This window comes from Phyllostomus hastatus, unplaced genomic scaffold, assembly GCF_019186645.2.
Source record: "Phyllostomus hastatus isolate PE091 unplaced genomic scaffold, TTU_PhHast_1.1 phas_contig_137, whole genome shotgun sequence".
NCBI lineage: Eukaryota > Metazoa > Chordata > Mammalia > Chiroptera > Phyllostomidae > Phyllostomus > Phyllostomus hastatus.
In genome coordinates, this window is record NW_025333583.1 from 1 (window position 1) to 72,089 (window position 72,089).

The 72,089-nt window shown below is 40.9% G+C and overlaps 1 protein-coding gene across 2 annotated transcripts; it reads right to left on the reverse strand.

Moving 5' to 3' along the window:
- Positions 1-4,782: 4,782 nt before the first annotated feature.
- LOC123828805 (nuclear autoantigen Sp-100-like) lies at positions 4,783-37,475 on the reverse strand. 2 transcript variants are annotated; one of them, XM_045854161.1, is made up of 12 exons: positions 37,348-37,475; positions 27,694-27,844; positions 26,438-26,606; positions 24,664-24,747; positions 23,913-23,975; positions 19,466-19,549; positions 16,927-16,980; positions 16,224-16,316; positions 14,088-14,141; positions 8,187-8,292; positions 5,991-6,133; positions 4,783-4,832 (listed from the first exon to the last, which is right to left on the reverse strand). In XM_045854161.1, the coding sequence occupies exons 1-10, from the start codon at positions 37,377-37,379 to the stop codon at positions 8,204-8,206; spliced, it is 873 nt and encodes a 290-aa protein (XP_045710117.1). In that variant the 5' UTR covers positions 37,380-37,475; the 3' UTR covers positions 4,783-4,832; positions 5,991-6,133; positions 8,187-8,203. The 2 variants fall into 2 exon arrangements, with proteins under 2 accessions (XP_045710117.1, XP_045710126.1); XM_045854170.1 differs by lacking the exons at positions 4,783-4,832; positions 16,224-16,316.
- Positions 37,476-72,089: the final 34,614 nt, after the last annotated feature.

The following is a 72,089-nucleotide window of genomic DNA, read 5'->3' on the forward strand; positions in this document are numbered from 1 at the left end:
AGAGTGGGGAGCTCTCTCCCAACCCATGCACAATCAACTGAACCTGGATTTCTTACCAGTCTCAATACGTGTCTTTTGACCAGATTCAATTTCACTTGGAGAAGATAAAATTTGATAATATTTTCATCCAAAATTTGACCGTTATTCATTAAAACCTAATAAATTTGCACAGCAGATATGAAGATACACTGTGTTCTATCCAAGCGTGTGTACCTGTGAGAATGAACTGGCCTGTGACTGAGCTTTTTGTTAATGAAGAAAATAGTGTGAGAAATAATATTAAAGCTCAAAGTCAGGTGCTGCTGTGATATCTGGTAAGACTGAGATGGCCTCAGATAGCCTATCTGCACATTCCTCTCCCCACTCTATTTCCCTGGATAAGGTCCTACAGCTAAATAATTTAGCTGTGCATTATTATTAATAAATAATTCCCTTGTCAAGGGATCAGCACTGATCCTGCCCATCCTGGAATATCAGGTTTCAGTTCCCTGTGAGCCAGGGAATCTTTGACACAAGCCAGCCACAACCTCCCGTGGAAACCAGGGGGCCACCCCACACTCTGCAGCCCCTCATTGTCCACTTGGTTCCTGGGGGTGATCTCAGTAAGGCCTGCATGTATGGCATTGACCTCCTTTTACAGTTTGGGAGTAGGTGTGACTAATAACACCTGTCCATCCAACTGTGCTGTGACAGATGTTATTACTTGCCATCCCCCCGAAAGAAGGGTGAAGAAGGGGGTGATTAAAGCAAAACCCACTTAAAAAACTGAAAACCAGCATTTATAGATGAAGATGAACTTTTAGGAACTGTATAAGCTCGTGGTTGCTTTCCTGGTTCTGCCTTCTGAGAGAATCAAGAAGTTTGAGAATTGCTTGAAGGTTCTTTTCTCCCAGGTAGAAATACCCTGTATATCCCATTGTTTGTTGAAGAAATTCTTCCCCTCCTGTGACCATCTGAGGTGACACAAATGAGGTTGGCTTGGGGACTGGCCCTCCCATTGATGAGTGCTGGGTGGAGGGAAGTGGGCTGTTGAAGAGCAGGAGGCAGGAATGATAGCATCCACCTTTCTCTATTGAGACCCTTCTGCTTTCTCCAAACACATATGGTCTGTGCTGTCTTTCTTCTGGGGTTACTACCTTGACTAACTGATGCATGATGTTACCTTCAGTCTTTCTCATCCAACATTTAGAAAGGATACTCCAGGTTACCATTTTTGGCCATTTGGTTGGTCCCAGATGGTTAAATCACTCTCAAATCCGCAGTTACATCACTATGTCCCTAGTGCCCCTATGTCCACCCTGCCTCCTGCCTTTGTGTACATCCCTGTGCTCACCAGCATCTCCTCCTGGGCCCTAAATCACACCCCAAACTTATCCAGTCAAAACACAATGTATTCTCTTTCCCCAACCCACTACATGCTCTTTCCTGGTGCTTCCATCTCATAAAACATGCACCTTCAACCACAAACCTGAGAATCCATTCTGAGTCCCTATTCTTGCTTGTGTCCCAAATCCAATCTATCCCCATTTCTTCTCACAGTAAAATATAAACTTTTGTTGTTGTTGTTGTTGTTGTTAAATCCATTGTCCCTGTAGGGTCCACTGCAAACAGGGACGCTGAGACCCTAAACAATGGTTCAAGCTTAACACATAAAAGAGGGGTCTGTTTCTCAAATCTGTATTATATCTCTAATAACAACACACAGAGATCACAAATGTCCTTAAATAATTAGGCAGAGTAATTTGGAGCATAACTATGTTATTTTTCTGAATGTACAAAATAATAAAGGATGAAAAGTCACTAAGAATTATTTTGAATCTTGTTCTGGGATTTTGGGTGAAATGTTTTCCCAGAATCAAGAGTCTGGTCATTTGTTTTATATCCGTATAGGACAAAGTGCAAGTGCCAAATGACATCTTGCCAAGAGCTGCCATTCAGTGTTCTGGGAGAATCCTGAATCACATGCACAGTGGGGGCTGAGACTGCTCCACCATGGGAGCCCTGGGACAGTTTCCTTCTCCTCACTGCAGGGACTCTCACCTTACCATCACCCTCTCCAGAAAGTGGCGACCCTCTTCTCAGAAGAACAAGGAAATAATAAATGTAAAAATTGCCTAAAAATCTTGCACTCATACATTTTAATCAAGAGCAGCTCTTATTTCTTTGGCTTGCTCTTTGTTAGCCCAGCTATACATTTGAACTGTCTGAGGAGAGTATATGAAATAATAATTTCCTGGTCCCAGTGGCAGATATTCTGATCAATTGATTTGGTAGAGTTTAGGCACTGGCATTCTCCTTAAATTGTAGAATGAGTAACTTGTGTATGAAAATCATTTGAAGATTGTTTAACAATTCTAATGTCCAAGTGATAATGTAGAACGGTGAAATCAAACTTTTGTGTAGAGTGGGATTAAAGCAATGTTATTTTCCAAAGGTCCTCAGGTGATTCCAGTACAGCCTAAATTGAGCTTTAGCCTGAGACAGTGTGGTTATTAATGCATGGGAATCTTATAAGGCATTGTTGAATTGGCCTGTAATATCTATCCTGGGAAACTTTGTTATTAACAGGAGTGAGAGTGCTCTTCCTGGAACAGTTGCCTTCTCCTCCTGACAGACTCTTGGTTAGTGGCAGTATGACAGGACCCTCTGGATCGCCATCTCTTTTTGAGGGTCCTGAGAACCATGCACATGTCCCAGAGAAGTCCAGCAGCTCCTACAATTCTTCTAGGACACCAGCCTAATGATAAAATGAATCCTAGGTCCTCTGTACTCCAATTCTTCTTCCAGAAGGTCACACCCCTCTCCCTTCATCCAAATCCCCCAGATGGCACCTGACTGGCCTTTCACAGGAAACTGAGCTCTGCACACGACACTTGCAGTGCTTCTGTACCTTCAGTAGAATGACTTGGCCTCCTTCCCTTCAGGCAGCCTCAGCTTTTATCCCCACCCAGGGCAGAGAGGTCACAGACTAGTGTGGTCCTCTGATAAGTGACCTGAGAAATAGTCAACTCACAGCCTGTCTCTTGAGTACTCTAGTGTCCCTGATCCCCAATAGTTATTGTCACATGGTGGATAATTGAATTTGAAACAATCCTTGAGCTCAGGGATATGATTTCAATATTATTTATGGGACATTGGGCATTTCTATGCACTCAGTAGCTGTATGTTGAATGAGTAAATAAATGAGTATGGTTTCACTTAGGAAAAGAGAACATTTGTTATCTTTTTAGCAAATGTTAGTATATAATAAGTGGTTCTTCTGGCTGATTATTTCAGATTACTTGACAACACTCAGGAGCTGTCACCAGAAAGTATGAGTGGACCTCATCTGATGACAGGAAGCTGTTGTGTGGTGCCAAAATTCACACTGAAGTTTTCAGGAACCAGGGGCTCCATCAACAAGAGAAGTTGTGGGAGATACAGACGATCCACCAAGGTAGTAATGCATCCTGAGATCTGCCAATCTGCATCATTTTGGTTTTTGATGAAAAGACACAAAATATACGGAAAATTGAACCTGGTTGGTACAAAGTGTTGCACCCACATATAATGATAGAACCTGTGGGTAGGAAGTTGCTAGCTCCTTCAGGTAATCCAGATAAAGTAACTCTAGGCACATGGAGAATGATGGAAACTTTACAGTAGTTCACTGACTAGGTCCACAGTAATTTCTCTTTACTAAACCCAGTGGGTGAAATGTCCCAATGTCTGAGTGTTTAAAAGACGCAGAACATCAGGTAGTGTAAAGGCCTGGGTCTCACATTCCCAGTGCTAGATGAAGTCCCAGTGGCCAGCTCTGTGTAAACTAATGCAGAATTCTGTGAATGTCCTGGGGGGCCATTTCTACCTGTAGTGTGTGAGAATGGCACCTCGCACCTTCCCCTGCTTCTCAAGTTCTCATTCATACCCACTGTTGTAAAAACTACCACTTTGTCCTGGATCTGCATTCATATTACATATGTGTTTGTTGCCTCCATAGCCTTCATCCACAGAAGGAGAAATCAGTTTTCATAGACCCTGAGGTGTAGCCAAAGGAGGGCATGAAAGTAAACAATTTTCCAGGTCTGTCTCTCACTTAAGCTACATCTATCCCCCAAGGGTCCCTCCCCAACAGCACCATCCTCATGAAAAATGTGACAATATTTTCTGCTTCAGAAGGAATTTTGTTTGTCTGTATGTATGTTTTATTGAAGGATGAAAGAGTATACAAGCAATCAGAGAAGAAATATGCTCTTAGCTTCCTATCTCATGAAGTAGTACACGGTTTCATATGTGTCCCAAGATAGATGATCCACCAGACAGGTTCAACTGGATGATGGGGAGCAAACTTCTTCTTCATTAAATTTCATTAAAGTTAGAAAATAGTAACCTTTATCAGAAAAATCTGGGATTGACTTGAAGATAACCCTATGACCTTATTAAGGAAGGTTTTCATGTATTCCAGAATCATGTTTGCTTTTACAACTGTAACAACTTTACAGCAGCTGCCTCTATAGGTAACACTCAGCTATTAGATCTGGTTTTATGGCTCCTTATCATCCCCATCTGAAATGGTTTACAATTCAGGATAACCTTGGATACCACCTAATGTTCAATGGAGCAACTCTGAAGGCATGCAAAATATATACATACATACATTATATACATACATGCACAGGTACATAAATAAAGGTACAGGAGAGGAGAAAAAGAAACAAAATTATTATACAACTGAGAAACCATAGAAATGATGCAGTACATATAAAATCAGTTATGAATAAGAACTATATAAAGTAATAATCACCATTTTTTTTGCTTTCACGTGTAATGGGAGGTGGACGGATATGTTTATCCTGAAAGAAAAAAAAGACCCAAGTTGATGCTTAGCCTGTGTTTAAGTTTTGTGAATCTGGCATTCCAACCTCCTTATGAATATTTCTACACAAATGTCCAACTGTCATCTCAAAGCCCAGGTGTCTAACTGAGGAACCATCTCCCTCCCCCCACCTGTTCTAGATTCATCCACAGAACCCAGAAATACATCTTTAGAAATTCTTCTTTTTTCTTTTGTGCATTTTAAAATAACTTTTCAGAGGTTTTCCTTCACAATCTCTTAGGCAACTCTCACTCCCTCTCCATTCCCACCAGTGCCACTCAGACCTGCCTGCTCACACCAGGGCTATTTAACTGAATGCACGTGTCCCACAGCTACAGGGTGTCACACCCTCTGGACAATGATGGGCACATAAAGGACAAACCCTACTAGGGTTCTAGAGAAACAAAGGGAATGGGTGGAAGGATAAGAATAAGACAGTATGAGAAGGGCCTCACTTGAGAGTTCAGGGGACCCAGGGAAGGGGTGACCAGGGCAGGTCAGTCAGGGAACATTCAGACAGGAGTGACATGGGAGCTGAGCCTTGAAGGTTGACTATATGTTTCTTGGGCTGAAAGATAGTGAATTCAGTTCAAGTTCCTGCATTGTCTGAAATACTGTTTTAAATATGTCATTTCATAGCTCAGGAGACTCTGTGGTTCTGCACTGTCCATGTTACCAGTTTGAACTCTTTAACCTGACATTAAATCCCTCTGCAAACAACCCCAATTGATGGATTATGCTGTGTCACACACAATCCATCTACCTCAGCTCATGGAGTCGTGGTAACTGTGGTTCTGGTTTTATACCACTCTTTCTAGGGAGTGTGTTCTGCCCAGTTGTGTGACTCTACACAGTCTTCTTTCTTTTAGTGCTGAAAGTTGTTTGTAAGCACCTGGGTCCGAAATGACCTTTCCCTCTCCCAAGCCCCTGCAGTCACCCTGACAGAGCGCCTTTGACAAATGGATGGGTTCCCTTGTACTGAGGTGTGAGTGTGGGGCACCTCTTCCTGTGAAAAGGATAAAGTCTTGGCTTCAAGGCTCCAGCCACAACTTAGCACATACTGGGTATTGAATACTGACCTCATCTTTGATGACAGCAAAGGAAGTCATACCTTCTGCCCCTGTTACTGAAATACCTTTATCAGCTTTTTTAGGGATTTTCCACCGCAGGTGAGGCTGGTCTTCCAGTTACTTGCTTTTTCCAAGCCTCCTCTGACTTCAAATTCCCTGGGGGTGAACCAGTTTCCATCTTCAGTTCTTATGCACTTCCTTGTGGCTCCTGTAAGACCAGGGTACATTGATGCTGACCCCTCTTTGTCCTCAGTGCTCAGAGGTTGGCCTCCCACCTCTTTGGATCTGATGTCACCCATCTGGGTTCAAGATCAATAGCAGGAGCATCTGGCCTCCCCTTCCATACTTCAGAACCTAGAATCCTAGCTTATAAGTTCCCTCCAAGGAGATTTGCTGCTTTGAATTAAAATTTCAAGTGGAGGCCCTGCAGCTCACAATGGCACTAAGGCAACATCCACGTCCTGTGTTACAACAATTTTCTCTGAGTTTACTGTCATTGTTGAGCAGATATTTTTCCATCCTTGAAATCATGGGTAGCTGATACTAAAATAATTGTGAGATATTAATCAGTAGAAAATTTAACTTATATGTAAAAGATTGTCATATACTTAATGCCATTATCATTAGATAAAAGGAAATTAAACCACAATCAAATTCTAGAGTCTAAGCACTAGGGTGGCCACTACGAAAAAAGACAGACAATAACAAGTGTTGGTGAGAATACATAGAGATTGAAACCCTCAGATTTTGCTGATGAGAATTAAAATGGTGCAATACTTTGAAACATAGTTTGTCTTTTTCTCAATAAGAAAAACACAGAATTACCAGGTAATCCTGCAATTCCACTGCAGGGTATATACTAAAAAGTATCTTAAAAATATACTCACAAAATAACTTTACATAAAAGGGTTATTATTGTTCATGATAGCCAAAGAATGAGAAAACCCTAACTGAAGACTAAATGCAATATTTCAAATCCATATGATGGCTCACATAGGACAATAAAAAGAATGACTTATAAGACATGGCACTGTATGTGTGAACCTTGAAAACTTCATGCTAAGTGAAGGAACCAGTGACAGAAAGGCAGATGTTATGTGAGTCAATTGAGATAAAATGCTTACATAGGCCAATTTATAGGTCAGAACATAGATTAATCAGTGCTTAGGGTGGGCGATGGGCTGGGTGGGAATGGGCCCTGACAGCTGAGAGGCATCGGGTTTCCTTTGGTGGGGACAAAATGTTCTAAAATTAGATTGTGATGATGGTTTTATAATCTTGTGAATGAACAAAATAAAAAAAATCAGTGAAATCTACACTGTAAATGGTGAATTATACATATGTGAGTTATATCTCTGGGAGGTTGTTTAAAATTAATTATGATAAAGCATTTACTCATATTAGTGTTCTCATAGCCATATTAAAAATAATCTGAGCCCTGGTTGGTGTAGCTCAGTGGTTTGAGCACGGGCCTGTGAACCAAAGGGTTGTTGGTTCTATTCCCAGTCAGGGCACATGCCTGGGTTCCAGGCCAGGTTCCCAGTAGGGGACACATGAGAGGCAACCACACATTGATGTTTCTCTCTCTCTCTTTCTCCTTCCCTTCCCTTCTCTGTAAAAATAAATAGATAAAATCTTAGTAATCTGATATGAAGTTCATCATATAGACAAAAAGCTTTAAGCTTTATAATATTAAAATCACAAAATACTTTATATTCATATATAAAAGAACTCTCAAAGTCAGAGTAGGAGGCATGTTTGTAATTATTATTCATTTCTTAGATGGGAAGTTTCAGGCTCAGGAAGGTCCCAGTCTTCACACTGTCACTCTCAGCAGGGCTGAGGCTGGGATCAGGTTTCCTGACTCTAAACTCTGTGATCTCCTCACTACATCCAATACCCTGTCCTGGTGGTGATTACCCAGATGGGATACAGAATGTGAACGTGGAGGCTGAGGGCCTCTTCCCTGTTACATCTGATTCAAAGTAGAAAATGCAGTATTTTGAACCCTGAGACAGACATTCCTGTACTTCTCTTTGTTTCTTTGGGCATCCTCATGGGCACTTGCACATGGGGGAGTGAGCACTTGATATGCAGCACTGCTTACAGTGTAAAAAATATCATCTTAGGGATCCTTTTTTTTCTTTTCAAGCCACAGTGGGGACTCAATTCTTGAATGACAGAATTCACGTGGGTCATTCCATTATTTCATGTGATTCCTTCACAGAGGGGTTGCAAATTAAAGTAACCTGGAAACCTACCTCGTTCCAATTTTCTCTTAATTAACAGCCCCCTCATCACCCCCACAGGCCACACGAAGTATTTCAGCACGAAAATTCACAGGCGCATCTGGCTGCTGTCTTGACCCTGAAAGAGAAGATTTTTATTCTGTCTCATTTCATAATTGCACAGAGAGAACTTCCTACCATGTAGTTATTGTTTCTACAAAGTCATAGGGGTACTAAGCAAACTGTATTCCACACATCTTCAGAGTTTCCAAGCCTTTCTTTCAGTGGCATTTTTTTCATACATACCCACACAACCTTTGCCTTGATTTCACCTCTCACACCCCCCACACTAAGAACACTTTAGCAGAGACACCAGGCATCAGGACACCTGTCTCAGCTCCCCATGCAGTCAGCCCCCTGATTCTTATGTGACAGTGACACTGCTGTTCTGGTAGAAGGGAGCTCTGTGACTGTGCTGTTTCCCTGTAGTTAGGTCATTGGAGGCAAAGTCCCAGACTGTACCTGCACCTTCCTGTGTGAAAGGGGAAGTCAGGAATCTCTAGGCAATCTATAAATTGCATGGGTGGTTAGACTAGTTGTAGTCTGTGAATGGTGTGTCGTTTATCAAAAGCTACAACCAATGCTCTGATCATCTAAGTCCATAGACTTAGATGACCTTGTCTTCCCTTGTCCACACACTTCTCTGTGAAGGCTCCTTGGTCCCTGAAGGCAGCTGTCCCCAAAGAAGGCAGAAAGGGATCAGCTTCTTCTTGCATTGTGATCAGGACAAAAGTGAATGTGGGGATTAATGGTGTTACAGGGACCAACTGTGGAAAGTCCAGATTCTGCTCTGACCCTTGCTGGCATTGATGCCTCATACTTTCCCCAACCAGCCTGGAAGGTGGACTCCTTGGAGTGCCCAGATGATTCAGGTTTAATTTCTTTCATGTTTTTTTTTTTTGAAATGCCTTTTCCATTTTATGTGTGACCCTTCTAGATGAAAAATCTGAGTGACAGCAGGAGATTATGGAAAGAACAATAAAGCTGGATCCAGTGGAATAGTACACACAGGTTTCATAACAGTGAAGGAAGAGCAAAGATCCAGGCCCCTGAGGAAGAAACATCTAGGAAGGTAGGGGAGGTAGGGAGACCTTAATGATATCTGTCATTCCGAGCTCCCTGAGTCCTCCTTAGAGAATGAAACCACCTGGTCCAGGTCTTTCACCACAGGGATGCTGAGTCTGCCACTCAGCATCTGATCCAAGGAAACAGGGGCTGGTGCCAGCATCTGAAATCCCATGCAGAATGTCTCTGGGCAATGTGCCCCACATAGATTCTTAGTCATTTGGTGGAGGGTTGTGAAAAGAACAAATGTGACCTGCCTGGTGTCATGGACATAAGAGGCAGATTGGAGAGATGGTTCTTAGGTAGTAACCTTGCCCCCTCCTGCCCCATTAAAAACTAGAAACAGTGAACAGAAGCAACAACATAAGACCTATAGCTGGCCAGTGGCCCAGACTAGAGGACATGCCTGTCCCCCCACCTCCTAGCTGATGTATATACACATCCTCACAGACCTCGACAGTGGTGAATACTTCCCTTTGAGGGCACTGTGTTCACTTGTCTCTGTCATGCAAACATGGTGACTTGCACCATAGGAGTGATCACAGGATCCTAAAGCACTTGCAGTAGAAGAAACTTGGTAAATGCTGCAGGAAACAAATGAATGGATTGGGGCTCAGCCCCCCTTGGTGGTGATATTAATCAGAGTGGCTGGTGGAGTGGTGACCTCCTGGGGACACTGCCAGACTCTGCTATGTGGGGGTGAGCTTATTGGGAGGCAATTTTCTGTGGCATTTCCAGTTTCCTCAGGGTATCTTTTCAAGGAATTTTGATTAAGAAACTGTGTTGCAAGCTAATGTTAATGTTGTTACCTGATCAATATAAAATAGAGATCACCTCACCCCTGAGATATTTTAGGATAGTCCATTGTCCCTCCTCTCCCCAGGGGAGAGCTCCTTATGTTCCAGGGTGATGGTCATGTTCTGTATCTTCATAAAGATTGGACTTTACCAGAGAATACTTTAATCATAGCTCTTAGTATTTGTGCATCTTATTATAAATGATAAACTTTATGTCCAGAGACAAAGAAAAGCACTGCAAACAAATATTGCAGTCTAGTTAATACTCTGCATGCTGAAGGGATTGGAGAGAAATGTACTGATTGAAATGTTTCAAACCTGAGGGTGGTTAGTGGATGGATAGGGACATGGATAGATGGACAGAAATGTGATAAAGCCAGAATAGTGAATGTTAATTTTGCATTGATGGGACAGTATTTTGATGTTTATGGTACAATATTTCAAGTTTTTAGTGGTCCTAAAATTTTCACAACTTGATAGTTGGAAAATAAGATTTTGGCAAAAAAAGAAGCTATTAAGCAAAAAATGACAGTTAAACTACAAAAAAGAAATCATCACCCATGCAATAGATCCTGAAAGACAACCAGTAGCCATATTGGCATACTGAAGACATCTTTCTATTTAAAATTTTTCAAATCAAAGGCAACTTTCCATGTACAACACTGGCAGGTTTGCCACATAGACAGCCTACTACAATAAGTAGGTATTAATTCCACTAGACACAAAGTAAAGCCAAAGGAAAGAAACAATGATAAGTGTATAAAATGATGAATTATTTTGCAGAAATGTGGAGATCATGGAGATTAAAGGTTCAGTTTGAGAATATTCATGCTGAGATCCTTGACATCTTTTGAGATTAGGGCATAGTTGGAGAGATGGGAGAAATTTTATCTCCAATTTCCAAACCAGAAGAGACAAATGGTGGAATATGGAATTCTATCTCAATCAATCAGGATGAGGAAAAAAAAACATAAAAACACCCAACAGAAATGGTTAACAAGAATATAGAATACATAAGTCCACATATATCAGGAATCTAATAATAATAAAATCATATTAAAAGACCAGATTTATCAGAGAAGTTTGCAAGAGGCAGAGTGTCATTATGAGGCATAACATAAACTGCATAGTGGGACTTAATGAAAAAGGCAGTAAAAAAACATAAAACATAAAAGTTAATGTGACAATATTAGCACCCTGTGTAAAGATTTGAAAGTAAAAAGCATTTAGTACGATATACAGGAACACTCTGTAATTATAAAAGAAGAAATCCACCTAAGTAATAACAGTCATGAATAGCCTCAAAGTATTTCTAGTACAAAAACAGAACAAGGAGGAATTGTCAAATACACAGTCAAGTCAGGGCATGTAATACATCCCTATATGACAGGATGGAATGCGTACAACCCCCATCCCCAATTTCCTGTGCATCCAGGGGATTTAAACAACCAAGTTGTGCTTCAGGAAGAGAATGTATATGGGGAGGAGCCAGATCACCAAAATAGTTCCAATGTGCATACTTTGAAAGAGACAGAAAACATTTATAAATATGGATCACACAATTAGATTCCAAAGGAACTTTCAACAGATTTTTAAGAGCTGAAAGAGTCAATTCTTCATATTGTATTCCAGCTGTCATTTTTAATTCCTAATTTACTAAGAGGACATGTGTCTTCTTGGAGATGTCATAGTCCAGACAAAATACCGTAGTCCATAACTTCACTAATAGCTGGCAGGACCACCTGTTTCAGATTTGATGAGTGAGATGTGGGAGGTGGGGAAGTCTAGGAAAGCTTCTCACAAAAGGGGCAGATCTCTGAAGGAAAGTATATTTTGCTCTTCCCCATTTCTCCTTTGGATGGCCTAGAGCATGTCTAGGTGGCTGCATTCAGCAGGCACCTTGGGCAATGATGTGATCTTCAAAGTGGCTAAACTAAAGGAAAAAGAAGAAGCTTCCAAATACACAGGGCCTAATATAGCTAAAACCATTTTGAAAAAGAGAAACAAAATTATAGGTCTTAGTATATAATTTTAGGACTTATCATAAAGCTGTAGTAATCCAGAAAATAGAATATTGACCTAAAGATAGACACATTGGAAAATAGAACAGAAAAAGAAGTAGAGAAATACATCCTACTTGGATGGGCAAATGACTTTTGGCCATAAGCCAAAATGTCAAAGCAATTGATTCAATGTAAAAGGATAATCTTCAGTAAATGGTACAGGGACAATGGAATATCTATATGCCATCCCCCCAAAGACCTTACTTAATGTCATGTGCAAAAATTAAAGAGCTTGAACTGGATATCAGATACCAATCTGATGGCTGTCAGAGGGGAGGGAGGGTAGGGGACTGGGTGAAAGAAGGGGAAGGGATTACCTAAGGAACACATATGCATAACACATAGACACACACAACAGTGTGGTGAAGGCCAGAGGGAGGGAGGATGGGCGCTGGGTGGCAGTGGCTAAGGGCAGGAAATGGGGACATCTGTAATAGTGTCAACAATAAAAATAAAGTAAAAAAAGAGAACCAGATTGCAGATTCTGGGGATTGCACATGGACAGCTCTGTTTCTGTTGGTATAAAATTCTCAAGAACTGAATAGGTCAGCCATATATGTCATGAGGATTTGCTCCATTAACAAAGGCTCCTGCACGGATCCTCCCTACATAATCACATACCAATTTTTGGCTTCTGCTGAGATGGCTGAGAGGATCTGTAAATCACACACACAGTCTCATCACAGAATTTTTCTGTGACTGAATACTCTGACTTTTCCTTACTTCTGAGGTTCCACCAAATAGTCATTAAGTCACATTCTTGGTCGTTCTGCAGAGCACACTTACCTGACAGTGAATTTCAGCTTTGGCATCTTTTGCAACCTGAGTAAGCTAAGAAGAACCCAAGTCATCAAGTCCTGATTCCTTTGTTTTTTTAAAAAACAGTTCTCCCCTTAGTTTATCTCTTTCCTCTCACATTTTATTGTAAGCAGCAAAAAGAAAACTGCTGCATCCTTATCACCTAGAAATCTCTACAAAGTTCTGCTTTCCACATATCTGCAGAACAGGGTTTCCCTATGCTTTCAGTCATTTTATAATAAGGATCTTCTTCCAGTTCCCAAACACATGTTTTTTACTTCCTTCTGACCCTCACCAGTCACACCAATAACCTCCCTATTTGTGCTGTTCAGGGATGATTTACAATTTCTCTGAGACAGCACAGGTTTTCTTTCCCACATTTTTCTCTCCTTCTGAGTCCTCTCCAGGTCCTCAGCAACCACATTTCTAAGAACAAATTCCTCAAGGCCATCTAGGCTTTTAAAAATCTTTTTACTTAAATTCTTCTAGGCACTGCTCACTGCACAGACACGGACAGACTTTTAGGATTGTTTTATAGCCATAAAGGCACTTACAAGAGCCAAAGTCTGTATTATTTCTATATTTTCTGTCATAACAATTTACTACAAATAATGGATTAAAACAACACAAACTTATCATCTTCCAATTAATGTCAATAAGAAATTCTGGCAATGACTCACTGGGATAAAATCCAGTTTTTAGCAGACCTTCATTGCTTTCTGGAGGGTGTAGGGTGTAATCTGCTTCCTTGATTTTTCCTGCTTCTTAAGGTCCCCCACATTCCCTAGTCCCTCCTCCGTCTGCAGAGCCAGAGGTATTGCAGCACTCTGACTGTTCCCCCATAGTCACTTCTTCCTCTCTCCACAGCCAAGAAAGGCTCTCCATTTTTTAAGGGCTATTGAGTATATTGGCATCACCCAGGTAATCCAGGCAAATCTGCCCCATTTCAAGGTCCCTATTTTAATCACATCTGTCAAGTCTACTTGCCATGTGAGATAACAGATTACAGGTTCCAGGGATTAGGGCATAGACATCTTTGAGGAGACATCATTCCGCCTAATACAATATTGCAAATAATAACAATGATGAAACTCTGGTGTTTAAAGTGAATTTCTCACATTAAAAGTAAGGAAAGTTTTATTCACTCTTACTTCTTTTTTTCTTGGGTGTTTGTGCAGCAGAGTTGTTTCCAAGATCCATGAAACCTAGAAAATAACAGATGGTGGTGAGAAAACAAACATGAAAAAATAAAAGTTCCAGGTCTTAGGATGGTTCATGCTGCAGAAGACCTGAGTATACGAGTATAAAGTTGTCTGATTTCTTGAGAAATAAGTGTCTGGAATGGGCCCTGGGTCTTGTTTAATTTCTCAACATGACTTGGAAATATACCTTAAATGCTTCTGTACTTCAGCTTATGCAGAGATTGCAACAGGTATTCCATCCTGTCCTGGTCTTAATGTTTTTACGAGGTGTCGGTGCCCCCTCAGCCAGGTCCCCAAAGAGCAGGCCTATGCAGTATATTGGTGTCGCCCAGGTATGCTTTTATTGCAGACAAATGCACTTGTGCCGCACTTGTGCCATTGACCTTTTATACCAGTCAGCAGTGCTCCAAACACATAATATTTATTGTGTGTCATCTAAAATCCCAACAAATTACTATTTTTTATTTAAAGGGAAAAAAACAGGAATACTTGAACAGAGCTTTTGTAACAAAGAAAGCTACTAGTTATCTTTGCTCTTAGGTTTCTTCCCAATGCCTATTGCTTAAATGGAATGCTTTTCAATGTCCACAGCATTTGGAAGCAAAGGAAAACACAGCCAATATTCTATAACTGAAGGAGTGGTAAATCTTATGACTCTTCACATTGTTGAAGGATTTGGAACTTAAAGATGTGGTGATGATCATTTCTGTCTCTTCTCATCTAAAGCAATGAGATTGCTATAAAATGAAGCAAAGTCTCACAATGCTTTATCCCATATGCAGAATCAAAGAAGTCTTGAAAACCATCAGTTTTTCCCAGGTTTTCAGCTAAGTCACTTGGCAGGGAAGCTGACCTTAGCTGCCATGAGTCCATGTAGCATCTCTAACTTATCACACTTGGTGTGACTTCACACAAGTTATTGAAGAAATATTAATATATTTGAGAATAAGATTTTGCCCCTGGCACTGTTGAGGTCTTTTGACACATAAAGGATATAAATCACAGTGCATTTCTAAAATAGTAAAACATTATTATTTTACTTGTGGCTTCAGAGGTTTTGAATAAAGGTAACTCTCCCTGTGATTCTGTAAAGAGTCTGAGAACATCATAGATACAGAGAGGAAACTGATGGCTCCCCAACAGTGAAATGGGGGAGCAACTGTTATCTGGCCAAACTTTGAGGTTGTTGTAAACATAAATAGATGTCCTTTTAGGCAAAGCCATGTTCAAACATCACTAGATAGGCCAATGTCATGTTGGGGGTCATCTGTCAAAAGCTATAAAGGGAACTTAATAGTCATAACCAAAAACTTTTCCTTGTGTCCATAACTAAACAAAATAACTAAGAGTCTGTTGACTCTTGAACAGGCTTGTGACAAAATTGAGCAATACCTGACTGTCCAGCTGTCCCTGTCCTGGACAGATCAGGTGCTGAGTGCGTGAACATCTCTATGTGGTCCAGAACTTGGGGGATGATGTCTCTGAGCATGTAGTCAGTAAGGAGGCACTGCTGTCCTGCCAGAGCCATCTTGTTAAGCCTGAACTTAAGTGATTTCTTTCTTTGCAGTTTTATTTACTTTCATTTGTTATTGAATTGGTTGGGGTGACATTGGTTAATGAAATTATGTAAGTTTCAGGTGCATGATGCTATAATACATCACGTGTACATCGTGTTGTGCATTCACCAGCCCCAAGCCATGTGTCCTCCCATCCCCATTCATCCTCCTTTATTCTCTTCTACATGTCCCCACCCTACTTCCATCTGGTAATCGCCATACTGTTTTATTTGTCTGTGTATGAGTTTTTTCTTTTCTTTTCTTTTCTTTCTTTTTTTTTTTTTCTGCTTAAACCCTTCTTTCACCCAGCCCCTTTACCCCCTCCCATCTGACACCTGTCATTTTTCCCTCTGTATCTATGAGTCTGAGACTATTTTGTTTGCTAGTTAATTGTGTCCTTTGCAGTCTTCACAGTGGCCACATGAGAACAAGGCAGGACTGGGCTCCCGCATGTGAGGTGTGCTCAGAGGAACAGGAGCCCTGACCTCAGGCTCCTGCTGTCCTGGAGCCCAGCCATGGTGACCCTTACCCTGCTGGTCAGCACCACTTCTCACTGCAGAGCTCCCGGCTTCTGGGCGCTTCTCCTGTGCACTGAACCCCGAAGACCCTCCAGGACTTCTCACTGCAGAAGGAGCAAATGTTCCTTGCAGGTCTCAGTGTGTGACAAGGAACTCAGGAAAAAGTTGGGAAGCTCTGAAAACCCAGGGCTAGCTTGTCCCTCCCTCAGTCCCCCCCATGATGTGTCTTTTTGTATTCACGTGACCTGTAGGTCAGAACTTTATCATCCCTGTCCCCTGGGCCTGGGGTGGAGATATTTCTCTCTCACTGGACTCCTCTGCATTCTCTTGGCCCTCTGCATTCTGCACTGCACTCTCTTTCTTCCTTTCCATGTAGCTTCATGGATTTGTGTTTATGCCTATAATTGTGTTCATCATTAGCTGTGCTTCTCTCCCAAGGTGGTCTTACAAATTTGGCATTGAAGGAGGCAGACCTGTCACTTGACTTCTCCCTAGAATGACTTTCTGAAATAGAGCCCCACCCCTCCCCTTAAATTCTACTTTGTTCAGGACATTGATATCTTTCTAGTTTAAATAACATAAAAGTTAAAATGAACTATCTTAAATTAAAACAAATTTGTACTTTACTATAAAAGATATAGCAAAGAATTAGAAGGAATTTTTGCAGAAAACACTGTTTATTTACAACCATGAAAAGCTGTTATTTGCTCTTACCTCTTTTGGTAGGTTTGTTTCCAGATGTAGATGGCTTTCTCAAGTTCAAAGACCCTATAAAGTAAGAGGAAGAAAACAGTTATTTCTTAGCAACAGTCTTACATAATGTGTGATAACTCACACAGCAGATAGGGTTTGTGGTAATCTCAATTTTGAAATTAGCATTTTCCTCTTTCCTTGAGCTGAACCCAGTTCTGGTGCCCACAGTCCTAATACTGGGTCCTGCCAGGCTCTCCCCTTTACTTCTATATGTGAATTTGTAAATGACCTTGAAACATTACCTCCAGTTTCCTCATCTCCAGTTTCCTCATCTGTAATACTGAAATAACCTAGTTACCCTATCTCCCTGTTAAGGTATTTGTGAAAACAAAGTGAATCTATATTCAGAATAGCACTGTGAAAAATCAAAATGTAAGCCAATAGTTTAAGTATCATTTGGGCTTGAGAGGTAGTTGGTCTGAGCCACTTTTTCCATCAGTACCTAAATAGCAGCACCAATGATTCTATGAAGACTTTCCAAGTTTTGCACTAATGAGAATATTGCTAAGAAATTATGAAATACTATGCTCACTACTCTCTGTAGAATATAAAACATGTTGGTAGAGATGAAGTATATTTTTCAACTATTTAGCAATAATTAATATGACAGTATGTAGTCAGTGTGTAGTATAAAAGACTGCCATTTGCCAGTGGAGTATGTTATTGCTATGTTGTTATAATATCAATTGACTGGGCTCATCCAGTTGAACAACAGTTCATAATGCCCCTTTTCCCTCTTTCATATTCCAATAGGGTTGAAGACATTAAATGCTCAAAGTGATGCTCTAGAAGTCATTGAATCAATGCATATGGAGAATGTCAGAGTGAGGTTTGTTTAGAAAATAGAGCTCTGGATTTAGACTCTGGATTTTGATGTCCAGTAATACATCTTATCTGTTGCATTTTAGAGTCATGAACAGGTGACTTGTTGGTCTTTCCTCCTTTGCTCATTTCTAAGGAGTCCAGGTTATTGATATCTGCACAGAGGAATAGGATTCGCTAAGTGTCTCAGTGTGTGACTAAGGAACCAATTCAGCAGGAAATTCCCTAATAAACTTGGAAATATTTTGAAAACCCATGTATATCATGGCCTTTGCATAGGCCACCTGAACTGCTCTCCTAGGTCACCTGCCTTGTAGGTATTGATGTTCCTTTCCCTGTTCCCAGAGCAGAGACAATTCATTGCTTTGTTTGAACCTGACCTTCCTACACTTCTCTCTCTTCCTCCTCCTACCCCTTCTATTGTCATTTCACAATGTATTCATTGGCTGTTTCTTTGTGAGGAGGCCTTGGATATCTTTTGTTGAAGGTAGAGAGACTCCTATACACCGTAGTGCCCCTTGAATCATTTGCAAGGCTGAGAAATAATCTTCTCTTGTGTCTGAGCCATAGACCTATGTTGGGACCATCTTTCAGTGCAGTTGCCTACACTGAGACACAAGTCAGAAAGCATACTCCCTAAAAAACTGAAGCAAACTTCCATTATACATTGATAGATATAGTGAGATATCAGAACAAAAGTATTACTTGCAATATTGTTCTGTTGTAACGTCAAGAGCTGGTAACATTTTTATTTGCTTTTAAAATCTTGACTTAGTAAACACATTAGCAATAGACAGGTTTGCAATATCCTCTGAGGAAGTAGGAAGGGGAAACGAATCTCTGATTTGTGCACTAAAGAGCCACAAATCTTACAATTACTCATGCTGCACAAAGAATTGAGGAAACCATATTTTGGTAACTGTTTTGAGCTCCAGTTTTACAAAGGAAACAACACAGCATCTGGCATGCTAGTCTTGTCTTCCCCTTTTTCTCCATGAGACTTTGTGGAAGTCCTTGAAATATTTATGTGATTGTGTTTGCTCATCTAGAAACAAAATTGACACTGTCCATACTGCTTACCCCTCAGGGTTGCTGTAAAGGAAAAAGTAAGACACTATTTGCAAAGGTCCTTTGAAAAGTCACTATATGTTCCTAACCTGCTGAAGAGCTCTGTCAAAAACCATACTTTGGGTTTCAAAATTCCTTATCTGTTTCCTCTCACACTAGATAACTGAAGGAATTGGCCCTTGACACTATTCAAAGTTTTGTGACCCGATGACAATATGACCTTCCAGTAAAGAAATACTTAGCTTTCTTTTCTCTATGGAAACCACTGTAAAAATCCAACCAGCGCTTTATAGTCATAGACTCAGTTTTCAAACACATTCATTACTTTGCTGGCTTATTTCTACTATATAATCAATAGATAGATGCATAGGTTGATTAATAGGACCCATAAATTAATAGGCCCCATTTTCAAAAAAATGTAAACATAATTAATTCTTATTAACTTGCACATTCCCAAAAGGTTAAGTAAAATACTGAAATGAATGCAGAGAATGAGATTCCAAGATAAACTGGATCCATAGTGCAGCATGAGCTCAGAACAGATGCCCCTGGAAAGAGTTGCTCTTAATTCAGGTCCTGCAGCCCAAGCCTTGAGCTCCCACCTCCTCACCTGGTTTTTTATTCAGTGCTGAGGTGGAACCTTTGGGAGGCTCTTTTCTGTTTCCACATTCTGCAGAGTCAGCACTGCTGGTCACTGCACAGAGGACAAAAACCCCTTAGACTTTCAGGGAGGTGCCAAGGAGCCCACTGATAGGAAACCTCCTGACAAGAGCACAAGGAAGACCTAGAAGCTAAGTCAAGAGGTTCCCCTGGTTTGTGCCCTAACATGTGTGGCCTGCAGGTTGCTCCAGGTCCTACACAGAAGGTGGTGACATTCAGGCACAGAGGACAGCTGTGCCCATTCTGCAGCAATGCTTACCCCACAGTCACCCCGTCTCCTACTTCCATCCTCACTCTACATCCGATCCCCACCCTCATTCTACCTCTTACCTTTGCTCTCTATTACTTCCACCCCCATTCTATCTCTTTCTTTCATTCCTATCTTAATTCTTCACTTTCCTCTTGGTTTGGCCTATTTTTACTATTTTTGTTTCTGGTGATGGTATCTCTTTATACATTCTCTTCTCTTCCTGTGTTTGTTTTAATCTCCTTTCATGAATATCTTGGCTCTCTGAATTATTGCCTTGAACACAGAAAATCTGACATCAACACTTAAATTTACCATTTTTGTTTTTTATGCTTTTCCAATCACAAGGGATATTTTTCTGTTGAACTCACTGCATAAGGTACTGATCCTCTCACTTTCCTACCTCTAACTCAGGCCACCAGGACAGCCTCCATAGGCCATATGACGTGTCCCAGACCCCGACCTGCTACCATGATTCACATCACACATTCTTTCAGTCAACCTTGCCTATTACATTAGATGCCTGGTTACAGTCAGTCTTTGCTTGGGCTTCCCATTCATCTCCTGAATTAAAAAATGACTTTTCCTTCATTATATCCACAAGATCTACAGAGCAAGAATTTATTCAGTTTCCATGGTGGGGTAGCTCTGCTCCTGAACCTAATTACAAAAATGAAGAATTTTGTTTGTCTCCCCAAAGGAAGTGAGCACCCTCACTACAATTAAGACCTTCTCCCTGTAATGCCACTGGGTTTTATTTATTTACTTTTTCACTTTTGTTTCTACTTTTCAAAGTAGAAGCCTATTTTCATCTGATAGGGTTCCAGGGCCACTCTGGTCACTGTGGACACCTCACCTTCTAAGTGGTGAGAGGAGCAGCCCACTGTGCCCTCTTTGTGGTGACTGTCTCCTCCTATCAGACAATGCTTGGTCCTCTCTCTGCCAGTTCTCCATTCATTGTCCTTTACTCACTTCAACACAGTTTTCTTTGTGTCTCCCTCCCCATTTTTTATTTATTGATACTCATTTCCCTCTGTATCTTTGTCTCCTTATACTATTTCTTTACATTTTTATCATTGCCTACCAGGGGCAACAGGGTCTTGGGTAAAGCAAAGAAGGTGCCCAGGACACAAGCGGTCCTCAGGGTGAGCTCCTCCTTACTTGTGTCCCAGGGTCTTCCCCCGTCACCTTAGACCTGGCCCTGCTGGCGCCACCCGATTTTTTAGTTTATCCTTTCTCAGCTATGTTTCCTACTTTCTCCTATTTTCTTTCTGTCTCTTCATTATTTTTTGACCCATAAAGCCCTCGTCTATGTCAACTTTGTCTTTCTTTGTAATTTCTTCCTGCCTAGCATTCCAGTCATCACTGCAGGCTCCCTGTGCCCTTACTCACAATGTAGGGTCCCTCCACCTGCCAGTTCCCCTCCACACTCATTATACTCAGCCACTCAGTATTACCTACTGGCTCAAACACTTGGGCATATTTTTCAATCCCTTGTTGGGTTGCTAAATGCATTGTTGTCACTGATTGTACCTGTACCCAGCACATTTATGTCTTCTGTTCCAGAGAGGCACTCTGAGAGTCCATTATCAGGTGGAGCTGTACTAAGACCATGTATGATTCATAGATATTTTCTTTGCTTTCTTTATCACTCAGGGTCCAACCAGAAAATAGAAACTTCTCTAAGCTTTTAGAGCAGAAGGAATTTAATCCAGATGATCAGTCATACAGCCAATGGAAGAGCTGAGAATTCCAACCCAAGAATAGTGAATAGGAAGCTATGGGAGGGAATCAAAGGTGAGATCATGTGCCAAGGCTGCCTGGGAGCTAGAAAGGGGATCATGTTTGCCTGCCTGCTGGAAGGCAGAGTCATCAGAGTTGCTGCTGCTGTCAGAACTGTTGCCCAAGACAGTGAATGGGAAAAACCAAGCTTCCCCCTTGCTCCCACTCTCCAATCTGTTGCTAGTGTGACCTAAGTTAGAAACCCAGCAGGAAGCAGAAGCAAGTGAACTGTCTGCAAAGTCTGCATGGGTCTGTGGCCAGAGACAAAGGGACAGGTTGAAGGAAGAAACATTAAGGTCCTGGATAAACTACTCAGGGACCAGTACACCCTCTTCCCCACACTGAACCTCCCTCACTCATTATTGATTCCACTGACCCATCCCCCTCGGTAGCCTCCAACCTCAATACTGTATGGATGAAAAATATTTTATCAGTGCAGCTGTGATTATTTCATCTACTGCTCTTTTCCTAAACAAATTACTTCATGTAAAGATGATTTAAAATTTATTTCCCACAATTTAAACATAGAACATGGGCCCTGGTACTTGTTTTATGTTACATCCATGTTCCTTGGAGCCTCCTCTTGGGGTGGGGGTGGCATCAGACACAGTGGTATCCTCGCCTGTGCATGTCACAGTCAACCATCCTGCTAGGTCAGACTCTTGGATGTATTTACTGGTGGTTTGTTGCACATTATTTGGGTCATAATGTCATGGTTCCACCCAACACCCCACCTGCACATTAATTTGCTTCTCTGCTCATTACTAGTCACAATTCCTTCCTCTCAACCCTTCCTGTTCCCACCAGTTGCAGTGGTAGATGAACTGCTAAGAATATACTTTGATGAATGTTGGATGCATGTTAAGTGTTAACCCTTTTACTAAATGTAATTTTCTAGAAGTATGGTGGCTTTTAAAAATCACTCTGTTTTTATTTTATAAAAAAATGGTATTTTATACGATCTTTTATTAAATAACACATTTAATAAATTATATGTTTTAGAATTTTACCTTCCTACAGAATTATACCTCCCATGGTGCAGGAACTTCCCTGAGTCTCCTCCGTGTCACTTATTTGCAAAGAAGAGTCAGGGAATAAAGACATAAATTTGTTATACACTAGTGTGATATAAGGATGGGGAACCTGTGGTCCTCAATTTATTTTCTTGGGCCTCAGGTTGGTACTGTTTTGATCACTACTCCATAGCCTGAGGGATCATTAAATCCACAATGGACATATTTGAGAAAAGAAAACCCCACAGTTTCCTGTGGTAGATAACAGTTTAAACTCTGGCCTAATACTAATAATAATGATCATAAACATAGTAATATTAAAAAATCTTTAGAACACTGATGGAGACTCATGCAAGTCTGTGAATTCTTTATATGATACAACTTGTCACCCTGTGAGGGAGATACTATTATCACCTCCATTTGATAGATGGTGAAACTGACGGACAAAGAGGAGGTGTCACTTCCCAAGGTCTCAGGGCAGAATTGGAAGCCAGCTCCTCCTGCTCTGACAGTGCCCCATGGCAGAGTTTAATCCCTAGTCTCAGTGCCTGAACTCCCACAAGTAGCCCAAGTCTCCAAGCAGATTCTTTGTCTTCTGAAAAACACAGATGGCATACCATCATTTTAACTGTTTGAGTAGATTAAATAAAATATTGCCTGTGTTACTATACGTGATATGGTGACTGACCAGGAAATTAACTTTTCAGGATTCATGTCTTTCATTTATCATATTTTAAATATTTTAACAACTTTATTATCATATTTTAAATATTTTAACAACTTTAGTAAGTGTGTTATAGACTAAGGAAATGTTAAGAGTTGTAAACAGTGGTTATTGGTTGTTAAAGTTTCAAGTGTTTGTTCAGAGGCCCCTCTGGTATTTCTGACCAGCGTCTGGCCCGCTGTGCTGGGGATGATGGGAGAGGGTTTGCACGGGAGGCACATGGGGCTGTGTAAAGGATTCAACAGGTGAGGGACTCTCCCCCAGGGAACACAGTCATCACTGCTAAGCTGTCTCCTGCAGGACAGGCCACCACAGGATGGAAGATCATCAGCTCAGGCCACAGCCTATTTCAAGCAAGACAGATGCAGAGGCCATGAAGCCAGACACATGGGCAATAGGTCCCAGAGCTGTCAACAGTTGGCAGAAAGCACATGTGAGAAAGAGAGGACCAACCCTCCCAGGCAACTCAGTGTATGAAGACTCTGTTATCTAAATCTTTGGAGACATAGCACATGACAAGATGGACAACTCTGGGCACTCCATACTAAAAAGTAGCAGCCCTCCCACCACAGCCTATTGCAGAAAGGGACAGGAGCAGCAAAGCATCACAGAATAGCCAGAAGGAACAGACCTGCGTAATTGGACTTGTCCAGGGAGAGCCAGGACAGGAATGGATATGGGTTTTCACCAGTTCCTGAAGGAAGAGATTACAACCTTATTTTAGAAATTGAACTGTGATCTGTGCAATTCTCCTCCAGTCCCATGTTAATCTTTACAGTGTAGTACTTGACAACCCCTTCCCCCAGGAATCAATGCAGACCTGCACCCCTGGCCTCAGTCAGGCCATCCCACTGTGTCATCCATGAGGCACTCAGTAACTAGTGATTGTTTGTCTTGTCAACCACAGCCACAGGGAACCTGTTTTAGTCTCCAGAGCTACCCCAGACTGGTGGTCTTACTGGACCCCCCAGCCTGCTTCACACAGACCCTCCTTCTGCAGGTCTGTTCACTCTGCTTTGTGGGCTTTTTCACCAGGATTCAGCAAGTGATTTCCCTTCACTCCTGTACCTCTTGGTATTCTTCCTTTTGTATCTTCCTTTCTGCGAATATTTCCCTCTATTTGTCTCAAGGGCCTGTCCTTTCCTTGAGTTTATCTGGGAGTTTACAGAGTTTAGAGGATGGACTGTGGGTTCAGAAGGCCTGGGTTCATCCTGCTCATTTGACCCCAAGCTAACTGTGTACTTGGTCTCTCTGGATTTCAGTCTCTTTTTCTGCAAATGGGCACATGGTGATACTTCCACCCAAGGGCAGCAGTGAGCACTAAGCACACTTCTCCTTTCTTCTGGGCCGAACAAAATCATTTTTTATCTACTTATAATTACCTTGTTCAATGCTCAGTTGAGTATTATGGTTCTGTGCACTCTTATCTCCAACACTTGCTTTTTGAAAAATTTTCCTTTGGATCACTGAAGAGAGAGAGAAAAGAAGTTAGAAATCTCCATCAGAGTGCAGAGATATCAAGTGGGCATGTTTAGGAATTTTCAGCCTCTGGTCACTCAGAACTCAGTGAGTCCCAGTCCTCATTGTCAAGTTCCACACCATCCCTGGTACAGAAAAGAGAATCCCCAATAAGGGCATCCTTATGTTACCCACACAGAAAGGAGTCACTCGAATGTCAGGATAAAGGAGTCATGCAAAACACTGGGAGCTTGCTAGGTATGTAAAAAAAAATTACAGATGGCTGGAAAAGGATGTGTCAAATAAAAACTGGAAGTGAAGTGTGTTTTCTGACCTCTTCAAACTGTACAGAAAAAACGAGAATATTCTTGCCAGAAGGAAAAAGATCCTATTTAAGTTACTGCATATATAAATGTGAAAGCACAGAAACTTAAAATAAATAGGTGGTCAAGTGAAGGGTGGAGTTTACTGGGTCAGGAGGATGAGCACTTCCCAAAGAGACAGCAGAGGACACAGGAAGAACTAGAAAGGCCTCCAGGGGACGCAGATCCCAGCAGACTTTCTGAAGCTGCCAGGAGGGAGTGAATATTGTCGCCCTGGAGGACGTCTCAAGAGACCTGGACCAGGGCCTGGGAGGCTGCCAAAAAGGTGAGACCAGTGCACCAGCCAAGTGCTTTTCCCAGAGCATCTGCACTACTCAGAGCATATAATTCTTTTTCCGGTGAATTCTCCATTGTTATTTGGAGATCTTGGTGGATACTAAACTGTGTTGAAATAAAATTTTTTGGCAGGTCAAAACAAAAATTATAGGACGAAGAAATTATAATGAGTGACAATCATGCTAAAATTACTGCCCAAACATTTTGAACAGCAAATTCAGACTACAGTTACAAATTATACATTGTGAGTCTCAGGAAAAAGTGGTGAATCAAACACTTTTGTGCGGTATTAAACACAGTTTCTTGCAGAGAAATTAATTTTGAGATTATTTGATTAATGTTTGTCTCACCCCTGGTGGAGAAAGAGCTAAATCAGCCATCATCTTTGTTTCAGGGCCAATTTGACGTGGGTTAATTTTCTTTCTCATTACTCTGGGCACCTGATGAAGGTGGTCTCTCTTTTTGGTATTACGAGGTCAACACTGGGTTTAGGGTGAAAAACGACCCATAACTGGACTCAGAAGGACTCCATGTCAACTATGAGCTTCTCATGTGGTGACTCTTGTAACTCAGATGTTTCTCATGAGGTCCCTGAAAGCAATGACTACAGAGTTGTTACATGAGACATTGACTCCCCTGGTCTTGGTGCTGCTAAGCCAGGTGGATCCTGCACCCACTGTTGAGCTGTCAGCTGAGGCAGATAGTAGGGTACTTGATGGACTATTTGGACATGTAAAAAAAGAGCAGTAACTGATGGTGCCTTACTCAGATGCAGTGGTTCTTGTCATTTGTTCTTGGAAGTAAATCTGACATGACTGTGACTCCAATTGTTGTGTGAGTTTAAATGCTTAGTTAAGCAGACCTCCAGGTGCATTTTATACTGTAGTCACTATACCAAAAGCTTCGAGAAGGCTCATGATGTCTGTATTCTTACTTGCTATGTCACCTCGGACCAGTATCATGTGTGACACGTGCTCAAAATATATTTGTCAAAAAAATTTGCCACAGACATTGAAAGGTAGGCTATAAACCTCATTACCATCTCTGAAGCCTTCACAAATGCCATTTAAATCAGGGTAGTTCTTCATGATGACCTTGCTGAACAAGATTTCCAGAAGCGGCAGGTGACATTTCTCCTCCATGTTATCGAAGACTGCATACATCACTTTTGGTACAGCTGACAGGTTTTGACAAGATTCTTTAGACTCCTTAAAATGTAGTGAACAGGGAAATATGAATACAGAATTTTAAGTTACAGAAGTGCCCTAGAAAGTGATTTCATTTTAATGTATTACAATTCTCCTACATAGGTATCTTCTCATGTACAGTTTCAAAATTTCCCCATATTTATAAAGCTACAAATAAGTAAATCTTTTTTCCTTAAATAATACTCATTTGGTCATTTGATGTCATCATTCCCATTTATATTAGATGGATGGAGGAGCAATATGGAGAATGAAAATTGGTTCAAAGTTAAATGATATGTAGCCCTTTCAGAACCTGGCAAAATGTTTTAAGAGTTGACTGAACAGGTGATATGCTGATGTTCTATTGAATGAAAAACACTTGCCCCTTCCATAGGACCAACTTGGCCTGACAAAGCTCAAGGAAGCCAGGTGGTCATTTTTCCCTTCCTGTGAGCTTTGCTGTAAAATAGCCTATTCACAGGGAAAGAGAAGATTCACATCTTTGTATCTCCCCCTATGTCTTTTGCTAGAATTATCTAATTTTCAAGATTCCAGAAATAACAAAGGAAAAGAAAACTGAAAGCTGTTGGAGAGAGAATAGCATGTAACTACTTAGAAATTTGTCCAACAATGTATTCATTTTCTGTGGGTTTTAGTGTTCTCAGACCTAAGCATTTAAATTGATGTTCATTGGAATAAAATGCTGTGTAAATTATTTTATTAAATCAGTTGCTTAAGTTATTCATCCATTCATTAAAAATACATTTAATGCCTAGTTTACGCTGTATTGTACATCTAACACCTGCAAGCATTATACTGTACACCTATGGGGCCCATAACCTTCAGATCCAGCCGATCTCCAGTGTAACTCACCTCGACTCTAGGGGGCACCAAAAAGTCCCGTTCCTTCAGTCAGGAGCATGACTGCCTCCAAGGATGCCAGCTTCTCTTTTTCACCTTAGGAACACTTAGAGCAGTACTTGAGCAAGCCCCCACTTACAGGAGACCCCTCACTTGTCTCTGTGTGCCCTGACGTTTGATTCCAAACTACCAAAACAACTAATGTGGGGCTGGTTTACCAGATTGTGACATAATAAACTTCACTTACTTTATACATTTCATTGGTGATGAATCCACGGTCACGAAGGATCTCAAGGAAAGGAAAAGGTCTATTTATTGCATCTGAAATCTCAACCTTATATTCTTTGAAGCGTTTGACTGCAATCTCACACGCAAGTTTGTAGTTTCCTGCAGACATCCTAGGGAGAAAGGACACCATGATAAAATGGTCATCAAGCCTTTGAAGTGCTGGTGGAGGGTGTAACGTTTTATATATGAAGGACAGAATGTGAAGAATCACATGAATTAAATAGGAAGTTCTGAATGGAGACCAGAATAAGTGGAAGTGGTACAATCAACAAAGATATAATTGAAGAAGCATGGAGGATCCCAAAGACATGCATATTATCAAAAATGTCCAGACTGTCCCAATTGAAGGTATTGTACATATGTCTTCTCCTAAACTTATTTGGAATATTTTTTATTAAAACCTTCTATTGGACATAATATTGGCAGTTCTAGCCACAACAATGAGACGAGACAAAGAAGTAAATGTCATTATAATTTCGAAATGAAGAAGTAAAACTCTAGTTCTTGGCAGATGACATGATATTATAATAGAAAACCCTAAAACCTCTACCCAAAACTATTAGAACTAGTAAATGATATTAATAAAGTTGAGGAATACAGAATCAATATACAAAAATCTGTTTGTTTCTATATATTAAGAAGAAATGAGAAAATAATCCCATTTACCATTGCATCAAAACATCTAAAATACCTAGGGATAAATTTAACCAAAGAGGTAAAATACTTTTACTCTGAACACAATAAGATAAGACATTGAGAAAAGAAATTAAAGAAGATACAAATAAATCGAAAAATATACTGTGCCATATTCATGATTTGGAAGGATTAATTTTGTTAAAATGTCCTTACTACCTCAAGTAATATACGTGTTCAGTACAATCCCTGTTGAAATACATTTTTCTAGGAATTGGAATTAATCCTAATTTTTTATGGAACCAGAAGAGACCCCAAATAGCCCAAAAAAATCTCAAGAAGAAACAAAGTGGGAAGTATCATACTCCCTGACATAAAACTACACTATACAACTGTAATAATCAAAACAGTATAGTATTGGCAAAAACAAACAGATATATAGATCAATGGACTAGAATAGATAGCCCAGAAATAAATCCTGACATGTACGGCTAAATAATTTAAGAGAAAGGTATACAATGGGGTAAAGACATTCTCTTCAAGAAGTGGTGTTGACAAAACTCAACAGTTACATGTATAAAAACTGAAATTTGACCACTTTCTTATACCACAGACAAAAATAAACTCAGAATAAATTAAAGACTTAACTGTTACACTTGAAACCTAAAACTTTTGGAAGAAAACATATGCAGTAAGCCCTTTGACATCACTCTTAGAAACATCTTTTTGGATGTATCTTTTTGAGGAAAAGAAAAAAAATAAAAAATAAATAAATGAAATTACATCAAACTAAAAATGTTTTACACAACAGAGGATACCATTACCAAAATGAAAAGACATGCTACTGATATTTGAAAATATTCACATATTTAATAAAGGATTCACATTTAAAGTATAAAAACAAGTCATACAAATCAACACGAAAGAAACAAAAATTCAATAGGAAAATGGACAGAGGACCTGAACAGACACTTCTCCAAAGAGGACGTGCCAATGGCCAACAGATACATGAAAAGAGGCTCAACATCACTAGCTACCAGGGAGATGTAAATTCAAAGCACAATGAGATATTACCTCACACTTCTTAGAATAGCTATCATCAATAAATCAACAGATGACAAGTGCCTGCAGGATGCACAGAAAAGGGAACTCTTGTACTTTGTGGAAATGTAAATAGGTGCAGTGATTATGAAAAAAGGTATGGAGATTCCTCCTCATACAAGTGAAAATAGAGGTGCCATATGATCTGGCAATTCCACTTCTGGACATTTATCTGAAGAAAACACTAATTCAAAAAGGTATATGTACTCTTATGTTCATTGCAGCATTACTAGTAACAGCTGAGATATAGAAGCAATCTAGACATCTATCAATAGAGAAATGGATAAAGATGTTTTATAAACACACACACACATATATTAGAATATTATCCACCAATAAAAAGTATGAAATTTTGCCATTTGTGAAAACATGGATGGACCTGGAAGATATTATACTAAGTGAATTAAGTCAGATAGGAAAAACAAATACCATATGATATCATTTATGTGGAGTAAAGAACCTCAAAAAACAAATGAATAAACAAAGCAAAACAAAGCAGAAACAGACCCATACATCCAGAGAATAAGCTAATGTTTGTCAAAGGAGAGGAGGTGGGGAGATGGGAATTTAAACAAGAAAAAAATTACATTTGTATGAAAGTGAGATGGAATAGAGAACTGTTACAAACATGATAGATATTAACTCGATTTATTAGTAATTATTTCAATGTGATTGGTCTTAATATTCCAATTAAAAAACAGATTATATATGAAAGAAGTGAACATACAAGCACAACCCATAGACACAGACAACAGTGGGGTGATGGCCAGAGGGAAGGGGAGGCAGGGGTTGGTGGAGGTAGGCCAAGGGGGACACATAGGGACATCTGTAATAGTGTCAGCAATAAAAAAATAAGAAAAACCCTCAGAGATTATCAAAGTGACTGCAAAAATCAAAAAACCTCTATGTTGTAACAAAATTAAAACCTATTTGTCTTAACAAAATAAACCTTTAAATATAAAACTCATGTTAAGAATGGAGAAAGAGAGATCATGCTAATACTAACCAAGAGAGAGATGGAGTAGCTATGTTATTTCCAGACAAAGATGATTCAGAACGAGAGAAGGTATGAAGGAGCAAGAGGGCATTACACATGAAACAGGGGTCTGTTTTCCAAGAAGATTTAACAACCCTTAACATGCATTTACCTAAACACACCATCAGATTATAGAAGGTAACAATGGAAAGAACCACAAGTAGAAATAAATGTCTACTATTAGAGTTTGATGCCTTCAAACCCTCTTTTAGTAATTTATAGATCTAGCAAGCAAAGATTTAATAAAAATACATTTGATCTGAGCAACACTGTTAATGAAATTAGTCTGTCTGGCATTTATAGAATAGTCTGACTCATAACACTGTGTACACACAGACCACATGATTACAGGGAAACTCACCTACACCAAGACGGACCACATTTGGGGTCATAAAGCACACTTTAACAAGTACAGAAGAATAGAAATCATAGAATATGCACTCAGACAAGAAAGAAATTAAATCAGAAATTAATTACACAGAAATAGATAGAAACTCCTCAAATATTTGGAGATCAAAAATATACTTCTAAATAACATATGGGCAAAAATAAGTCTCAAGAGAAATTTTTAAATTGTTTAAATTAAATGCAATTGGACATATAATTTATCAAAAATTGGTGATGCAGAAATAGCAGTAATTAGTGGGAAATAGATTCTGTTAAATAAATATGTTAAAAAAGAATATAAACCTAAAATGGAAGAAATAGGATAAAATAAAAATTTAATAAGATAGGAATCAGTGAAAGTGGAAATAGAAAAAAATAGAGAAAACCACAAAACCTAAAGCAGGTTCTCAGAAAAGATTAATAAAATCGATAAACTTTAACACAGGCTAATAAGAAAAACAGATAAAAGACACAAAATACCAATATTAGAAGTCTAAGCAGGATCATCACCAACTGATCCCAAGGACAATGAAAGCACTTTCAAAACCTACTGTGACAAATCTCTGAGTACCATTTTGGTAATTTCAATAAAATGGGCCAAGTCCCTGAAAGATACAAACTACCAAAACTCACACAAGGACAAATAGATCATTTGACTAGTCTTATATCTGTTTTTTTTTAAGTAAAGGAGTAATTAACATTGAAAAAAAGTATCAGGCTCAGATAATTTCACTGGTGAATTCTGCTAAACATTGAACTAAGAAATGATATAGTTCTTCAACCCTTGCCCAGAAAATAGAAGCAGAGGGAAAAGATTTAACTCATCCCATGAGTCCAGCATACTGCAACACCAAAAGCAGAGAAAGACGAACTACAGACCCATAACTCACATGAATAGCAATACAAAAATCTTCACCAAAACATTAGCAAATTGCATATAACAATGTATAAAAAACTATCCCCATGACCAACTGGAATTTACCCCAGATATGCAAGGCTGGTTCAATGTTCCAAATCACTCAGTGTAACCCACCATATCAAGAGGCTGAAGAAGAAAATGGAGTGATCATGTCAACTGATGCAGAAAGTTCATTTGACAAAATTTACTTCCATTCATGTAAAATCCCCTAGCAAACTGGACACAAAAAGGAACTTCCTCAACTGGAGAAGGGACATCCACAAGAAGCCTGTAGCTGACATGAGACTTACTGCTGAGAACCTGCACCCTTTCCCCCTAAGATCAGGAAAAGGAAAGATGTTCCCCTTTTACAAGTCCTGGTCAATATTGTACTGGAATGCATACTGGAAAATGAAAAGGGAAATTAAAACTATAGAGTGTTGGAAGAAATAAAACTGTCTTTGCAGATGACATAACTGCCTGTGCAGAAAAATCCTAAAGAATTCTCCAAAACATCATCTATAACTAAGAAATAAGTATAGCAAGGACACTGGGTACAAAATAATGTAAAAATGATAATGGCTTTTATACATGCCAGCATTGAAATATTAAAATTCAAGATTAAATAAAACAATACCATTAACAATAGTTCCAATAATGCAAAACCTAAGTTGGTATTCAACTAAATGTGTAAAGAATCTGTATTCAAAACATTATTCTAGAAAGAGAAGATTTTTATTTTGCAAAATAATAAGTATTTCAGTGTAAGGTTGTAAAGTATATTAACCACTTAAAGTGCAGAGCTGAGTGGTAAAGGGAAATTGGAGTTAAATGACTTGTTTTTATATTTCACAATCATTTTTCATTGAATATTTTCATTACCTCCTATCCCCCTTTCAACCTGCTGCCCCCGTTCCCCACACTGTTGTCCATGAGTCCTTTTTCCTTTTTGCTTGATATGACTTTTTTAAATTTCAAAGACTTGAACAATATGGTTTCAAATTCAAAACTACAAAAATATAGATTAAAAATAAATTAAACAATTGAAAAGAACCCTGGTTGATGAAAATTAAGCTTTTTAATGTCACTTAAGACAGGAAGAAGTAAAATAAAAAGAAAACATAGCTTGCATTTTTAGACAAAAAAGGAACAAGGAAAACAATAAGGAGTTTAAAAGTTAAAACAGAAAAAGTACAAAAATTATATTATGCAAAATCCTTGACGTAGATGAAACAATGGTGATATCGCACAGCACAGGATCAAAAATCAAGTCCAGCAAGAGACCCAAGGAAGACAAAGTGCCATAAAGGTTGTTAAAATCACAGATAGAAAGTTATGGTATGCAAACATGAACAACAACAGCACCAACAAAACGATGCTCATGCTGATGGGATAGAAAAATTGAAAACACAAGTAAAGGAACAAATGTTTTATAAACATTAAAGAAACTTTTACTTCTAGATTTTGACTTTTTGCACAGGCAAAATGTATCATACAGGCTCTGGAGATATTTGTTAGAAAGACACATTACTTAACCATGCATGCTGAAAAGAGGGAACTACAATTTATTTTCAATATTTTGAAAGGAATGTCAACACATCATGATCTTCATTACAAAAGAAGTTTCAGAAAGTTTTAATTGGTAAAAGCTAAACATGCTGCATGTGAAAATAATGACAATACCCAAAAATTGTATGACAGAAAACAAAAAGCCCTCTACTGGGTAAATGGGGAAACAGATCTTGCTGTTAGAGGTTGTTTTGCAAGAAAAAAAAAAATACAGGAAGACAGTGGAATGAGATGGAGTAAAGACTGTTACATATCAGGGAACTTTTTATGAAATGTATTGCAAGAATAAACAAAAGCAGTGAAAGTATACAGTTATATATTCATGAATTATTTTTTAAAATTTGGAGACTCCATACTTGTATTTTTAGAAAAACTATATGAAACAGTTGAAAGCTGACACAGTACAAACTCTCAAAAAAACAGCAAATACTACAGTAAACATTGAAGTGATGAGGCCATTCAATGATGCCTACCATTACCACAATTTGCTCACATATATGTTTTAGCTAATGCAATAGGATAAGAAAAAAATTCATTGGCATAAATACTAAAAAAAGATACGATATTATATGATGTATGATTACATATAGAGAAATGATAGAGACCTAAATAAATTCCCTAAGAACTAGAAAAAGAATTTGCCAAGAGGCATGACTTTTTTAAAAACATACATAAAATGAACAGATTTTATTTGCAACAACATATGTTGAAAAGGAAGAAAATATTCACTTCAAACACAATAGTCAATACACATTCATATATTTATAAACATCTGAAAGTTATGAACTATATGAAAGAAACTATAATGTCTTATTGAAGAATATTATCAAGCTCTAAATAAACGGGGAGGTGGAAGGTGCTTTCAGTTAGGAAAACATAACAATTTTAAAGTGTCAATCCTTCTGAAGTTCTTGTAAAAGTGTAGTGCACCTGCAATTTGTAATCCTATTGAAAGTGGATAAGGTAATTTAAAAATATATATGACAGAAAAAATACCTGAGTCAAGCAAAGTAATTATAGGAGATTTAATTGATTTAATGTTAATAATTCAGTGAGATAGTAAAAGAATGTAGAAATATATTTCCAGTACACAGGTCTAAGCGGTATTATATCTAATAGACAAACACTCCAGCCTATTGACAAAATATGACATATAATGCCAAACAAAACGCATCCGAAAGTCATTTAGAGAAAAAATTAAAATTTCCAATAAACATACAAATACATACAAACTAAAATATCAATGAGAAACCATTTGCCACCCACTGGATTGGCAAACACAGTTTCACAAGTGACAATGCAGTGTGGGAGAAGATTCAGAGAAGCAGACATTCATTGCTGGTATGAGCAGAAATTGCAAACGCTGGTACTGTGTAAAAGGGACAATGACATCACTTTTTGAAAAACCTTTGTGACTTTGAGTTATAGAAGACAAAGAGGTAGCTATGAAACCAAAAGTTTCATCCATAAAGAAAAAAACTGATAAATTAGTAAAAAATAGTAAATATTTTGTGCTTCGAAAGACACCATTCAAAATATGAAAAACCCTAGTCCCAGAGCAGAGAATGAGAACCTAGGCTTGGTCAAGGGCAAGGAGTTCTGCTGGGAGCAAGGAGGACAGGTGAGCTTGCGAGGGTCAGGCAGGGCTGGAGTGAGGGTCCCAACACACAGTCAGATTCCCCCTTCGGATACACGGTCTAGTTTTTCAGGCCAAAAAGCTAAAGAAGCCATGTCAAATGTCCCTGAAAAGCAGAGAGGAGTTACCCAAAGGCTCACCATTTGGAGCTGGCCATGACCATGATGATGAGGTCCAGAGAACATCAAGCAGAAAGCTGGGAAGTCACTTCCTCCCAGGAAAGCAGAGCTCAGCTCTGGCCACACCTGGGGACTGATTACCTGGCCTTTACACAGACAGAGGGCTACAGCTGGGAGATGAGGAAACTCACAGACTCAGCATTTCAAAAAATTAGTAGTAAAAAACCCCCCACAAGATCTACTAAAAATTAAGTAGTTGTCATAGAAGAAAATTTGAGACAACTATTATGAACAGGAAGTAAAAAGATGATTTATGGGGGACAAATAAGGCTGTGAAAGTTAAAGTTGCATGCAGGGAAGAAGAGTTTTACCCCTAAATTAAAAAATTTACATTTTGTAGATATTAGAGAAGAAACTTTTCCTGAAGTAAAGGAAGAATTGAATCTGTCTTCTCATGAACACAATAACTCTGGTTAAAGACAGTGTGCATGGAATTCACCAATATCTTTCAGCATTGCTTTTATTTATTTGTGATAAACAGGGTGCATCTATCTTATAAAATCAATACTATAAGTTTTTACTCTAAATTTGAAAGCTTTAACAAGATAGAAGTTGCCATAAAAAAGTTAAAAGACAAGGAAGCATATTGACAAGTTCAGAGTATGTAGCAAACTCTCCCTTGTCATCAAAGGAAGAACAATCACCTCAACTTACCACATTGGCCAAAAATAAACCAACAATTCATAGAAGAGGCAATTTAAGGCCAATAGACCTGAAAACCTGTTCAATCTCCCATGCAATCAGAGAATGCACATTAACAGGCTGCATCCCTTTAGCCAGCTCCTTTGTGAAGTCTGTGTGTGGACAGATGGGTCATCAGCCAGTGGCGGGAGAATACAGTGGTTCAGCCACAAGGAAGGCAATTTGGTAGGATCTATGAACAAGTGAATATTAGTACCCTTTGCCTGAACAATTCTACCTTTTGTTTTCTGACACGAGACAAATACTTGTATACATGCCAAAACATAAAGAAATATGTAAGTGTTATCATCACAGTTTGTTGGCAATAGTGAACAATCAAAAACAACATAAATGGATTAAACGGAACATAATTTAACAATTATGGAAAACAACTCCATGGAGCAGTGTGCACCTTTTAATAAGAATGGGGTAGATCCTTATGTTTATTAATGTAAAAAACCTCTAATAATTTTAATATTGAAATTTAAAAAATGTAAAATCCAGAATGGTGTATACAATATAATCTCAGTAAATAAACAAGACAGAAATTATGCATTTAGGAAAACAAGTCATGATTTCCTAACAAGCCATGTTTTCATTTACACAGAAACACGCTTTACATGTTTTCATGTAAATGTAGAGAAAAGACACAGAAGGCCGTGCCCACAACACCCAGCAGGCCCAAGAATGGAAACTGCAGGGGGTGGGTGGTGAACAGGACTGCTTCCCTCTGTGTCCATCCCTGTCATTTGAAATTTCATGACAAAGAAAGTATAATGTATTTCTTTTGGATTCAAAAACCAAACAATTAGACACATCAAGTAATGTAATTTATGACTCCTTACTAAAGAAAAAGGTGGGGTTTCTAGCCTTTTCCTTGTCAGAGGTAGAACCCACCCAGAGCAGAAAATCACAGTAGAAATGAGAGCAGCAGCCTGCACTGGGCTTTGGCGTCTTGGTCCTTCCTCTTCCTTTGACTTCCTCATCAAGGCCCCTGGAGGAGACCCAGACCCCCAGCCAGAGGTGGGAATGGGCCCGGTGCTGACCCGTCCCCAGGTCAGTTAGGAGACCAAGGCACCCAAAGTCAGATGTTTAATCTGAATTTTATATTTTCTTAAGGGCCCTCTTTGAAACAACCTAGGTGAAGGTGGAGGAGCCAGAGGGAAATGAGAGAGTTCAGAGGCCATGAGACAATAACAAATCCTTTTCTCAAAGTCAGAAAGAACAGCTGAGTGCAGAGGGGCCATCAGTGAAGCAGTAGGTGTACCACCAGCGTCCTGTGGGCTGCGGCCGCTGCGCTCACACCAGCGGCTGTCCCTCTGCTGTTTAAAGATCCAATTTCCTCATGACACATTCCTGCATTCCACCACACTGCACGTGAGTGTACGTGTAAAGCAGGACTAAGGTCAAGGGTTAGTTCAGTGTCTAATGACAGACAGTGAAGCAGGAGCACAGCTAGAGGGGAAGTTAAAAGAAGGAAGGTAGAGACTGACCTGGTCCTGAGGTTGCTGCTCGAACTGGCCATCGTCCTGCCCTGGGCCCTGCCAAGACCTCTGATCCCTCTGGTGTCCCCTGCCTCGTTTCAGCCTCCTTTCAGCCTGGTTTCAGCCTGGTTTCAGCCCACCCAGCCCTGAGCGGGAAGTCTGTAACAGACTCACCCAGAAAGGGTTCCACTCTAATGCACAAAAAAGAAGTGAAAATAACTTTTTGAGTGTTGCCAGCCACATTTCACTCCTCCTGCAGCCTCACAGTGGCTCTCAGCCATCAGGACATGTGGCAGCAGGAATGGAGGACAAAGAGGGACATTCAAGACCTGGAGGGCCAGGGGCAGGGGACCTCCATCAATGAGCAGGACCAGCCCTCAGAAGTCCCTTATTTGAAGCAAAACAAAAACAAAAACAAAAAACATGAGCAAACCCAACTGTTCTCATGGCCCTGGTTTTCTGAGAGGGTGCAGAGGAACAGAGTTAGGTGTCCGTGTTCAGACACAGGGCTGGAGAAGCGCCATTCTCAGGGCGATGGTTTCCATGTTTGTTCCCTGAGTCTGACTCCCCCTGGCTGGACTACGAGTTCCAGTCCAATTAAATTTAAGACACAGGGAAAGGTTCTACCCTCTCTCCACACATGTTCTTTCTTTCCCTACAAGGGGTGAGGATGAATCTGGGCAGACTCCGTGCCCTGACGAGGACGTTTCTTTCCCAGGGTACAGGGTCTCACTGAGTCCTGGATGCTGCACACATGGGGGCGGGGCCTCTCTCTCCAGCCCTGTCACCCTCCGTTTGGGGGGTGGAAAATTAGTAAGCTGAGCCTCTGCTGGGCACAGCTGTCCTCTGCTCCTGGCCTCCATGGTTTGGGAGACCCAGACAGGGTGGGATACAGACAACACCAGCCTTTTCCAGGGGCCCCCACCTCTCTCCTCTGTCCCTCAGCAGCAGGCCGACTAGGGCCCCGCTGTGCTGGGTATGGGCAGACATGTGCCTGTTGTCCCTGAGTCTGCTGAGAGTCACCAAGATCACCACATGCATGAGCGGTGGATAGCAGTTGGTGGGTGGGAGGTCCACCAGGGCCAGTCTCCTGGGTAGACACTCCCACACTGGGGCGGCCCTGGCCAAAGGGAAGGAGACAAACCTGTGGGGCCAGAGAAAGCTGAGCAGGCACCCCTGTTCTGCCAACAGCAGTGGTTTCTGAGGGGTCAGGAGGCCTCTGTGCAGAAAGCAAAACTTTTTGATGCAGAAAGCAACCTCAGACCCACCTGGGGGAGGACCTGGACGAGACCACCTTCAGAAGCAGGTTGACCCTAACAGTCCTGCTGGCCTGATGTGAAGGACAGAAGGGAGTGCCTGGGACATTTTCCATGCAGCAAGGACCAATGACAATGGCGACTGTTCCTGTTCTCTGGGAAGTTGCCCCAGCTACGGTGCCTGGAACCTAGAAAGCAGGAGAGGCAGCAACTGAGGAGGCACATGGAGCAGAGGACTCAGAAAGGGAACAGGCTTTCTTGGCTTCACCAGGAGCAGCTTCCAATCAGACGTCAGTAGTGGGCTGAGTCTCCAGCCTGGGAGACCCTGTGGGGACAGGGGTTTGTCCCTGAGATGAGGCAGAGTCCGGACCTGAGAAGTCACCAGCAGGAAGAGGTGGCAGCAGCAGCAACAGCAGCCACTGGGCTGAGGATGGAGACCTGAGGCATCTCAGTGGAGGTAGGAATGGAGAGGGTGGCACCTGGACCTACAGGGGGAACTCTCAGGCCCCACACCAGTGTCCCCTTCTGGAAGGTGGCCTACTAACCAGCAGGGCTCCTGGTCCCCATGAGCACCCTTCTTTCTGGGGAGACTCTGAGGCTGGGAGTTCTGTGAAAGGTGAGTCTGTTCCCTGGTGGGTCTCCCTGGGTTCATCTGGCTGGAGAGGGTTGGACTTGGTGCTCCTTCAAGCTCAAGGTCACAGGGAGAGCAGTCTGTGGGGTGTGGACTGACTGTGCATTTGTGTGTTCATGTGCTTGTGCATTTGATTGTAGCAGCCTGAGGCCTTGTGGATAAATCCAACCCTAGGGTTCAGATTTAGGGGTTACTTTTTGCACACACCTAATCCGGGTACCTGATCCACCTTTTCCCAGGAAGACATTTGTGTGTTGATCTTCATCTCTTTCATCTTTGTGCCTTCAGTTGCTTGGGAACTTAAGTTTGGTGACTTGGGGAGAGTTTATAAACAAAATCTGAGGTTTGTCTGTGACGTTCCTTTTTTCTGAGATTACCCTCTTGCCCCCCAGAGACTCTGGCTGCCTGACTTTGCTGACCATGAGGAAAGTGGACTTCCTACCAAAGTGCTGACCACCACACAAACCTGTGGCTGCTCTCAGAGCCCGGTGATAGTAACCTGGAAACATCAAGTGTGGGCTGCATGTGAGATTTGACTTCTCTGAAAAATTGTCCTGTCTTTGTTCATTCTTCCAATGTTTTAAGCATTGTTTCCTGATCAGTTTTTTTTAAAGATTTAATTTGTTTTTAGAGAGAGGGGAAGAGAGGGAGAAAAAGGGAAAGAAACCTCACTCTGTAATTGCCCCTCATGTGCCCCTGACTGGAGAACTGGCTCGAAACCCTGGCATGTGCTGTGGCTGGGATTTGAACAGATGACCCTTTGGTCACAGGCCAGCACTCAGTCCACTGAGCCACACGAGCCAAGGTTGTTCTCCAATTATTGCCTAGAGTTTCTAGCTGTTTTCTTCAATTGGCTGGCTCAGTAGGAAGTCACTCCTACAGATCAGAAGCAGAAGTCTCATCCCTACTCATAAGCAGCAGACCACCCTGCACACTCCCAGGCCCAGCCCTCTTCTGACTTCTGGAGAAGCCCAGTGGGTCCAGTGCCTCTGAGCCCCTGCCCACCAAGGAAGGGAGATGCTGCTGTGCAGAGCGTCAGAGGCACATATTTGTTAGGAGACCCACAAGCCAGGGTAGATACACTTTGTACTTCTGTACATGGGAGCAGAAACACATGCCCATTAGAGTGGGCTCCTTTATAAATAAGATAACAGAGCAAACAATATGGCTGGAGAAAACAGGGTTTCTTCCAACATTTCAGTTGGAGGTAATACTTTACAAGTCATCTAGAATGATAAGAAATGTAAGTTGTTGCCAAGAAGATTAAGAATATTTGCTTTTTGGTAAAGGAAGAGATTGAATGATGGTATCAAATCTGTTTTTTATTAATGGTTTATTTATGCAGTCCCTGAACTCTGATGTGGGCCCTTGTGAAGCCTTGCTGGGAGATCTCCCCCCCACTGTGCACAGAGACCATTGGAGAATATCGGGTCTCCTCAACAAAGGGCACTTCTCTCCAGCAAAGCAGAGCAGTGTGTGAGCTGATGCCGAGAGAGGTTCCTCTGGGAGGTTTGGTGTTGGGTGGTTACCAAGAGCCTTAGGACCTTGAGAGCTCCATGTCCTTCTGCATCCCCATGCTCCCCAAGTAGGTCCACAGCTGAGCTCCCCAGAAAACAGCTCACATTTGAGACTAGCTAAATGGGGCAGACAAGTATGACAACTTAGTGGCCTTCATTGTTGTTGGCTGTCTAGTGGGGTGGGGTAGACATTCTCCCTTCTAGCATGATGAAAAATTCAGCCCTTTTCTTTACAGCACAGGGAAATGGGGCCACAGACAAGCTGTTCCATTAAAAAAGTGCCAGGATCTGTGGTCCCTATGACTGGCCTGGGACTGTCCTGTTTCTCCTCTTAGACAGCATGGGCCACTCTGCAGTATTCTTGGTGGTATCCTCAGTCAGCCATGGTCCCCATGGCCATCTGTCCACCTGCTCTCTCTTCAATAGACACAGATTTCACTGGGTGGACAACACATACACTTTGTGTGCAGGAATGGATGGGCTGTTAATTCAGATGCTTTCCTGTCAGCCAGCCTGCCAGCCAGGCTCTCTTTGGGGAATTAGACCCTTGAAAGCAATTTAGTGAACAGTTAAAAAAATCTGTTGGAAATACTTGTTTAGTGATATATTTGTCTGCAAGTAATTTCTGCCATTTTATAGATTGTCGTTTCATTTTGTTGATTATTTTTTGTTGTTTTTGTGTGGAAGCTTTTTGGTTTGATGTGATCCCAATTGATTATTTTTGCTTCTGGTGTTTGTGCTTTTGGTGCCACATATATAAAATCATTGTCAAGACCAATGTCAAAAACTGTTTCTCTATGTTTTCTTCCAGCAGTTTTATGGTTTCAGGCCTTACATTTATGTCTTTAATCCATTTTGTGTTAATTTTTCTTAGAAGTATAACATGTAAGGCCCAGTTTCATTTTTTTGCCTATGAATATCTACTTTTCCCAACACCATTTATTGAAGAAACTATCCTTTCCCCATTGAGTATTATAGCTCTACTGTCAAATATTAGTTAACTGCCTTTACATAGATTTATTTCTTGATTCTTTTGTATTTGTCTATGTGTTGTTTTTACACCTGTACCATAGTCTTTTGATTACTAGAGCTTTGTATTATAGTTTGAATCATAAAATGTGATGCCTCCAGCTTTGTTTTGCATTTTAAGGATTCCTTTGACTATTCAGGATCTTTTGTGGTTCCACAGGAATTTTAAGATTTACTTTTCATTTCTGGAAAAATAGCCATTAGAATCATGATAAGGATTGAATTTCAATGTATTTGTGAAATTTTCCAGTTTTCTTCTTGTTACTGATTTCTAGTTTCATAACATTGTAATTGGAAAAGACACAACTTTTTAATTTTGAGAGTATGTTGAGACTTATTACCTAAGTTATGGTTTATCCTAGAAAATCTGACTTCCAACCAAGATGGAGGTGCATGGTTGATACACTGTGCCTCCTCTCACAACCAAAAGAAGGACAACAACAAGTTTAAAAACAAAAACAAGAACTGACAGAAAATAGAACTTTGACAACCAAAGAATTAAAGAAGAAGCACTCACCCAGACTGATAGGGGGGGCAGAGATGGGAAGCCGGGGCAGAGAGGACTAACAGCAAAGCAGTGGCTGGCTGACCAGGTGAGGTGTTGGCTGGCAGAGCAGGTGGTCCCACATTTGTGTGTAGATAATCTGGGAGGAACAGATCAGCACAACCCAGAGTTCCAGTGTGAGGAACTAAAGCCTCAAACCCATGACTGAAAAGAAACCTGTGAGGGTTGAGGCATTGAGAGAAACTCCCAGCCTCACAAAAGAGTTTGTTGGAGAGACGCATAGGGTCTTAGAATGCACACAAACCCACCCACCTGGAAATCAGCATCAGAAGGGCGCAATTTGCTTGTGGGTAGTGGAGGAAGTGACTGAAAGCTGGCCAAGAGCTGAACAAGTGACAAGTGGTAGTGTTCCTTCTCAGACCCGTCCCCCTCACACAGCACCACAACACAGCATGGGTCACCGTGCTCTGGTGAATACCCAAGGCTCTGCCCCGTACTATGTAACAAGACATGTCCAGAAAACAAAAGTCCCAAATGAAAGAACAGATCAAAGCTCCAGAAAAAATACAACTAAGCAAAAAAGAGACTGCCAACCTATCAGATGCACAGTTCAGAACACTGGTAATCAGGATGTTCACAGAATTGGTTGAGTATAGACACAAAATAGAGGAAAAAGTGAAGGCCATGAAAAATAAAATAAAGGAAAATGTACAGGGAACCAACAGTGATGGGAAGAAAACTAGGACTCAGATCAATGGTTTGGACCAGAAGGAAGAAATAAACATTCAACCAGAACAGAATGAAGAAAGAAGAATTCAAATAAATGAGGAGAGGCTTAGGAACCTCTGGAACAACTTTAAATATTCCAACATCTGAATCATAGGGGTGCCAGGAGGAGAAGAGGAAGAGCAAGAAATTGAAAACTTATTTGAATAAATAATGAAAGAGAACTTGTCTAATCTGGGCAAGGAAATAGACTTCTAGGAAGTCCAGGAAGCTCAGAGAGTCCCAAATAAGTTGGACCCAAGGAGGAACACATCGAGGCACATCATAATTACATTGCCCAAGGTTAAAGATAAGGAGAGAATCTTAAAAGCAGCAAGAGAAAGGGAGACAGTTACCTACAAAGGAGTTCCCAGAAGACTATCAGCTGATTTCTCAAAAGAAACCTTACAGGCAAGAAGGGGCTGGAAAGAAGTATTCCAAGTCATGAAAGACAAGGACCTACATCCAAGACGGCTCTATCCAGCAAAGATATCATTTAGAAATGGAAGGGACAGATAAAGTGCTTCCCAGATAATGTCAAAGTTCAAAGGAGTTCATCATTACCAAGCCCTTATTCTATGAAATGTTAAAGGGACTTATCTAAGAAAAAGAAGAAGATAAAAATACAAACAGTAAAATGACAACAAACTCACAACTATCAACAACTGAACCTAAAAACAAAAACAAAAACAAAAATGAACTAAGCAAACACCCAGAACAGGAAGAGAATCACAGAAATAGAGATCACATGGAGGGTTATCAGCGTGGAAGAAGAGGTGTCAATGGGGGAAAAGGTACAGGGAATACGTAGCAGAAATGGTAGGTACAAAATAGATAGGGGGAGGGTAAGAGTAGTGTAGGAAATGTAGAAGCCAAAGAACGTATATGTACAACCCATGGACATGAACTAAGTGGCGGGAATGCAGGTGGGAGTGGGTATGCAGGGTGGAGGGTGATAAACAGGGCAAATGGGACAACTGTAATAGCATAATCAGTAAACTATATTGAAACAATCTGTGTGTGCTTGAGGTCAATGTATGCTACTGTTGGATGAAACATGTATATGCTTTGCCAGATTCATTTGACTTATAGTGTCTTTCATATCTGTCAGTTTTCTATTAATTATCTGAATGATCTAATATTGTTGAGAGTACAGCATTTTAGTTCTCCACTGTTAGTAATCCTTATTGTTTCGTATATCTTTTTCCTTGCTTTCTTTTTCTCTTACAGTCTTCCTTTGTGATTTGATGATTTGTGGTTGCTTATTTTGACTCCTTTGTCACAATCTTTTGTGTATGTACTACAGGATTTTCCTTTGTGGTTAGCATGAGGCTTACATAAAATATCTTATATTCATAATTTTTATTTTAAGCTGATGACAACTCAAATTTGATAATATGAAGAAGTGTTATTTACTTCTCCCCACACTATATAAGGGCACTGATGTAAGAATTTACATCTTTGTAATACAGTGTATCCAAAAATAAATTATAAAATAATAATTTATAAAATAAAAATAAATTATTATAGTTATGGAAATTTTCAATGTCTCTGCTTTAATTTTGTTTGCTTGTTTTGTTGATTAGGTTCCACTTATAGGTGAGTTCATATGGCATTTGTTTAGTTATAGGTATTTTAATGTATTTTTAACATTTAAAGTGTAGTTGTTTAGTGAAGCATTTAACATCATTACAATATTGGAGGATCTCAATTCAACTGCATATTTAAAATCACAAGGAATTTTACTCATTTATATTTTTATGATGTTGATTAACATCATTTTCTTTTAGTTTGAAGAAGGCCCTTTAACATTTCTTATAAGACAGGTCTACTGGTGATGAATTGCTGTTGCAGACACAAGCCCACAGTGTCTGCAGCATTATGGATGAGATACGAGACACATTCACATGGACTACTGAGTCCTGTGGAGGAAAAGGGATGGCATGGCTACTCTCTCAACGGGAGAGCGCCTTGGAGCAGACTGGCAACTCTCTCAAGAGGAGAGTACACTAATCCTTGCCTTCACTGATATTTATTGGGTTTCAATTTGCACGGGAATACAGGTAAAGTCCATTAATCATTGTCAGCCAGTAAGGATCAAACAGTAGATAACATACAAAGAACTACAAGGGCTTATTCTGAATTCAGTCTGTTAGCTAAAGGGCTACAAATCTTTGGGAAACAAACTCATTTCCTGCTTGGGCCTTTATCATTTAATTAAGAGTATTCTTAGCAAAGGAATTTTCACAGGAGTTTATTTATTGTTTCTCAGGCCTAGTCACCTGGGGAACCCGCCCTTTCCAGCAGAGGGCTGCACCTCCCTCTGTCATTGTTTCAGGATTAAGTCAGGCAGAGGAGGCAAGACAGCCAAGAGATTAGCAGACTTCTAGAAGACAGAATGATCCATAGCCCCCGCAGTCCTTCTCTGGGACCTCTACGTGATCATGCCTGTCTTAGGTCGTTTCCCCCCTTGGGGAATCTTACACATCATGGGCTAACTGATCAAACATTGGGGACCAGTTATGGAAAAAGGAGCAGAAGCATCGCTCCTGCCAGGGAGATAAGCTTTGTCTCCTTAGAGGCTTATAGTCTGTCTGAAGGTCGCTCACTCAGCCTTAGCTTTGGGGGAGTTATAGCTCCTGAAACCAGGCAGGGCAGTTCCCAACAAACTGCCTCAGCTTAGTTGTTGGGGGAAGACTATGTCTCCTTCATTTCTGAAAAACAGCTTTGCTGGGTACTATTCTTGGTTGACAGATTTTTCTTTCAATATCTTGAATATATCATTCCTCTTTCTCCTGCCTGAAAAGTTTCTGGTAAGAAATACACTAATACACTTATGGAGGCTTTTGACATGTGATAAGTCACTTTTCTCTGGCTACTTTTAAAATTGTCTCTTTGTCTTTGACTTTTGGACAATTTAATTATAAAGTGAGTCAGTGTAGCCCTGTTCAGTTTCTACCTATTGGGTCCATTGGGCTTCATGAAGCTGGAAGTCTCTTTTGCTCCAGGAACATAGGAAGTTTTCAACCATTATTGTTTTAAATAGACTTTCCATTTCTTTTACTTTTCTCCTTTTAGAATTTCCATAATGCTCTTATGTTTTCCTTGATAATGTCTCATAAATCCTGTAGGCATTCTTCACTCATTCACACCCTTGGTTTATACTCTGACTGCGTAATTTTAAATAATGTATCTTATAATTCCCTGATTCTCTCTTCTGATTGATTGAGTCTGCTGTTAAAATTCTCTATTAAATTCATTAGCGTATTTATTGTGTTGTTAAGCTCTAGGATTTTAGTGGGGTTTTTTTATTTTGATAGTTTCCTCTTTTTGAACTTCTTATTTTATTCATTTTATTTAATTTTCTGTCTATGGGTTCTTGTACTTCACTGAACTTCTAAAGGGGATTATTCTAAAGTCTTTGTCAGATGATTTATAGATCACCATTTTTAGGGGTAGTTATTAAAGCATATTAGTTTTTTTGTAGTACCATGGTTTCCCAAGTCTTCATGACTCTTGATTCCTTGTGTTCTTATCAGCGCATATAAGTAAGCAGTGTCGATTCCAGACCTCAAAGGCTCACTTCATCATGAAAATGTGATCAATCAGCTCAGTCAGGAATAGAGAACAAACAGAAGATGTGGTAGCATTCATGGGGGTGTGGTGCATGGTATCAGGGTCTATGTTGGAAAAGTTAATGCCTGTGCTCTGAGTTTGGTGGTTGCATGCTGGCTGAGTTGTGTGGTTTGCTGGGTCTGCTGGTTGGGCTTCCTGATCAGGCTGGGCTGCTGACTGTGCTCTGGGGCTTGATGGGTCCACTTGCTGAGCGTTACCATCACCCCTTGTTGGGTGATGTTTCAGGCTGTGTTTTGAGGTATGGAGGTTCCACTAGTTGGACTCTGCAATGTGTCAGGGTTACGGGCTCTGTTTGGCAATGGCTCCTGTGTGGGGGAAGTTTCAGGATATGTTCCCTAGCCTGATGTTGCCTCTGGATGGACTTCATGTTCAGCTGGGGCAACAAAAAGGGTTTCACGGTTATACTGGGCCTTAGGATGTGATCTGAGATCTTGTGAGGCCAAATATTATTTCCTGACATTGGCAGGGTTATAGCCTTGGCTTCACAATAAATAAAATTGTTGGTTGTGCTCTGCTGTTGTAATTGATAATTGGCCAGATTCTCTGAATTGGATGGGCCTCCAACTGCATGATGTAGTTGGGTGGAGATAGAGAGTACTCCACAATTGGGCAGAATCAGTATCCTGGCTCCCTTAATGGGTGGGTATAAACTATACTCTATGGCTGAATGAGCTTACTGGGTAGGCTCCCTGAATGGGTGAAGCCACAGACTGTGTTAATCCATTGGACAGCATTGTAGGGTGGCCTCTCTTGTTAGATGGAGTTACAAATCTGGCTCCATATATCACCTGAACCATAGGAATGCTGGTATGGCTGCCAGGGTTTTCTGTCCAAGCCTTTTAAATGGCCAGGACTGGGACAATACTCAGCAGTTGAATGGATCTTGCACATTTTTTTTTCTGGTTGGCCAGGGTGCTAGATTGGACTCCATGGTTGGTATGGTGTGACTTGGGAACCAAATCAGGTAAAACTGCCAACTGAGCTCTCTGGTAGATAGTATGAGGGGCTCTACCCTGCAGAAGGGAAGAACCACTAATTGGGCTCTCTCTTTGCGGACTGCTACAAGGAGTAAAGCAGTCCACCAAGGTCTGAGTGCTGGGTGCCATAAGCCCTACTTTTGCTTGAGTTTTTATTAGTGATATAGTAGCCAGAGATCACCTAGCTTGTGCCTAAGCCATACTGCTGCATGACATGGAGATGTAAAAGGGATTACAACCCTTGAATCCTGAAATCTTTGCAGGTGGCACCAACCTAAGTCATTCCCATGATCTGCAGAGACAGGACATTGCTTTCAACTTACTATTTTCACTAAAGAAAGCTTCAGTTGCAAAGCTTTCAATCTGGCCTTTCGTAGGATAGTCATTGTTATTTCCTAGGTTAAGAAATGGTAGAATGAGAAAAGAGGTTGGCCAACTGCTATGGTGTCCTGATTATAACTTTGGGAACTTGGGAAATGACTGCTGGATGACTGCATGGACTGAGTGGGCTCAGTGTTAGGTGGTCATTACCTTACCTCCATAAATGTGTTGTAACAGGGGCCATTATGCTGTTTTTGGTCCTCAGATATCAATTTAGATACTGTATTAATAATGCTTAAAATTTTTGTGTATTTTCTTTGTTTTGAATTTGGTTATTTGAATAATTGGCCATAGTATCCTTGGTGGAGAACTCGGAAAATTATTACTGTGTACATTTGCACAATCCTTTCTTATAAGAACTGTCCTCATTTCCATCCACACATTATGGAGCAAATATTTGCTGAGGTCTGGAAAGTGATCAAGGAATATTACATTTTCATTGAGGTAGCACCTGAGCCATCTAATCATCTATTTTTAGTCTCTTTTGTTGATTGATATGAAACAATGTCCTGTTGGCTGCTCTGTCTTGTCTGTAAGAACATCATCTTTATTAGCTATTTCCTTAGACATCTCTGGGTCAGGGATCCCTGGTTGTCATTTAAAATTTGCTGCCATTACAGAGACTGCTCATCTTCCTCTGACAGTTTACTGCTGCCATGTAGCTTCAATCATTCTGGAATGTTATCATTTCATTTGCTACTAGGGAATCCAGCTTTTACATGATTCCTACATTATTCCAACCTACAGAGGACAGTCCCACCTGAGCATCTCAGGGATGTAGGTGCCCGTCAACTGTGCATTCCTTATGACTTGTTAAGGTGGTGTTTCTGAGACCTCATGAGGGCACAGTCATCTGATGGATGGGTTTTCCAGCTGTAGAATTAGAGCTGTGCCATCTTCCTAAGGCTTATTCACTCTTTTTTTGTCAGCTCTGGCAAGTCTAGTATTTCTTCTTTCACTTTTGCTAGTGTGCACTGTGCTTTGCAGCAAGCCCCTAAGAACTAGTCAGGAACATATTAAAATCATAGACTTGGGACCTTGTCAATCTAAGTAAACTCTGTCGCTAAGAGAGTGTGTCTGTGTCAGTATCTCCCCTCCCAACCAGTGTTAGATTCTAACATTGTTTTTCTGGGATCCACTCCCACACACAATCTCTTAGTACCTGATGATGGTACATATGGACAGTCCTGTAGCTGCATTGGAGTAAACCATGTCTTCAGCTGGCCAGCTTATCTAGCATATTTCTAGTTTGATTATGATGAGATAACTCTGCATATTCTTAGTTTGGACAGGATGGGGGTAGGAAAGAGATCTGCCTATCAACAGGGACAGGGGACCCTTTTGCTGGCCTATGAGTTCAGAAGGATCTAGAGTTCAGAATTCTCAGGTGCATCTACATAGGATACCTCATTCTGAGTTTCAGGGCTTCATGCTTTCTTTATCAGGGCCTTGACTTTGACTTAACAGGCCACCCTGAGCTCAGAATTCAGTCTTCTCTGATGTTCTGTCATTCTTAAAATTAGGGCCTGTGGCAGGCCTTCTTTACTGTCTGCTTTCCAGCTGCAGGTGATAATTAATATATTTAAGCCTGTCATGTACTCCTTTTAATACATCAGTGAGGTTAAAAATAGCCACCAAACTGTACAGTTCTTATTATTACTATTTCTTGCTTTGTGAATGCTAGACAATTGTAACAGGTAGTATACCTGTTCCCCTACATCTCATTTAGGTGAATATTTTTGCAGCTGCCCTGCTTGAACACCCCAGGCACTATCAATATTCTCCATGTAATCATCTGGCTAGACAGTGATCCAACTCAGAACTCCATGCTTAGAGCTGGCTGGCTAAGACCATTGTGTGCCAGGTTTCCTAAAAACAAAGACAGTTAAAGTATCTTAAGTAGTGATTTATTGTGAGAATTCTCTCAGAAGGAGGGTAAGGGAAGCAAGTTACAAAGGAGGGGAAGCTAAGCAAGGATGTGGCCATAGCTGGACAATAGCTCTAGTCTGATTCTCTGGGGAGTACAAACATGAATTACTCCACAGAGCTGGTTCAACCTTGGAGTGGGAATAAGTCCCCAGGCCAAAATGATGTAACATTCAGGTGAACTTGGCTCCTTTTGACCCAAAGCAATATCTTGGGGAGAGGTGGCATCAGCAGCCAACCCTCATAGCAGCAGGGGGATAAGACATCTGCCAGAAAGCAGGACTTTTCAGGATATGAACAGCATCAACTACACCAGTGCACTGTTCTAATTTGTCTCCTGAATAGCAAAGATATCTTTAAAAGTCTTCTTAAAATCATCCTTAGTGAATTCTGCATCATTGCACTGGAAAAAAAAAACCACAAAGACAATAACACTCATTATCAGTGTCCTTAGACACCTTGCAATTGACAATGATCAGGACTCTTAACCAGGTTAAGTCTAAAAACACAAGCAGCTAAGAGTAACTTGTTTCCTGAGAGCATGATTACTTCTAGCTGACTAGACAGAAATGAGAAATTACTACACTGGAGGACTCTTACTCTTTAGGCTTCGGTCATCTCTTTCGGTGAGAATTAAAAAAGTAATCTAAGATCTTAGTAACAATCAAATATCACAGATGTCTATGTACAACCAGTAACCTTCCCTTCACCTTGTCACTTCTATTCCCCTCTTGAGTCCCCTGTTAAGTACATAGTCCATTCACATGCAAAGGACTCCGCAGTTTGGGATCCCTGAGAGTTCTGAGTGAGTATATTTGGGGAGAGGCAAGAACAACAGAATGACTTTAGGGCAAAATCCTTTCCTTAGGTTTGGAGCAGAAGGAAGTGACTGTTCTCTGTGGGCATCTGACACCTTTTCAGAGGGGAATGAGCCCTCAGGGGCTGGGGTTCTGGCTGCAGAGAAACCTTCCGACTCACTGTTACTCTCCCTGGTGAGCTTAAATCCTGAATTGAAAAACCTACTCAGTTCCTGAACCCTTGCTTATAAGGCCTTTCATACGATGAGAGTAACTCTAAAATTTCCCAGCACCAGGAAATGATGGCAGAGTGACTTAAGGGAAGGAAAATGAAATGGAAGCCGGGGAGCCACTTACACTGGGGATAGTAAAGAATTCTTCCATGGCCCGCACAAAATGTTCCACACAGGGGTAGTCTCCATTACTTAGACTCTCCTTGATTTTGTCCAACTTCCTAAGTTTCTTTAGGCATCGAGAAGCCTCTTGAACCTGGTGAGAAATATATCAATAAGAGAGTTACTGACGTAGTGCAATGGCTGCCTTCTGTGGATTCCCATCAAATCCAGCAGAAATCCAAGGTAAAGATAAAGGCAGCTCATGCTCTCCTTCCCAGGGGCTTCAGATCACAAACCCCACAAGAACCCGTGTCAAAGTCAGGTAACATCATGGTGGCCTGTATTGATGGTTTGTTGTTGTTACTCACATAATTTTCATGTAGAATATTTGGGAAAATGTTGCTCTTTAAAGGGCCATAGACATTTAAGAGGAGGAATGCACATTTCTGCAAAAGAAGGAAGCAGTGAATTAAAAACAGCTGGGAGAGAAACAGCCAATAGCCATGCCCAGATACACACATTTACACACAAGTCTTCTGGAAGTTTCCCCAAACTGTTATTGCTCTAGGACACTAACATGTAATGGCCAAGTTTTTTTTTTCTCTGCAAAAAGGTTCTGGGGAGTTTTCAGCATGGTTGAGGTGTGGTCAGAGCAGGGGGTACCTGTTGGCACCCTTTCTCTCATCCTGTGACGTGTGAGCAGAAAAAAAAGACGGGGTTGGAATCCAACTCACCAACTTCTCCTCAGGCCCTGAAGAGGATTTCTTCAGGACCTCAGATTCCCTGTAATGCTGCTGACTTCTCGCTAGATCCTTTATTGTGCAGAAGGTACAATTCCAATTGGTCCTGAGATGTGAAATATAAGTGAGAAAGCACAAAGTCTAGAAACAGGCACCATCCCTAAATCTCCCACTGTTCTCCTCTCAGGAATGTCCAGTAGGCACAGCAGGAGAATGAAGGGGACACCTCCCAGGGTCCCCAAGATTCTCATGTGATAATCCTCCTCCCACAGAGGGTAGAAACAGGGGAGAGCTGATAGACAGTAGCACATCTGAGTGTGTTAGGATGGGTGGTGGGCTCTCCTTTCCCCATCTGGGCTTCTGGGAGTACAAGGAGCCCTATCCACAAAGACTGAGTGCTGGAGACTGGACCTCAACCCATAGGGAATGGTCCTCCATTAGCCTGTTGAGAACATGGGAAATGAGGAGCCAGCCTAGGATCCTGCCTTTTCCAAATAAGCACAGAATACAAAGAGTTGGCATTGCCGCTCCTAAGAACAGGAGTCCATGTTAGGAAAGTTCTGGAAAGGACAGTAGCAGTGTGAAGGCAAAGGATGCAGCCACCAGCTTCAGCCTCCAAGAGGAGAGAGCAGAACATTCCTCTCCTGCTATCAGCATCTTTCAATAGCCTCTGGGATCATACTGCTGGAACCCATACCTCTGGCCCCACTCTGTCTCCATCAGGAAACAAGGAAGAGCCCTACATGTGGAGTGTGCATGGCAAGAGGATTGGTCTATAAGAGGAGACAGGGGGATGCACCTCACATACATTTTTCTGTACACAGGTGGGAGGTGACAGTCCCCATGAAAGGAGCTCTGACATTTTGCACAGTAGAAGAGCTTTCCTCCATGCTGGCAGATCTTGCATTTGTCTGAGTCTTCCCCCTAGAAGGTAAAACAATGACCACATCTCCATGAGCCCCTGATGACCAGCACTGTGGAAATATGACACTCATGGCCTTTGTGTGAACCTACAGGGACTCATACGTGTTTTGTTGAGCTGTGAATGGAGAGCACAGAATGGGGATTTCAGAAGAAGGATTCTTGTTCTGCAGTGAAGTTTAGGAGGAGTGGCTGTGTGCCAGACCAGAGAAGTTTTGCCTATAAAACCAGAGATTATAACACAAAGGCAGGCAACAAAACAAGAGGATGATTTAATGGGGATCTGAATCATCTTATTACCATGAAGAAAAAACAAGTTTCTGAAATTAAGTGTTAAATCCATTCGTCTACACCACAATAACTGAAATGAACCATGGAAAGGTGGAATACTGAGAAATTAATAAGATGGAAAAAACTTCTAAGAAAGCACTGATCCTCTCCTATTGGCTCTAGGCTCCCCATGAGTTGAAGTTGAAGTTGAAGTTGAAGTTGAAGAGTTTTGTAGGGATCCTGGATTGTGGATTCTGGGCCTGGAGGGCTCCTAGCCCTGTGACAGTTACTGTGGGTTGGAAAGACCATGACACAGATGACCAGGTTGTACCTGGGAGGATGCAATTCTTTGGTTCTGGAAGCCTGAGGAAAATGCCCCATGACTCAACTGGGCATGTAAGGTGTGGAGGCTTCACCTCTGTGTGGCCAGGGAGTGTGGCAAGTGCTTTGTTCTACACACATAAAGGGGATTCTCTGACGAATCAACTGCAACTGGATTGTTTACCAGTCTGAGTATTTGCCCATCAACCAGATTTTATTTCATTTGGAGAAGATAAAATTTGACAGTATTTGAATCCCATTTCTGTGGCATAACTCCTATTCATTAAAACCAAATAAATGTATAGAGCAGTTATGAAGATACACTGTGTTATATACAAGTACCTGTATTCATGACAAAAAAAACTGGCCTGTGATTGAGCCTTTTGTTAATGAAGAAAACACAGTGTAAGGATTTATATTAAAACTCAGTGTCAGTTGCTGCTATGACATCTGGTAACATAGAGGTGGCCTCAGATTGCCTATCTGCATGATCCTTCCCCACCCCCCTGCTCCCCTGGATAAGGTCCCATGCTAAAAAATGCTCCTTGTCAAGGGACCAAGTGTCACCATGCTCATCCTGGAATATAAGGTTTCAGTTCCCTGTCAGCCAAGGCATCTTTCACACAAGCCAGACATAACCTCCCAGGGAAACCAGGGGGCCACTCCACCATCCCTAGCCCCTGGTGGTTCACTTGGGTCCTGAGGACCACTTTGGTGACACCTGTATGCCTGGTACTCTCCTCATTCCTCAGTCTGATAGTATATGTGACTAATAGCACCTGTCAATCCATCCATCTATCCACTGACAGATGCCATTATTTCTCACCCCAAAAGTACCAGTGGACATCCTTCCCTTATCAATGGGATGAAGAGGAGGTGATTACAACAGAAAACTACTTTTTTAAAAACATAAAAATCAGCATTTACATGTGAATGAGGAACTTTCAGGAACTATACCTGCCCCTGGTTGCTTTTCTGGTTCTGCCTTCTGAGAGAATTCAGACAGTCTGAGAACCACTTGGGGGTTGTTCTCTCCCAGACAGAAACATCCTGTCTATCCCATGGTCTGTTGGAGAAATTCTTCCCTTCCCATGACCATCTAAGGTGACACAAATGAGGTTGGCTTGGGGAATGCCCCCACCATATATGAGTCCTGGTGGGAGGAAAGTGGGCTGTTGAAGAGCAGGAGGAGGCAGGGATGACGGTGTCCACCTTTCTCTACTATGACACTGTCCGCTTGCTCCAAACACATGTAGTCTGTGTCATCTCTCTCCTGGGGTTACTCCCTCACACTCACTGCTTTATCACTTCCCTTCCCATCCCTCTCCTCCTACAACATTTAGAGAGAATACTCAGGTTTCTGTCTTTGGCCATTCAGGAGGCCCCAGATGGTCAAATCACTTTCAAAGCTGTAGTTACTTCACTTTGTCTCCAGCTTCTAGCTGTCCAGCCTGTCTCCTGCCTTCATGCACACCCTGTGCTCACCCAGCATCTCCTCCTGGGTCCTTCAATCACACCCCAAACTCATGCAGTCAAAACTTAATTTGTTCTCCTGTCTCGACACCCACTTCATGTTCTTTCTTGATGCTTCCATTTCATAAAACATACAGCTTCATCCACAAACCTGAGAATCCATCCTCAGTCTATACTCTTACTCATATCCCAAACCCAATCTATCCCCTCTCCTTCTCACAGTACTTTTTAATTACTTTGTTAGTTCCTTTGTCCCTGTAGGGTCCACTGCATACAAGCAAGCATGTTGAGACCCTAATGAATGGTTCCAACTTAATACCAAAAAAAAAAAAGGTTTTTTTTCTCATAATCTGTATTATATCTTTTTAAGGGTAGATTATTCTTCTTTATTTTTTATTGATTATGTTATTACAGTTTTCCTAATTTTTCCCCTTTATAGATCCTCTGCCTTGCACCCCCCAACACTCCAGCATCTCCCCCCACCAGTTCATGTTCATGGGTTGTACATATAAGTTCTTTGATTTCTCCGTTTCCTATACCATTCTTAACCTCTCCCTGTCTATTTTCTGCCTACCAATTATGCTTCTTATTCCCTGTACCTTTCCCCTGCATTGCTCCCTCCCTTTCCCCACTGAAAACCTTCCATGTGATGTCCGTTTCTTTGATTCTGTTTCTGTTCTAGTTGTTTTCTTAGTATTTGCTTAGTATTTGTTTTTTTTAGGTTCAGCTGTTGATAGTTTTAAATTTGTTGTGATTTTACTGTTCATAGTTTTTTATCTTCTTCAATTTCTTAGATAAGTCCTTTAATATTTCATATAATAAGGGATTGGTGATGATGAACTCCTTTAACTTGACCTTATCTGAGAAGCACTTTATCTGCCCTGCCATTCTAAATGAAAACTTTGCTGGATAGAGTAACCTATGATGTAAGTCCTTGCCTTTCATGACTTCAAATACCTCTTTCAAGCCCCTTTTGCATGTAAGGTCTTTCTCGAGAAATCAGCTGGTAGTCTTATGGGAACTCCTTTGTAGGTAACTGTCTCCCTTTCTCTTGCTGCTTTTAAGATTCTTGCTTTATGTTTTATCTTTGATAACCTGATGATGTGCCTTCATGTGCTCCTCTTTTGAGTCCAACTTCTTTGGGACTCTCCAGGCTTCCTGGACTTCCTGGAAGTCTATTTCCTTTGCCAGATTAGGGGAAGTTTTCCTTCATTATTTGTTCAAATGAGTTTTCAATTTCTTGCTCTTGTTTTTCTCCTTCTGGCACCCCTATAATTTGAATATTGGAATGTTTAAAGTTGTCCCAGAGGTTCCTAAGCCTCTTTTCATTTTCTTGAATTCTTGTTTCTTCATTTTGTTCCAATTGGACCTTTCTTTCTTTCTTTTGTTCCAAATTGTTACTTTGAATCCTGGTTTCCTTCCTGTCACTGTTAGTCCCCTGAATATTTTGCTTTATTTCACTTTGGGTATCCTTCATTTGTTTTTTTCATTTTGTGACCATGCTCAATCAGTTCTGTGAGCATCTTGATTACCAGCTTTTTGAACTCTGCATCAGATAGGTTGGCTATCTCCTCATCACTTAGCTCTTTTTCTGGAGTTTTCCTCTGTTCTTTCATTTGGGCCATATTTCTTTGTCTTGGTGTACCCGTTAAGTTGTAAGGGGGTGGTGCCTTAGGTATTCACCAGGGTAGGGCAACCCTCTTTGCTATGTTGTGTCACTGTCTGTGGGGGAGAGGTCAGAAAGGGAACAATGCAGCTCGCTTGCTGGGCTATAGCCCCACTTTCCAAGAAACTTGTGTGTGAGACTCAGAGTTTCTCCAACCATGGCAACCCCTGCCATAGTCCACAGTCAGCTCTGAGTCTCGGTTTCCCATTCAGCCAGCCCTGCCTGCTTGGTCCACCGACTTGCCCTGAGTTCTCTTAGCCAACTCCCGCCTCACTGAGCAGTCCAGTCAGCTGCCTCGCTGTGGGTCCTTTCAGCCAGCCCCCTGCATGGTCTGTTGCCTTCCCTGGGTTCTCTCCATCTGCCCATCTGCCCCGTCTCCCTCCTACCAGTCTGGTTGGCTGTTTCTTTAATTCCTTGGTTGTTGAATGTCCATGCAGTTTGATTTTCTGGCACTTCTGGTTGTTTATTGTTTTTAGATTGGTTGTTATCCTCCTTTTTGTTGTGCGAGGAAGTGAAGGGTTTCTACTTATGCCTCCATCTTGGCCAGAACTCCTCTGTATCATATCTTAATTAACAACACTCACAGATCAGAAATGTCCTTTTTAACACCAATGGGCACAATAATTTGGAGCACAGCTATATTATTTCTCTTAATGTAGAAAGTAATAAAGGATGAAAAGTCACCAAAAATTATTTTAAGAATTGTGCTGGAATTTTGAGTGAATATTCTTACTTTGGGGGAATCAGGATTCTGGTTATTTCTTTTGATTTAAAAATATCGATACATGAGAAAATGCAAGCCCCAAGGAAAGTCTTGCCATAGCTGCCACTCAGTGTTCCAGGAGAATCCCAAATGACATGCACCATGGGAACTGAGACTGCTCAAATGTCTTTAGGTGATTCCAGTACAGCCTAAATTGAGATTGAGCCTGAGCAAGTGTGGTTATTAATGAGTGAGGATCTTGTAAGTCATTGTTGAATTGGTCTGTAATGTCTACTGAAGAAAACTTCATTAACAGGTGTGAGAATATTCTTGCTGGAACAGTTGACTTCTCCTCCCCATGAAACTTGGCCATTGGTAGTATGACAGGACCCTGTGGGTCTTCATCTATTTTCAGGGTCCTGGGAACCATGCACGTGTCCCAGGGAAGATATCCACCACTTCCTGCACCTGTTTTAGGGCCTCACAACAAAGATGAAATGAATCCAAGGTCATTGGTACTGCAGTTCTTCTTCTAGAAGGTCACCCTCACTTCCCTTTCTTCTAAATCTCAAGATGTCACCTGGCTGCCTTTCCGCAAGAAACTGACTGCTGCATACTATACTTGCATTGCTCTTGTATATTCTTTAAGTAGAATGATTTGACCTCCTTCTCTTTCGGCAACTTCAGCTTTTATCCCCATGCAGGGCAGAGAGGTCATAGACAAGTGTGATCCACTGGAAAGTGGCCTGAGAAATGGTCATGTTGCTGCCTGCCTCTTGGGTATCCCAGGATTGCCTCCCCCTAATAGTTGTTCTTCCATGATAGACAATGGAGGTGAAACAATCCTTGAGATCAGGGATATTATTTCAATATTTTTTAATGGCCATTAAACATTCTTTATGCACTTAATAACTATATGTTGAATGATTAAATGAGTATTGTTTCACTTAGAAAAAGAGATTATTGCTATCTTTTAAAGCAAATATTAGCATACAATAAATGATTATTCTGGTTGAATATAATAGGTTTTTGTCTTAAACAACACAACAGTTGTCACCAAAAGTGTAAGTGGCCCTATTAGCACAAGAAGCTGTGGAGTGGTGCCAAGAGTGACACTGAAGTTTCCAGAAACCTGGGGATCCATCAACAAGAGAAGTTTTAGACTAAGATAGTAATGGATCCTAAGACCTGCCACTTTGGAAAGCTTCTGTCCTTGATCAAGGAAACACAAAATATGTAAGCAATTGAGTCTTCTTTCTGCCAATACTTGTACACATGGATAAGGATGGAACCTGTAGGATGAAAGTTGCTAGCTCCTTTAGATAATCCAGATTAAGTAACCCATGACACATGGAGAAGGGTAGAGGCACTGCTCTTTAAAGTAATTTCTGGCTAGGTCCAACAGTAATTTCTCATTACTAAACACAGTGGGTGAAATGTCCCAACATCTGGTTATTTAAAAAGTCCAGATAATCAGGTCCAGATAAAGTCCAGATAATAATGTAAAGGCCTGAGCCTCACATTTCCAGTGTTAGATGAAGTCCCAGTGGCCAGCTCTGTGTAAGCTAATGTAGAATTCTGTGAATGTCCTGGGTGGCCATTTCTACCTGAAGTGTGTGAGAATGGCACCTTGCACCTTCCCCTCCTTCTCAAGTTCTCATTCATATCCAATGTTGTAAAAACTACCACTTTGTCCTGAATCTGCACTGCATATTGCATATTTTTTTTGTTGCCTCCATGGTCTTCTTCCACAGAGGGAGAAACCACTTTCACAGATAGAAGGGAGGCCTGCTCAGCCTCTGAGGTGGAGCCAAAGGGGGCATCAAAATAAACAATTTTCTGGTCAGCCCCTCACACAGGCTACATCCACCTCCCAAGAGCTCCCTCTCCAACAGCAACACCTCATGGAAAATTTGCCAATAATTTCTCCTTGAGAAAGAATTCTGTATGTCTGTGTGTACATTTTATTGAAGGATGAAAGAGTATGTAAGTAATCAGAGAAGAAATATGCTCTTAGTTTCTTCTCTCATGAAGTAGTATATGGTTTCATACATGTCCTAAGATAGATTGTCTACTAGACAGGTTCATGTGGATGATAGGTAGCAAATTTTACTCCTTCACATTTCATTAAAGTTAGAAAATAGTAACCTTTAACAAAAAAATACAGAATTGAGTTGAAAATGACCCTGTGACCTTATTAAAAATGTTTTTGTGTATTCCATAATCATGTTTGTTTGATAGGTTTGACACTCTTACAACATCTGTATGAGTAACTAAAACACTTCTATGAGGCTATTTTGATGGAACCTTATAATCTCAACCTAAAATGGTCTACAGTTCATAGATAACCTTGCATATAATCTACTGTTCAATGGAGTAACTCTGAAGGCATGCAAAATAAATAAAATGAAATAAAGACAGGTGAGAGGAGGAGAGACAATGTTCATTATGCCACTATGAAATCACAAAAAAGATGCTGTACATATAAAATCAGTTATGTAATAAGCACTTATATAAAGTAATAATCACCTCTTTATCTGTATCGTGTTTTCTTGGAGGTATACTCAGAGTTCCATCCTGAAAGATAAAAATATATAAGTACATGGAAATCTGTATTTAAGTTTTGTGGGTCTTGCATTCCAACCTCCTCATAAATATTTCTACTCAAATGTTCTACTGTCAGCTCAAACCCAGGTATGTAAATAAGAAACCTCCCCTCTCTCCTCACCTGTTCTTCTCAAAGTAAAAAATGGTCCCTAGAAAATAATCTTCAGAACTTTTGCCTTGCTCGCATGCTTTTTTCCTGTTTTCCTTCACAATCTCTTTGACACTTCTCACTATTCCTTTCTATTCCCACCAGTGTCACTCACACCTGCAACCTCACACCAGGGCTATTCAACAGACACACACATGTTCCACACCTACAGGGTGTCACACTCTGGACAATGTTTAGCATCTAATCATGGACAAACCCTAGGGAGGTCTAGAGAGACAAAGGGAATGCCTGGAAGGATAAGAATGAAACAGTGTGAGTAGGGCTTAAATAGTGAGTTCAGGGGGCCCAGGGAAAGTGTTGCGCGTGGGTCACCGGCCAGCAGTGACCACGGCACACTGTGGATGGCTCGACGATAAACACGCGAGAAAAAACATGCACAGAGACAAACCAGTTTCTGTGGGGAAGTAGGGACAGAATGGCCACCCCCCCCTAGTGGGGAGCGCGCTGATTTACCGTCCATACCTGCTTTTATTAGGGCTCATGCTACATAATAACTCAGGTAACGTACAATACTCATTAGGGGAAGTAAGGAACATATAAAACAAAGAACTCTGCCGGTCTATTGAGTTGGGGGGTCAAAGAGCTGTAAGGCTGAGGAACAAACTAGCTTCCTCCTAAGACCCTCCTCATTCAACTAAGAGCATTCTTGGACAAAGAAGGTTTCACAGTAATTTACATGTTCTTTCTTAGGCCCGATCACCCCCGGGAAATCCGCACTTCCCAGTACCGAGCTGCACTTCCCCGTCATTGTTTCAGGCTTAGGTGGAGCGCGGGAACTAAAGCCACCGAGAGATAAGGAGATTTTCTTCCGGACGCTGAGAACTCAGACTTTGTCAGAGCCGAGGAGTGAGGGTCCATCACCCCCTTTTGCTGCAGCCCCCCCAAGTCCTTCCTTTGGGGGGGGCCTCCCAAAGTGATCGTGCCTGGCTTGGGTTGTTCCCCCGTGGGGAATCTTACCCGTCTTTGGCTAACCGACCAAGCTTTTTCTGGGGTTCCGCAGCAGAAACAGCATTACTGCCAGGGAGATAAGCCTTTTTTCTCCTTGCCGGGCTCACGGGTTCCAAGGGCGTTCCCTTAGCTTTTAGCCTAGGCGGGGGTCTCAGCTTCTAATACCAGTCAGGGCGGTTCCCAACATATCCCCCTTTTTTAGTTTTTTTAAAATCAATTGTGGTCGTTAAGCCTGTGAAACCTACTTTTGCTGTTTTCGAATGCAAATCAGAAGAAAAGCAACATCTACATACATCATAAGGCAATAATAGAAATATAAAGCAGAAACTAAATTCTATGGGTGGTGAATACCTAAATTTCTAAATTCAGTGCAAGAAAACATATTAAGGGAAAAACAAAAGTAATAGGTCTGATTACATTTCAATCTTTGAGAGAAATTACATAGATATCAGGAAAGGCAAATTACAAGGCAGTTTGAGCATAATGCAAGCCTGACTTTCTTTACAAGAGGATTTCTTAACAGGTGCAGTTCTGCGCACCGACTCATCACCTACTTTCTTACGTGGGTGTTGAGTTTTAATTTTACGCCTGCCAGAGTGGTTTCTCATACCTTCTCCCTTGTTTTCAGTTAGGACTGCTAAGGGTTCCATAAAGGTGGCTACCTGCTGGTCTCTGATACGACCCTGGGAAAACAATTTGCAAATACACCGAAGTACACAAATCAATATCACAATCAGTAAACAACCAGCAGCTCCAAAAAACCCAAATTCTCAAATTAATTCCATCAAACCATGTTTTAGGATTCAGCCAATTAATATTTTCATTAAGGGCTCGAAAAATGTCCTGTTTGGTTAAACGTTGAATGTCCTGCAGCTGATGATGTAACTCCAACTGCAATTTATCAATTTGTCCTTTTAAGTTAGTGGAGAAAGCTCCCCTCAAGCGATGTTGTATATCAGTCCAAGTATGTTGGCTGGAATTCCACTGTAGCGGTGTGACACACAGTCTGGAGAAACCAGGGTCACAGGTTAGGTGTTGACGAATCACGAGAGCGTCCCTGGCGTTCGCCAATCCAGTCCAGTGCTGATTCAACTGCAGAAAGGCGGGTCAGGATCTCCTGATCTATTTGAGCCTGTTGGACTAATTCTAAAGTAGCATTGATTAAACCATAAGTGCAACCAGGTGTTAACAAACTGTCGGACTCATAAGGAGAGCAGTGCATTGTTAAATGCTATAATGCCATTTGGATTCATTCATTTTTCTGGTCATATTCTGGAGATAACAGATTTGGAAAGAGTTGGAAGGCACAATTAAATCATAACCACTATTAACGACTGATCTTGTTAGATTTATGCAAAGAGACCTTATGTCATCATTCACTCCTTTAGAATGCCAAATTCTGGAGGGATCAGGTAGGGAGAAAAATATAAAGTGTGAAGGAAAATCCTTTTCCTTCTGATATCTACCAGGCTTCTTAAAACTTTCACTTCCACAGACCTTCTGCAACATTCACAAACTCTCTATTCTTTTTCATACACTTTCTGATATCCACCAAGATTGCATCTCCATGCCTTATACCTTCCATTACTAACACACACCACATAATTCTTTCTTAAAACGTTTACTTCCACAGATTTTCTGCAACATTCACAAACCTTCTAATCTTTCTTTCATACTCCTTCTGATATTCACCAAGATTGCATTTCCATGCCTTATACCTTCAATTATTAACTAACATCACATAACTTCTTTCCTAAAACTTTTACTTTTCCATTTATCTTTACAGTTTCCCATTTACATTCCTAGAGTGTGAAGTTTCAACCTTCCCTGGAATCCTCAATTTTTTTTTCAGAGCAGATACAGAGTAAAATCCATCCTTCTCTGTGGGGGTGAAGGTGGGGCCTCCGTGATCTGCTCACTCAATTTGCACACCGTTTCACTGTCAGAATCAGATTCATCATCATCTAGCTCTGTTTTCTTTGCCCAAATGAACTCAAGAGAATCCCTGACAAGCCTCCAGGTTACAAAGGTGTGTGCACCAATAGATATACCACTGTTTTGCAAAGATTTCAACCTTTCACCCACTTTTTCCCAAACATCAATGTCTAACGTCCCTCTATCAGGAAATGAAGGACAACATTTTCTTATAGATTGCAAAAGCTGCACCAAATGCTTTTTCTTTCTTATACTTTGTTATACTTTCTTATACTTCCTTATACTTTGCTTCTTTAAGAACTTGTTGTAATATACGCAGAAAAGATTTCTGCCCTTTAGATAAGTTACAACCTATGTTTACCTTCCTTCTTTTTTTTTAAAGAAAAAAGCTTACTTTTATTTACTTTTAATTGGCCAAAATAAATCACCTGATTACTTTTTTTCAAGGCAAATCTTTTTTTTTCCCCAAACTTGAGAATTAAATTACTATTTACCCAATTATAGGCGGTCGCGAAGAGAGAAACGACCTAGAAAAGAAAGACCTACTTCCCTGAAAATTCAACGCATCCCACGACAAGCCCGAAAAGAGTTCGGGGTCGTTGGCCCTTACCTGGGCTGTTAGCGCGCAAATCCACCCGAAGTTGATGCGTTGTCCACAGCGACGGCTCGTAGCCGCTGGTTCCAAGTGGTCTCGAACGGGGTCCCACCTCTGTGGTCCCGAATCGCTGCCCCACGCTTTGGGCGCCAGCTGTTGCGCGTGGGTCACCGGCCAGCAGTGACCACGGCACACTGTGGATGGCTCGACAATACGCGAGAAAAACACATGCACAGAGACAAACCAGTTTCTGTGGGGAAGTAGGGACAGAATGGCCACCCCCCCTAGTGGGGAGCGCGCTGATCCACCGTCCATACCTGCTTTTATTAGGGCTCATGCTACATAATAACTCAGGTAACGTACAATACTCATTAGGGGAAGTAAGGAACATATAAAACAAAGAACTCTGCCGGTCTATTGAGTTGGGGGGTCAAAGAGCTGTAAGGCTGAGGAACAAACTAGCTTCCTCCTAAGACCCTCCTCATTCAACTAAGAGCATTCTTGGACAAAGAAGGTTTCACAGTAATTTACATGTTCTTTCTTAGGCCCGATCACCCCGGGAAATCCGCACTTCCCAGTACCGAGCTGCACTTCCCCGTCATTGTTTCAGGCTTAGGTGGAGCGCGGGAACTAAAGCCACCGAGAGATAAGGAGATTTTCTTCCGGACGCTGAGAACTCAGACTTTGTCAGAGCCGAGGAGTGAGGGTCCATCACTCCCTTTTGCTGCAGCCCCCCAAGTCCTTCCTTTGGGGGGCCTCCCAAAGTGATCGTGCCTGGCTTGGGTTGTTCCCCCCGTGGGGAATCTTACCCGTCTTTGGCTAACCGACCAAGCTTTTTCTGGGGTTCCGCAGCAGAAACAGCATTACTGCCAGGGAGATAAGCTTTTTTCTCCTTGCCGGCTCACGGTTCCAAGGGCGTTCCCTTAGTTTTAGCCTAGGCGGGGGTCTCAGCTTCTAATACCAGTCAGGGCGGTTCCCAACAGGAAAGGGTGACCAGGGCAGGTCAGTTAGGAATCATTCAGACAGGAGTGACATGGGAGGTCAGCATTGCATGTTGTCTATACGTTTCTTGGGCTGAAAGACAGTGAAGTCAATTCACATCCTCATGTTGTCTGAGATGCTGTTTTAAATATGTCATGTCACAACTCAGGAGACTCCCTGGTTCTGCACTTTCTATGTAATGAATTTAAACTCCTTGTCTTGGCATTAATTCCCTACACAAACAACTGCAATTGATGGATTATGCTGTATCACACACAATCCCTCTACTTCAAGTCACAGAGTCAAGGTAATTGTGGTTCTGGTTTTTACACCACTCTTTTCTGGAGTGTCTTATGCCCACTTGTTTGACTACAGACTATCTTCTTTCTTTCAGTGCCAAATGCTGTCTGCAAGCATGTGAGACAGAGTGACTTTTCTCTCCTCCAGACTCCTTTATCCACCCAGAGAGAGCCCCTTTGAGAAATCAGTGAGCTCCCCTGTACTGAGGTATGAGCATGGGGTGCCTCTTCCTGGGGAAAGGAAAAGTCTGGGACATCAGGGCTCCAGCCACAACTCAACGCATATTTGATGAACAAATAGTGACCTGATCTTTGACCAAAACAAGAAGCCACACCTCCTGCCCCTGTCACATACCTCCATCAGGTCGTCCAGGGTTCTCCCACCACAGAGCAGTCTCATCTTCCATTTACTCGGTGTTTTATAGCCTCCTCTGACTTCAAATTCACCAAGGGTAAACCAATGTATTTCTGCCTCTGCTATGCACTTCATTGTAGTTCCTGAAAGATTTGGGTCAATTGTTCCTGAAACATTTGTCCTCACAGTTCAGATGTTGACCTCCCCCAACACTGGATCTGAAGTCAACATATTTGGATACAAGATCTATAGCAGGAGAGTCTGGCATCCTCTTTCATACTTCCAAATCCCCAATCCTGCAAGACCCCTCCAAGGACTTTTTTTGTTATGGAGGGAAGTCTTAAGTGGGGGCCCTGCTGCCCAAAATAGCACTATGGCAACATCTGTGCCTTGTATTACAACGGTGTTCTTCTAGTTTAATGGTATTATTGATAAGAAATTTTTCCATACTTGAAATCATGGGTAGCTGACATTAAGATAATTGTGAAATAGTATTAAGTGGACAATTTAACTTCTATATAAAAGATAGTTATATATTGTACTTAACAACATTATTTTCTAGAGAAATGGAAATCAAAGTGACAATGAGATAGTACACCACACCCAATAGGATGGCCATAATAAAAAAAGACAATCACAAGTGTTGAAGAGAATGTAGAAAGCTTGGAGCCCTCAGATTTTGCTGTTGGAAATAAGAAGTCATGCAAAACTGTGGAATATAGCTTGGTTTTTCCTCAATAAGCTATACATAAAATTACCATTTAATCTTGTTATTCCACTATAGAGTATGTACCAAAGAAAATTTAAAGTATGTTCACAAAAATCTTTACACAAGTAACATTATTTGTGCTATTTAAAGAGTGAGACAACCCAAACTGATAGATAAATGCAAAATTGTATATCCATACAATGGACTAATATATTATATGACAATAAAAAGAAGTGTAATACATGGTACTATACATATAAACCTTGAAAACATCATGCTGAATGAAAGAACCAGTGACAGGAAGGCACAGTTTTTATGACTCAATTGATATGAAATGCTTAGAATAGATCAATCTATGGGTCAGAATGTAATTAATGGAGGCTCAGGATGGGTGGTGGGGCAGGGTGGAAATTGGCATTGACTGATGAGAGACATGCGGTTTCCTTTAGTGAGGGGTAAATATGTTCTAAAATTAGATTATAATGATGATTTTGTAATCTTGCGGCTGAACAAGACAGACAGTCAACAGTGAAATCCATACATTAAATGGTGAAATGTATATGTGAGTTATATCTCAGTGAAGCTGTTTAAAAGATAGTTATGATGCAAGCATTTAATTGTATTAATTATTCACATAACCATATTAAGAATAATCTGATAAGAAGTTCAAAATAATAATTACTGAAAAGATTTATAGTTTTAAAATCACAAAATATTTACATTCATTATGTAAATAAATTCTCAACATCACACCAGGAGGCAGATTTGTAACGATTACCCATATCTTAGATGAGAAATTTCAGACTCAGGAAGGTGCCAGTCTTCACACTGTCTCTCAGCAGGGCTGAGGCTGGGATCAGGTTTCCTGACTCTGAACTCTGTGGTCTCCTCACTGCATCTAACACCCTGTCCTGGTGGTGATTATCCAGATGGGATACAGGATGTGAACGTGAAGGCTGAGGGCCTCTTTCCTGTTATATCAGATTCAAAGTAGAAAATGCAGTATTTTCCACCCATAGACTGATGATCCTGTACTTCTGTTTGGTTCTTTGGGCATCCTCATGGACACATCCACATGGGGGTGAGCACTTAATATGCACCACTGTTTACAGTGTAAAAATATCACCCTGGCTGGTGTAGCTCAATGGATTGAGTGCCAGCCTGCAAACCAAAGGGTTGCCAGTTCAATTCCCAGTCAAGGCACATGCCTGGGTTGAACGCCAGGTCCCCAGTGGGAAGCATGTGAGAAGTAACAACACAATGTTTCTCTCCCTCTGCTTCTCCCTCCATCCCCCTCTCTCTAAAAATAAATAAATACAAATTAAAAAAGGAAACGATCTTTTAAAAAGTGTAAGAATATCATTTTAGGGATCCCTCCTTCTTCTTTCAAGTCACAGTGGGGCCTGTATTCCTTGAACAACAGGAGGTACACATGGGTAATTCCATTATATCATGCGATTCATTCTTATGGCAGTTGCAAATTAAAGTGAACCATGAAACCTACCTCGTTCCATTCTGCTCTTAATTAACAGCCCCATCTTCTCTTTACAAGTCACAGGAACTATTTCAGCTTGAAAATCCACAGGCACACCTGGCTGCTGTCCTGTCCCTGAAAGAGAAGGTTCTTCATTCTGTCTCATATAACAATTGCACACAGAAAACTTTCTACCATCTTGAGGTACTTTTGGTAAAGTCATAGGAGTACCTAGGAAACTTTATTCCACAAATCTCCAGAGTTTCACAGTCTTTCTTTGACTGGCATTTTTGATATGTAATCACAGAATGCCTACCTTCATTACACCTCTCAACACCCCCACAATCAGAATGCTTTAGCAGGGACACCTAGTGTCAATACAACTGTCTTAGCTCCCCATGTCAGCCCCCCTAATTTTTATGTGATGATAATGCATACAGCTGCTGTCTTGGTAGAAGTGAGCTCTGCACCTGGGCTGTTTCCCTGCACTTCCCAGGTCGCTGGAGACAAAGTCTGAGACTGTACCTGCCTCTTCCTGTGTGAGCTCTGACTCAGGAGCAGAGAGGACAGTGATGGGGTGACCTGATGGAGATCGTGTCTGCCTGTTGTTTGTGTTCACTGCTTTGCATAATTTCTCCCCCACATTAGCCTTCTCCAAAGCTGAAAGGGGAGCTCAGGAAGCTCTAGAGCAATCTGCAAATTGCATGGCTGGCCGGATTATTTGCAGTCTGAGGAATGGTGTGCACTTTATCAAAAGCTACACAGAATGCCCTGATCATCTAACTCTATGGTCTTGTCTCCTCCTGTGCACATAATTCTCTGTTATGGCTCTCTGGTCATGTAAGGCAGCTGTCCCCATGAAGGCAGAAATGGATTAGTTTCTTCCTGCATTGCGAACAGGACCAAAGGCAGGGGTGGGTTAGGGTGGGGTGGGAATAATGGTGTTACAGAGACCAATTCTGAAAATTCTGGATTCTGTTCTGACCCTTCCTAGGAATAATGCCTCTATCTCTCCCCAACCAGCCTGGAAGGCGGAATCACAGGAGTGCCCAGACCATTCATATTTAATTATCATTATGTTTCTTGGAAATGCCTTTGAACTTTTTATGTCTGATTTTTCTGGATGGAAAGTCTGAGTGACAGTAGGAGATTAAGGAAAGAAAGATGAAGTTGAACCCAGTGGAAAGTCACACACTGGTTTCATGTCAGTGAAGGAAGAGCAAAGATCCAGGCACCTAAAGGAAACAGCTGGAAGCTATGGGAGGTGGAGAGGCATTATGATACCTGTCATTCAGAACAGCCCTGAGTCCTCTCCACAAGGAAACCACCTGGTCCAGGTTTCCCACTTCAGGGATGCTGAGCCTGCCACTCAGCATCTGACACAAGGAAATAGGGGCTGGTGCCAGTATCTGCACATTTCATGCAGAGTGTCTCTGGATAATGTCCCCAAGTGATTCTCAGTCATTCAGTGGTGAGGAATAGTGGTGACAAATGCCATCTGGACATTATGAACAAAGAGGTCAGATTGGAGAGACTGTCCTGTTCCCACCTCTTTACAAACCCCATCAATGATGACCAGAACTGAGAACTATAAGGAGTACAGGTGGTCAGGGTCCCATCTTACCCCTGGTTGCTATATTACCCTTAGGAGCCTCAACAATTGTAAATGCATCTCTTTCAGGGCCATAGTGCATGCCTTGGGATTGTACCTCTTTTGTGAAAGCCAGGCCTTCACTTGCCTCTCATGCAAACATGGTGACTTGAATTGTAAGGGATGACTATGGGAGACTTAAAACAATTGTGGTTTAGGAAATTTGTTAAATACTGAAGGAGACCAGTTGAATGAATTTGGTCCTAGACTCCAGTGGTCCCAGTAATCGTCATGGCTGGTGGAGTGGTATCCTCATGGGGAGACTGCCAGCATCTGCTATGTCAGGTTAGTTTGTTGGGAGGCAACTCTCCATGGGTTGCCACATGCCCCAGAGTATCTTTTCAAGGATGTGTGAAGAGCAAACGGTTCTAGAAGCCAGAGTTAATGTAGCCCTCCAGGTCAGAAGGCAAATTTGTTTCCCAACCAATATAAAACAGAGAATATCTCCCTCCTTAGAAATATCCCAGGATAATAAAGTCTCCCTTCTCTCCTCAGAGGAGGTTTTTTTAAGTTCCAGGGTGATGGTCACATTCCATTTCTTGATAAAAATTTGCATTTTAGAGGAGAGTAATTTAATCTGAACTGACAGAATGAGGTACTTAATACTTACACATCTCATTATAAATATTATCAGAGAAAAACAAAATAAATACAAATATTGAAGTCTAGTTAATAACCCACATTCAAAAGTGTTTGGAAGGAAGTGTACTATTGCTTGCAACTTTAAAATGTTTCAAATTTAGGATGGTTAGTGAATAAATAGGGAAATGGATAGATGGAGAGAAATGTGATAGAGCAAAAACAGTAAATGTTAATTGCCAATCTATGTTTACTGTAAATTTTCCCATGTTATTGGTAGCTTGAAATTTTCATAATTAAATAGTTAGAAAAAGATTTTGCCGAGAAAGAAGCTTTTCTTTGTTAGAAGCTTACTAACAAAAAAATGACTGTTAAAATATAAGGAGAATATTCATCAGCCATATGATAGACTCTAAAAGACAATGTAATAGTCATATCAGTATATTGAGGAGAAATAAGTGTTCACCTAGAATTTTTAATCGTGAAAAAAATTCTTTCAAAATAAAGACTAATTTGCCAGCAGAGTGTTTGCATATCAACCTAATACAAAGAAACAAACTAAAAGAGGCAGTCAAAATGGGAAGACAATGAAACAGTCACCAAGAGAGAACAAGAGAATTCTCCAGAAGAAGAGCTAGATAAAATGGAGGCAAGCAATTTATCAGGTATACATTTTAAACTACTGATTATAAGGATGTTCAACAGAATGAAAAAAGATATGAAAACCATAAAATAAGGACCAGACAGAAATCAGGAATGCAATATCTGAAATAAATAACACACTGGAAGGAATAAACAGTAGGTTAGATGAAGCAGAGGATCAAATCACTGATTTGGAAGACAAGGTAGAAGAAAACACCAAGGCAGAACAGCAAAAAGAAAAAATAATTTAAAAAAATAAGATGAGCTTAAGAAATATTTTGGATAACATGAAGTATAACACATCATGGAGATACCAGAAGGAGAAGCAAGTGTGCAAGGGATTGGGATCCTATTTGAAGAAATAATGACTGAAAACCTCCCTATTCAGGGGAAGAAAAAAGACAGTACCAGGAAGATCAGAGGGTCCAAAACAAGATGGATCCAAAGAGCCCCACACCAAGACACATCATAATTAAGTTAGGAAAGCTTAAAGACAAGAAGAGACTGTTAAAACTGCAAGAGAGAAGCAGTTAGTTACCTGCAAGGGAGCTCCCATTAGACTGTCATCTTAGTTCTCATCAAAATATTTCAAGACAGAAGGGAGCAGAATGAAATATTGAAGGTGATGAAAAGTAAGGACCTAAAACCAACACACTACTTTACCCAGCTAGACTGTCATTTAATTGAAGGAGAAATAAAGAGCTTCCTAGACAAGAAAAAGCTAAAGGAGTTGTGTATGCAAAACCAGTACTACAACAAATATTAAAGGACTTGCTTTAAGAAAAAGAAGAAGAAAAAGAAAAGAAAACAACATGGCAATACATACATATCTATTAATAATCACTTTAAATGTACATGGCTTAAATGTTCTGATCAAAAGATATAGGGAAACTGAATGGATAAGAAAACAAGATCCAGGTATATGCTCCCTAAAAGAGACCAAAAGTAAAGGGAGGAAAAAACATTCATGCAAATGGGGAAAAAACTAGGGGAGCAATGCTTACATTCAACAAAATAAGTTTTAAAACCAAGGCTAAAGTCAGAGACAAAGAAGGACACTACATAATGACAAAGGGAGAGGTCCAATTAAAAATATCATACACCATGATCAAGTGAGATTCATTCCCGGAATGCAAGTTTGGTACAATATTTGCAAATCAATAAATGTGATACACCACATAAACAAAAGAAAGGATAAAAACCACATGAACATAGCAATAGATGCAGGAAGAGCATTTGAGAAAATCCAGCACCCAATTGTGATAAAAACTCTCATCAAAGTGGGAATAGAGGGACTTACCTAAACATAACAAAGGCCATGTATGACAAACCTACTGCCAGCATCATACTCAATAAGCAAAAACTTCAGGTGTTCCATGAAGATGGGGAACAAGACAGGGATGAATTCAACACAGTACTGGAAGTCCTCACCACAGCAATCAGTCAGGAAAAAGACATAAAAGGCAACCAAATTGGAAAGGAAGAAGGAATACTGTCATTATTTCCAGAAGACATGATACTGTTCATAGAGCACCCTAAAGGTTCCACCAAGACACTACTAGAAATGATAAATAAGTTCAGAACAGAAACAGAGCACACAATTAATATCCTGAGATCAGTTGTATTTTTATATGCCAATAATGAACTAACAGAAAGGGAAATTAAGAAATCAATCCCATCCATAACAGCTTTGAAAAGAATAAAATACTTAGGAAAAAACCTATCCAAGGATGTAAAAGACCTCCTTGGATGACAATAAATAAAGAAATAGAAGAAGATACAAATAAGAAAACTGCAAGACAATGAAGAAAGAAATAGAAGAAGATACAAATAAGCAGAAGCACATACTATGTTCATGGATAGGAAGAATAACATCATTAGCCCTGGCTGACATAGCTCAGTGGATTGAGCGCGGGCTGGGAACCAAAGTGTCCCAGGTTCGATTCCCAGCCAGGGTA

Coding starts and splice junctions, on each gene's coding strand:
- LOC123828805 (XM_045854161.1), bottom strand. CDS start 37,379: ATGGCCAGTTCGAGCAGCAACCTCAGGACCAG. Junction 19,550..23,912: donor GGACAAGTCCAATTACGCAG/GTCTGTTCCTTC, acceptor TCCTCTGTGCAG/TGACCAGCAGTGCTGACTCT. Junction 14,142..16,223: donor AAGTGGTGCTGACCAGCAGG/GTAAGGGTCACC, acceptor GTTATTTTCTAG/GTTTCATGGATCTTGGAAAC.